General features: G+C 43.1%; 1 protein-coding gene across 1 annotated transcript; it reads right to left on the bottom strand.

Annotated features, from left to right (window-relative positions):
• Window positions 1-39,282: 39,282 nt before the first annotated feature.
• Window positions 39,283-66,401, bottom strand: LOC149277309 (hormonally up-regulated neu tumor-associated kinase homolog A). The gene is made up of 10 exons (XM_089503075.1): window positions 66,159-66,401; window positions 51,077-51,369; window positions 47,207-47,262; window positions 45,637-45,772; window positions 45,032-45,159; window positions 44,237-44,372; window positions 41,932-42,100; window positions 41,664-41,747; window positions 40,199-40,367; window positions 39,283-39,953 (listed from the first exon to the last, which is right to left on the bottom strand). Exons 1-10 carry the CDS (start codon window positions 66,399-66,401, stop codon window positions 39,283-39,285), a joined length of 2,085 nt encoding a protein of 694 aa, XP_089359201.1.
• Window positions 66,402-68,833: the final 2,432 nt, after the last annotated feature.

Here is a 68,833-nt window from a genome sequence, read left to right as displayed (position 1 = left end):
AAGAACCCGTCCAAATGTATTCAAATTCTTACTGTTTGTATTTACTGAATAAATAGCGTTGATATGAAAGAAAAGTTGTTTTATTCTGTTGCGCCGATCTTACTTTATATAATTATATAATCATTATATACAATATTTTATGGAAAGGTTCTGCATGATTATTCCTACCCATTGTTACCTCTTGCCTAATTAAGTTGGTGATTGCTCTATCAAGATGGTGGCACATATTCAAAATGCTGGTCAATGGAGCACACCTCACTAATCACTATGTGATCAGTGAAATAAAATTAAGAAAATATTTAAAAAAAAACCCTGAAAATGTAAAAATAGTTTAAAAAAAATAAGTAAAATGTAAAAATAAAAAGACCAGTTCATCCAGTTCAAAAAAGATATTTCCAAATATGTAAAAAAAAAAAAAGTCCTTTTGTATCTCCCCAAAAAATACCAGCAGTTCAAATACCATAGGATTGAATTTTCACAGATGTTACAAACAGGGCATAGGCACAAAATGAGAAGATGTAAAATTAATTAAAAAAAAATTGGTTGCTGCCGGAGGAGGCCCCTGCAGGCGACCAATAAGCTCACTCGCACGGCCTTTTTAACTCCTGACGGCGATAACCCCTGCGATGCTGCGTAGATAGCGGGAGCGGAAATCCGTAGGTTTGCCGTCAGGAGATAAACTTGGAGCAGGGAGACAGGCCAAGTTCCCCGTCAGGAGTTAAAGGGCCGTGCAAGTGACTCTATTGGTCGCCGGCCAACTCTTCGTGTTCGTCTTTGTGGAGGAAAAAAAATCTTCGTATAGTAGATCGATAGTACTAACAGCTGGCTACCCCTACCTTTACTGTTTATTTCAGAATATGTTTTGTCCTCGGTACACCTACGTGTGCACAGGAATCAACTTGTTACATTCCTACTGCCATTTAACATGCTTTATCGGTCGTATTCTCTCCTCTTTCCGGTCGCGTTGATGCCAGCGGTGCAGCGAGAGAATTCACAATGATTCCTGCTTGGCAGGAGTGCTCGACCAGCTAAAGGTAACTCAAAGTGACAGCTTCAAATACCACATGTATGTGTTGGTAAAGGGTAACGCTAGTGTGAAAGTGCCAGGTTCAACTGGAAGAGAAAAATGTATCGCTTAATGCAACGTGACATCCACCTTGAACCCATCAGAGTTCAGATATCCAGAAAGGGTTCTGTCTTTTGCCCCAGGCAGAGCAACCACAACCGTACACTGACAGCTACGGGGCACCGTATTTAAACAATTCTAACATGTGTTTTATCGTTTATATAATAAATATAATTGTACCTGCTTGTGAGTAAAATACTAGTCGTCCGTGGTGGCAGCCATATTGCTAGATTAGCGTTTCTACTGCATCCAAATCCCTGGGTCTCAAGGTCTATGCCATCCATCATACCTTCCGAGTGTCCTTCTTTAAGACAGACAGTCCTTCTTTGGGACTTTCTAATTCCTATGTCCCTATGTCTCTCCGGGAGATAAATGGCCCCAATAAGTTGATTTACCTTTATTGCTTATAGCACAGAATTGTTTTTTTTAGCTTTTTTCTGGTGAGAATCTGAACTTTACAGGTAATGATAGTAACATGTTTACTTCCTGTAAATACTAGGAACATGTAAAATATGCAGGACATGTTCTTATATATAGACATCACGTGTAACTCACACAGCAAAGTATGACATGTCTGCTGTGATCATGATCAAGTACGTGAAACACATGCATACCTTGTCAAGAATATGATTTAATAGTTACGGGTGTCTCCTGATGTTACAAACTTAATAAAGGGACTATATCTTCTTTATATCGATCCAGAAAAAGTTAAAGGCCAGTTCAGCTATAGATGGTGGGGAGCTGGCACGTGAAGTAAGAGGAGCTGGGAGCACATATGAAGCCTTTCTTGTGATATTTACTGACGGGCAAAAGAGTCATCCCGTCGATCGAATTGGGCAATGGAAAGACAAAAAAAATTATATCTAAAAGTCTTTGCTGCTAGGGGCAGAATAAATACATACGTCACATGAATTACTGTAAATAGGGGTCCTTTAATGCAATAACGTATATTTCCATACAGTGAGTCCTTTATTCTCATGCATGCATAACTGCCAACTGTCCTGACAATAGGGATTATTTCTTGGCCAAGTGTCCTGACGACCATGAATTGATGAGCAGAGATGAGCTACTGTGGCCTCAGATCAGTAGTTTTGCGGAGATTCCCTACATTAATCCCCCTCTTTTACAGAAAAGGAGTTAAATTATGGAGAAGGGGCCCCCTTATGACCTTCCTGCCTCCGTTTTACAGCTCCGCTAAGATCCGAGCTGACAGCTCCTACACTTTATTCAGCGTGAGTAGCCTCACCTTCTGTAGAATGGTTGGAGAGGTGGAAGTACACCTTTTATAGGCCTGAATGCCATTCTGATATGTTTAGAAAAACTTCATAAATCTACAAGGAAAACATATAAAGCCTGCAATTCAGGAGTGTAAGGTCCAGATGAGAAAAGTAAATAATGTTAATTTCTAACACTTTGTGGGACTGCTGTTTCAATGTAAAGAGTCAGTGTTCACATTCCATTAGTGAGCAAATTGGGATTTTCTAACCCGTGGAATTTGGCCGAGGAACGCATTCGCTGTCACTGAACTTTCCCCGTCACCTTTAGAATGTTTTAATTGATTTTCCCTATCTGCGTTCACGCGGCGCTCACGGAATCGTAGCTGTCTTTTCTCACATGCAGCGATTTCACGGAAATCTGTGAGTACGGCACTGCGCCAAGAACAGTGCCACGGTTATAAAGTATCACTGATAAATATGTAAGGATGGGTTTGCTTCTCCTAAATTGTCCTGTAAGGGTTTGTCGTGGACTGCATGCATATCACTATACGCAATCTTTTTTTATCATTTAAAAAATTAGACCCCTGTCTCATTTTCCTCCTTCCCCTGCCAGCTTCGACGGAAACAGGAAGTGTACTTGAGTATGCTTCCTCCACATGTGCTATAGAGCTTCCCAGCTCCACTTGCATTAATAAAAACTAACTTTAGCATAGGTAGACACTATGGTTTTATTAACCAGTTCACAGCAACCTTCAAATGATCCCAAATGTCATTGACTTCAGGGAGTGCTTGGGTCTGCGGCTGAACTCTCTGTGACTGAGTTTGCATTAAGTTCCTCCAGAGTCTTAAGCTTCTCTTACCAACTGTCGGCTGTTCCTTCTCATTTAAGCTGAGCTTAACCCAAATGTATCTTAGTACATCCCTGAAAGTATACATTTGGCGATGGACACCCATGGAGGTTAATATTTGGACAAATCACTGTTCTAAACTTCATGATCACACTAAGATCCAAACTGAAAGGTCCTCTATTTGTTGCAATGTAAGTAACCTCTGATACTATGAAAGAGTTTGGGAAATTGTAACACTTGACAGGCGCATCGTCGAGATAGGGCTTGGGAAGGACACCAAAATATTCTCCCCCCACCAAACCCAATAACGGAGACCACACCGATATGTTGGAAAATAATTGTCCACAGCTTTATTATAAACTCTAACAAAATAAATATATTAACATATATATGTATGATATAAACATATATATACAACATTCCAAACAATAAGTCATTGTCCACAACAAATAACACACAGTATAACCGTCACACATCCCCAACATGTCAACACCTAGACAATGACCCACAAATTATAACACATAAACCTCACCATACAAGTGAGGTGCACACTAACACCAAACCAACAGTAGGGGCATACCGAGATACCCCTACCACCCCAGGTTCTGAGCCACAGACCAGCTCGAAACCTACCAAACGAACCAACCATACCAACCAGACAACCATAACCAACCAAAACATCCCCATTCTACCCCCCACCTAACCAATCCAGCCCCGCCACAAGCCAGACCTTGAAACCTCAAGCCGTCTGAGCTCCGCCATCCCGAAAAAACTTGGCACGAACAATACCTTCGTGAAAACCAAGATTCAAAAAATCCAACCCCACATCAGACAGATGAACTCCATCTCCCCGAAAGTTCCCTGGGCAACCGAGACTCCAACTCACGGTGCCGAACAACCACACCACCAAGCCGACGAATGAACGTCGACATCAGCTTATTAACCTTACCCCTGCAACGAGCAAGGGCCGCCTGATCCCTAGCAAAACGCCAACACAAACGCGGAACCATTTCCGACCAAATCACAGTGACCCCCGGAACCAACTCACGAAGCCGGTTAACATCCTGCTTCATCTGCCGAACCAACTCCCGCTGCGGGACCAGACCTAAGTCATTACCCCCCGCATGCAGCAACACAAAATCAGGTGAACCACCAGCCCTCAACATGCGCCAAAGCTCACCACATACTTCCCTCCACACATATCCCCGATAACCAAACCACATCACTCTGATCCGGTCCTCAGGAAAGCCCAGCTGCTGACCGTTGACACGAACTGCAGCTCTCCTCTTGGCCCAGAACACGAACGAGTGTCCGATGATCCACACCACCAAACCTGAAGGGAAGAAAACGGAGAAAACAGGAACAAAAAACATTATACACCAATCACAACAAACGATCCGGGCGCAAATATGATCTGAACCGAACAGATTCCCAGTGCCCAATCTTCTTAACCAACTCATCACCCAACCCCAAACGAGCCGCTTCCGTAGCAGCACCGATGCGAAACGAATGGGTCCCGAACTGAGTCGGATCCATACCCAACCTCCGCAACCCATCCCGAAACACCCGAAAAACTGAAACCGAGAGAGAGCAGAACCATCCGCATGCATCAAAAACGAACCATCCACCACCGGGCGACAGCCCAAAAACCTCAAGGCACACCGAACCGGACACAAAACCGACCCACGCAAAGGGTACAGCACTACATCACACCCCTTACCAAAAACGTCCGTCTTAGAACGACGTAAACGAATGGAAACCTCACAGTCCGACACAACCACATCCGACCGCTGCAAACCACCTTGAGCACCACGGCTAGCACTGACCAACTCCCCGATCCGAAAGGCCCCAAAAAAGGCTAACACAAACCCCAACCGAAACAGCGTCACCTCATACTCCGAATAACAAATGCCCGAAAGCACATCCCACAACTTACCCAACAATTGAACAGATAAGGGCCTCCTAGAATCCAACGACCGACAGCCCTTCCGAAACCCCCGAAGCGCTTGCCTCACCAAAAACTGTTTCGTATAATCCGCCCACCCCTTAAATTTAAACAAAAAGGCCAAAGCCGCCATATTCCTGTCCAACACCGCAGCGGAAGAACCATCCGAAATCAAACGGAACAGAAACCACAATAAAGCATCGACCCGCTGAACCTCCGACGAGTCACCACCTACCCACGACACTGTCTCGTCCCAAGCATCCCAAACTTTACCATATGCTGCCCACGTGGTAGGAGCCAAAGATGATCTCACAAGACGTGCAAACATTCGGTCCCTATCCGCCACAGATCCTCCGGACAGTCCTGACCCAGTTCCCTCGCACCAGGGGCCACCTCTCGAAAACGCACCCACTGAAAACGAGACAAAGAATCAGCAACCACATCAAAAACCCCGGAACATGCTTAGCCCTAAAAACTACATTCAACGACATACATCGCAACACAAATTTGCGCAACAACCGAACTACCGGCACCGACGCCGCGGATAACCGATTCACAGCATGAACCACAGCCATATTATCAGAAAAGAATATCACCTTCCTATTCGTCAGCAAATCACCCCACAACGATAGCGCCACCACCAACGGAAACAACTCCAAGAACGCCAAATTCCGCATCAGCGGGCTACCCGACCAAGATTCCGGCCAACGCTCCGCACACCACCGACCGTTGAAATAAGCCCCAAAACCGACGCTACCGGACGCATCCGTAAATAACTCCAACTCCTCAGCGGAAACAGCCAACTCTCGAAAAAACACCGTCCCATTAAAATGCTGCAAGAACGTGTCCCACACCTCCAGATCGGCCTTCATGGCCGCCAAAACTCTCACAAAATGGTGTGCCGCCCGCACTCCAGCCGTAGCCCTAGACAAACTGCGACAGAAGACCCGTCCCATTGGAATAGCACGGCCCGCGAAATTCAACCGCCCAATCAATGACTGCAAATCCCGCAAAAAAAACCTTACGCGAAGCTCGCACCCCCCAAACCACCTGCCGCAAAGCCAGCAACTTGTCCTGCGGCAACCGACACTCACCCTTCACCGAATCAATTTCCAAACCCAGGAAACTCAAACAAGTCAAGGGACCCTCAGTCTTACCCGCCGCCAGCGGAACCCCGAACGACTCAGCCACCCATTCCAAAGTACGCAACACGAATTTACAATCACGCGAACCGGCCGGACCAACACAAAGAAAATCATCCAAGTAATGAACCAAAAAACGACTACCCGACTCCTCCCGTACCACCCATTCCAAAAAAGAACTAAACTTTTCAAAATAAGAGCACGATATCGAACAACCCATCGGCAAACACAAATCCACAAAATAACTACCCTCAAAGTAACAACCCAACAAATGGTGGCAGTCAGGATGAATCGGCAACAACCGAAAAGCAGATTCCACATCTGCCTTAGCCATAAGCGCCCCAGGCCCAGCCCTCTTGACCAACTCGACCGCCTGATCGAATGATGCATAAGAGACCGAACATAGCACCTTATCAATGTCATCGTTCACCGACAACCCTTTGGGATAAGATAGGTGATGGATAAGCCGAAACTTACCAACCTCCTTCTTGGGCACCACACCCAAGGGAGAAACCCTCAGATCCGCCAAAGGCACCCTGTCAAAAGGACCCGCCATCCTGCCCAAATGCACCTCCTTAAACAACTTCTCCCTAACCACGTCCGGAAACGACTTAACCGATTTCAAATTCCGTAAACACCGACGACAATCCCTAACACTAAATGGGATAAAGAAAGCAACACGAAAACCTTCCCTCAACAACACAGCATCCCGCACATTACCGTAGCGGCTTAGCCACGGTAGCATCACGTCTAACCTCACTGGGGTTCTGCCCAGGGGCAGCCGCTGTCCCCGAAGCCCCCCCAGACCCCCCCCGGCACTACCTGGCTTACCCCGCTTAAAGCACCTACTGAGACCGTGTCCCCTCCCACAACCGGAGCACTCATGCTTAAACTTACACGAAGTCCCCCACTTGCACTGGCCTTCGTTAAAGAGCCAGCAATAGCCTTTCTTGTTACTGGCCGACCCGGACGCCTGCCCACCCGAGCCGACCCCTGACTGAAAGGGAGATGCCTTCTGAGCCATCATGAGCTTCACCCAGAGGGGCAGGTCCATTTGGTCCCACCGCATCCCCGGATTAGCTGCCAACCGCTGCCGAAACTGCTCATCGTACTTCCACCAGGCCAAGCCCCCGTAAGTACGATAAGCCTCCCAAATACCGTCCACATAGCAAAACAGGGACGAACACAAAGAAGGCGACTTCTCGCCCAGAACGCTAGCGAGAATACAAAAAGCACGCAACCAGTTGCCGAACGACTTAGGAATCTTCCTATATCTCCTACGCTTCTCCTCCTCCTCTTTCTTACTATCCTTCTTATCCTCTTCCTTAAGGTCAAGGAATTCCTCTAACGGCAATAGAGAAAAAATCTCCACAAACTCCCCTTTCCACAGCTTCTCCTTAACCTCCTTCTTCAAAAGAGCCCCCAACGGACCCGCAAACGAGACGTAAGCATTCTGCTTTGCCGAATCCGGGATCTCACCTGACAACTCAGCCCTCTCACTCCCATCTGCGACCCCTACATCCACCGACACCTCACCACCTTCGCCACCGCTCGTCACAACCGCCGCCGCGGGCTCAACCACCCTAACACCCGAAATCGCCTCACCCGGCACCCACACCTGTTCTACCCGAGGAGCCTGCCCTGCTACCTGACCGAAAGACTCTAACAAACGCCTCAACCCAGCTAACAACTGCTGCGCTTGCGCCCCCGAAGGTGACTCACCACCAGGACCCAATGCCGTCGGTGGCCTCTGGGTCGCTTCCAAACCGCTGCCAGGCACCACATGCCCCGGCACGGCCGAGGAAAAACCGCTGCCAGCTGCAGATGTCACCGGCACGGCCGCCGCACTCTGGACCGGAGATATCCGCCGACTCCTGCGCTCCCTTGAAGAAGGACCAGCACTCCTGCGGGAAGAAGAAGACAACCTGGGCCAGACCTCACTCGCTGTCGTCATCTGAGAACTCCCGCCAACCCTACTCCTGGAACGACTGCGCCGATACCTAGCGGATTCCCGCCGAGGGCTCGTGCTGAAAGACCTGGACCTGCTGAAACCTTCACCCCCACTCCTGCGGGCGGACGCGGACTCCCTGTCCATCCTGCCGCGACGACTCCCTCTGGAATTATCCCGCGACCGGACACGGCCACCATCCCGGGACCTCGATCTGCCCCTGTCGCTGTCACCCGAGCGGCCCGACCGCCGTCTCCCAGACCCCTCGGGGGCCGTACGCCGACACCGAGACTCCCTTTCTTGAGCTGCGTGCTGCCTTCCCACCGACCTAACAGCGCCCCCATGCGTCCGAGAGCCTGCCGTCCCACTCCTATCACGCTCATCCAGCCTGCCAGACGACCCAACAGCACCCCTTCGACTAACAGGGCCTGCTACCACCACTGCACTCCGCAAAACTGCACCTTCCCCGCTAGAAAGGCCAGCCGCATGCTGCCCACCGCTTAGAGGACCAGGGCCTGCTCCCGCCATCGCGCCACGTGCGCCAACCGCCTCCCCCGTCGACCCAACAGCGCCCTCCCGGCCTGCCGCACGCTCACCGCTCCGCGTTGCTCCTTGTTCGTCACCGGACCGATCACCAGCAGCCGACTCCATTCCTCCCGGCCGCCGCACTGCTTCTTCCACCGCCGGACCACGTGGCTCCTGCCGCACGCTCTGCACCGCCGCCGACACCGCCGCAGCACTCCTCCGCCTCCCGCCGATCCTGTCACCGCTCCGGCTCAGCTCCCGCCGACTCCTCTGTCCAGACGCCTCCGGACTCAGCCGCTGGGGAGGTCTTGTCTGCCGCACCGGCAGAGAGGAATCCCTCGCCGCACCGCCAACTTCAGCCAGCAGAGGGCCAATCCGCTCCTGCAGCCAACTTGCTCCCTTCTCCATCGCAGCCACTCTGATCCCCCCCAACAAGGCACCAACCTCAGGATCCATGACCTGCAAAAGAAAAAAGAGAGAACCCCAAACCTGGAAATGCCCAAAAAGGAACAAAAACAGGTAAGTGGTTCAAATTAATTGTGGCAGGATCTAAAATGTCCGCCTATATATACCTAACCAGTGAACCCCACCTACAAAGACTACCACCAATCCCAACCCATTACCACCCTTAAAGCCCTCCTCCTAGCTCTGTCAAGGCCTGCTCCGCTAAGCTGCGCTGCTCCTCTGGCTACATTACAGGTTTAGTGCATTCTTAGCTCTAGGTAGCAAAGCCTAAATGTATGAATGTATGGATGTATGGATGTATGGATACTCTCACTGATAACCCCGGGAGCTGCTTCTTGACCTCCCTTTGTTGTGTTTGGCTTTGAGTCTTTGTAGGAAATGAAGAGATAATTTTTTTCCAGTGTATTTGTCTGACAGCCAAGTCATTTACATCTAGAGATTCCCAGACACCAATCTGAAATGAAGACTTTGACAAAATAATTATAGGGGAGCTGTCATTTCCACAGCTTTTACCATAATTAATTTAAATGTGCAGTTCCACCTTCTCTGCTGAATGTAATACTTCTGTATCTAAATGCAACATTAGAAACAATATTCTTAGTATGGTTAATGGGACACTCCGGCCATCATGCGCAGTTTAGTGCATATAATAGCTGTGTGGCCCCTTTTACATTTTCTGTTGCCCATTTTATAAATGCATGGGGGGGATTCCACAGAACCCCTCCATATATATTTGTCCCTTCCCCTGCCCACCAGCCAAATGCCATGCAGGAGATGTGTTCTTCAGTTCTGTGGAAAACCCTTTCCATTGAGTTCCACGGGAGTACTTTCCTTCCACTAGCTGCTGTAATCAGCTAATCACTGGCAAGAATAGTCCGACCATGGAGGAGGAGGGCATCTGCAGCAGCAGGGCTGCATCTTCTGTGTCAGGTGAGAACTTTTTTTATTCAATTTAGAAGAATGCATATTAAAGTACTCACAGATTAGTTAAACATGCATTCTTCTTTGGTAGGGGTGTCAGGGACATTAAACTCTTTTTTTTTAATCGTGCAAATTTTTCATCATTCCTAATTTTTTTACGGGGAGGTGACATAAAAAACATTCATGCCAAACCTGGATGATTGATCCACAAATGTATGATCATCATTGTGCTAGATACATCGCAATGCCCAGCTGCACGAAGAGATCCTAGCCGGCCGTATCAAAAGACAGTTTTCTTAGAAATAAATGCCATTTCTAAAAAAAAAAAAAAGTCACAATAATGTTGTTGTTTTAAAGGCATTTGAACTATGCTGCCAAAGTACACTTGGCTGTCTCCAGGACATGATTAATGTCCAACGGTGAGTAAGTGGATTCTCAGTGAAGGGAAGACCAAATGTCAACAAGAGAAGATGAGATAGACTGCTCAGGACGTGTAACTGCTGGAGACAGAGATGTACGAAGGTTAAAGGTGAGAGGTAAACCCAGTCCTTGTTGAATACCATTGTGCGCATGGACAATAGACAGCTGGATGGCGACTGCCCTCTGGTTAGCTTTTTCCTGCATTTATACTGGCATTTAAGTTTTTATCTTTTTTAAATAATTGAAATAAGATATTGTGAAATATTTACTTAGGAACGTGTAATGTGACGGCAGATCAGACCCATCCAGTCCATTGAGTCTGCCGGTTTCTTCTAATGTAAAGACCTTAATCAGTCCTTGGGCTTGTCTTAGATTCACGTAAACACATTGGGCTACTTCCCGTGCTAAATGACGATACTGGCACAAAATAGGATAACTACGGGGTCCTGTTCAATGTTCAATGAAAACGCATGGGGTAGATACTGCAGAATCCCCCCATATGCATGTGCCCCTTCCCCTGACCCCAAAATGTAAAGGGACCACATAGCTCATATATCATCATAGATCATATACATTAAAGTGCATAAGATGGCTAGAGTGTCCATTTAAATTAATTAAATGTATTTAAATATCTCTATTACAATTCCTCTATCTCTTCCCCTCCCAAGCTGCGTATATATATATATATATAGTCAACAATTAGGTTTCTATTATAAGATTTGAGTTGTTTTTCTTGTTCAACCATAAACTACATTTCTTGTTTCTAATCCATCGACTTTCAATGATTCATGGCTTCTAATATATTGGTTATCTTTTTTAAACATAAAAAACTATTTTGCTCTGCATTACGGGGAGGTATGAATTCAACAATGGTGTAATAATTGCGTTATTACACGGGGAGTAATGTGTGTGCCTTTCCGTGTGGTTGCCCAACGTGTTTGCCTGTTTTCCCCATGGCCACCCACATCCAAAGAGTTATATAACCAGAAAAGAGTATTATGTAAGAAAAGCTGAATATTATAAATTTAGCTCTGCTAACAAAGACGCAGATTTTTATATAAAACATATTTTACATAAAAGGTCTAGAAAACCGACAGTTTGGCATTGAAGCAAAAAGTAGCATGTACTACACAATCTGTTTTATGTCCATAATCCATACTCGATGTGTGGGACGCTTAACTCTGTGAGTCACGCTATAATTAGAAAAACCTGAACTCGAAATCCCATCGCACGTTTCCAGTAATGCCCTTTGAAGTGGCACAATATCTAAATTACATGTTTTGTTAAGAGAAAAACACGTTTGTCATGTGTGCAGTTTCATCTCTCCACTAAACCGAACTCCCATAAAAAAAAACTTCATGAAGGGATGTGGCTTAATGCGTATAAAAACACTGTGGGCACTCTAATACTCACTCTAATACCATACACTTACACACTTACAGTTACCTCACATCGTCTTTCTTTCCTAGGGGACGTCAACCCAAGGCTCACTCATGAAACCATATGTTGGCACATACTAACACCACATGCACACACACACGCTAAAGTTATATACCCATACACACAGGCTAACAAGATGGCCATAGACAACTACTACAGAACAACCAGCAGCACAAGGATGACCCATCATCCCAATGATGAACTCATTCGTCAGCATAGTGAGTGAGGGACCAGTTGGTGGCATGGTGTTACCATTCAATGTCTTATATTAATTTTGCAAGAGCTGTTTTTGTAGTGTTAGTTAATTTAGTAAAGTTTTGAGGGATTATTAGATTTGTATTCTTTATGTTACCAATGATTGGGTGGATATGACATCAGCAACAAGTTGAATAGCAGTGTCCCTAGGATACTTCTTTTCATGGGTTCCATATCGACTAAGAGTTCTGATTAGTAGTTAGCAAGCTTTTATCACCAGAACATAAATGATCATTTAAATAGTAACTTAGAAGTGATAACAATGCTTTCTTTAATTAAAATAAACTAGAGATAATCCATTTCACATCACCAAGGGTGAGGGTTACCAAGTGGGGCTTAGGCTGCCCCCCGAGATCATCTGATATGTGTAGAGAGCTTCTCTCAAGAAACCTTTGATGATTAAGGGCCTTTCCCCCTACGACAGAAACTCTTTGCTCCCCTAGGCTTAAATATGCATTCATTAAACCTAAGGAGACGCTGCAGAATCTGTCAATGCAATCCTGGGGGGGGGGGGGCCATGTAGATCTAAAGGGATCCCATTAAACTACATATGATGGCAGGAATATCTAACTATCCAATATAACGTCAACCAACAAAGTCAGTTTCTCCCGAAGGATCCCCCCCCTATTCTCTGTAAATGTGAAGCTAATGTTAAAAAAACAAAGGTTTAAAAAATAACCATTGGATAAAACTGTTCTCTGCCATACATTGTAAGAATGACAGGTAACATCTGTCATAATCTAAAACTAGATGGTCAGAGGTGATAGATAAAGGGAACAGCTTCCCATCAGAAATGGTAGAGGTTAATACAGTGAAGGAATTTCAACATGCATGGGATTGACATATAGTTATCCTGAATTTAAGATAAAAACCAAGGACTGATTATGGTCTTAAGCCTTTACTAGATGGGCCGAATGGTTCTTATCTGCTGTCAGAGTCTATGACGTGTCTATAGGACTATAGAATACCTTCACCCAGGTTAACCTAGGCTTTTCGCACTACTCCTGTGTGTGGGAATATTTATTGTGGCTGAATGACAGAACTCAATAATTAGAACAATTCTCTCAAACGACACACTGTGTACCTTTCTCTAACGCCAGCTCGCGGCACAGTTACACCCAGCGAGGCATGTTTTATTATTAGTAGTTATTATGAAAGGTATTTTCCCAGTTTAACATTTGAAACGTATAATAAAAGCGGTTCAAACAGCGCCGGCAATATCTCACCACCAATAGTTTTATTGTAAAAGCTCTGGGGATATCCTCTTGTTTGCACTCGTTTTGCCCCTTTAACTAGTGCTGCCAATAGCAGGTTTCTGATGTTGGGGGGCATTGGCCAATCAGTGGCCTCTTACTGGCCGTTGGACGATTGAATTGCCCCTCGTTCCAAATTAAAAACCCCTGTACCTGGGTTTGTTAAATTGTTTTTGGCAGTTTGACACCCCAGGCAGTGATTGAGTTGTCCCTATAGTGAGGCATGACCCTAACTTTTAGATGGTAATCCAAAACAACCAGAGTGTCACAAGTTACAAGTGAGGTCCATCACGGCGAGGAAGGCTCATATCCAAAGCATTTTGATTATTAAATGGACATGGACACTATAGCTGTAGAGACTCATCCTCTATCAGGTGGCACAGAGGATGAGTCTTTGAATTAGACCCCAGGAGACTATACCCGTAGTTACTAGGTCTCAAGCTGAGTCTTTGGGTGGAGCGCGACTTCCCCAAGACTATGGGTTAGTATCTTCACTCTCTTGTATGGGAATTGGTGTGGGGTCAACCTTAATGTCCAGGTTTGCTGACTTACTTTCAAAATCTAATTGCCCCACATACAGCTATGCCTGCACCTTGATCACAGCCCATCCCCTGTAGAGGGCCAACCCTGGGAAGATTATTCCCAGGAATAATCAGAATATAGATGACTACGGGGAAGCCACCACACATCCACTGCCTATACAAAATTAAAAGTCATCCTTAAATAACACAATACCTGACAGAAATAGATAATGTGGACAAATTCATTTAGCTGTATAAGTCACATGGACACCAAAGCTCTCTGAGCATCCTGAGAGTGGTAGTCCATGGCAAGATGGCATCACAGAGTAATATACCTTTTGTTCACAGTGTTGTTTTATCGAGCGCAAAATGTCCTTTGATGCAAAATGGATTTTTTTTTTGTCTGCTCGAATGCTAATAGTGAATGAATGATGGATGATTTGATTAAACTTCTCCTGAACTGAATGAAAGGAACGGCAAATAGACCTGCTGAACCCTTTAGCTGCTTTAGGGTTCTCAGATACAGGTCTACTAGAACGGGCCTGTACAACGCCAGCTCTCAATAGCCAAACATAAGCTAATTATAAGGGTCCCTAAGCAAAAAAGATTTAGGAGGGGCCATCTAAAGTAAAATTGATGAAAATTGGTACTTACACATAATTATTATTATTATTGTTTTATATACTGTAGCTCCATCATATTCTGTAGCGCTGTACAAGTTCGGATGAATCTGTGCCTTGCCCTTCCCACATCCTCCAAGGGGGCCCCTTAGACCAATAGTGGCCCCAGGCTTGACCCTGTGTTTACTAATAGGCATGGGATAATTTCTATCCAATCGGAGTTTAAAGGGGCTTTTATGTGGGCACCTAAAATTTCCATGATCATCTGTGCTGAGGAGTTTTTGTGAATACCCCAAAGCTATCGAAAAGTTTTCAGAATTATCCAACCACTCAACCATTTAAAAATATTGACAGGTTTTATGCTCTGTTGATTAATGTAAAGTTATTTTAGGTGACAGATACATGTTAACCTAACACGTGAGTGAAAGACTCTCCGGGTTTGACATCAAAGGCACGAAATCTGATAAGGAGAGAAGCCAGGGATAAATGTTTGTGTGTTTGATCGATCGGTGGAAACAGTTTAGTGGCTGGATTTGACATAAACAAATATGGAGAAAGATAACAAAACGTGAATCTATTGTAGCAAAATGAAATAAAAATGAAAAAACATAAAGAATTATCCTACAGCGGAAAAATGCAAAGCTCACAAATATTACACTTTACAACCACTGCAGCAAAGAAGTCCAGTTGTGTTTGAGAGTTTGTTTTAGGATTAAATATTTAACAGTAATGCAGATGTGACTGCTTTCCTTTGTTGATTCCAGGGATCTCGGTGAAGATTGTCAGAGGTGACCTGGCACTCCTGCCTTTTCTCTCCATAGGTCCAAAATCAAGTTTTAAAAATATGTAAATGGGCGCTGATTCCACGCGTTTCCCTTCCACGAGGCTCCTAAAATCGCACAAAAAAGGAAACAGCAGGTTTTAAAGCAGCAGCTGTCAGATGGCAATTGGTAGCTCCAAAGCATTTGTCGGTTGAAACAATACAGGTGGCCGGTGATCTGTTTTGCAGGCCACAGGGACAGCTGCAGCAGCGCAAGCTCTTTATACACTACAGTGCTGGCCATGGCTTTTTGCTTAAGTAAAGCTCAACGTGTTGGAGGTTTACAGGATGTAAAGGGCAACACAAAGTATATTATTTGTTATTTCAGCACCAAACATAGGCTTAACGAGACTAGACAGTCAGCCAGTACATGCCTTTAAATGCAAATGATCACATACATAGTTTACATATGTGAGAATCATGAGATAGTTTGCATTGGGTAAATGGATGGCTGTATGGATGGCGAGTAAAGATGGTAAGAATCATAGAAAGATAACATTGATGCACATATATGGTACCTAGATGTTGAAAGAAGAGGCTTAACTAGAAGCCCAAGTCCCCCTACCCTGAATTCACCAAGCAACATGTCCCACAGTGCCAGCTGCCTCTGCCATATTTGCCCCCAGATAACTTCTGTGTGCCATATTTGCCCCTACACAGCATATATATATATATATATATATATATGCCATCTTTGTCCCCAAATTGCTTGTCTGTGCCATCTTATCACCAAACAGCTTGCCAGTGCAGAAAATTCTTTGCCAGAACATGGCTTTTCCATGGACCTCCTAGTCCTTGTTCACTAGGCCTGGACTGGCCATTGGCTAGATGGTGCCTTCTTTATACTTTTATTGCCGCTCATGTGGCAAATCCCATTGTTTAGTGCGTGGCGGTCGGATACACAATTTACACAAAGAAAAAAAATAAGCACGTAGTACACATTGTAGGAGGTATGCCCTCATTCGTTAGTACCTTTGTGTTCTCCTTATGAACGATATGTCTAATTAGGGAGATTTTGACAGAGAGCCTGACACAATTATTTTTGTCAGATTTAGGGATTGCCTTTATGAAAAAAACACTAGGAAAATAACCTTTATCCTATGGAGGTTTGATTGTAAGTTGTACACAAATAAAAGTGGTAAATGACCTTACTGACCGCACTGAAGAACATGTTCTTGGGCCCCGGACAACTGCCCTCTTTCGTTTGCTTCAATTATGGCTCTTAGTTAAAATGACTCTGAATGGTTTTTTTTACCATTCCCAATTTCATTTGTACGATTTATACAGTGTTACGTGTAGCATCGTAAAATGATGTTGCCTAAAGTACAATTAAAAGTATAGTTTTAATAAACATCAATAAAATCCTTGCCCATCATAGCTCCAATGCAACACATAGGAAGGACAAAATGATTGCGCAATCTCCAATGGTATGTCCTTCACCAACACTTAACGGGCAGAGAGGCTATTTGTGCGTAAAGTAGAATAAATATATTTGGACGGTAGAAAAAAGTTATTACATTTGGAGCCTCTGGTATAACAGCTGGTGACCCCTCCTCAGTTGTGGCATTAACCCTCTTGCACTTGAAATGGGAAGAAAAATTTTTCCATTTCCACTAATAATAAAATAGAATTTACACACCTGGCTTTGACGCAGATAATGCCATTGCAAAAACACTTAAACACCATTTAATCAACACTCCAGCTTGACAGGTCATAAATCGAGTGGGATACTTCCGTAGTTATGGCATAAAACAAAAATTTAGACTATGACAGCAAAAAAGGGGCAATTAACTTGTAGTCAGAATGTGACATTTTAATAACTTAAAACAGCCTTTGCATTCCTAGGAGTCACTGTCAATTTAGATGAATGTTACATTTAGATATATTTTACCTGAATTAGTATCAATCTCCAGCACATGACACACACAAGACAAAAAGCTCTTATAATACACTTTTCTACAAATTAAATTATTATTATTAATTAGTTGAATTGTTATGTTGACAACATATTTCTCACATAGTCGGCATGTCAAAGGTTAAACATTAAATAAATGGCCAGGTTCTATAGTGAGGAAAACTTCACCTCTCACTCACTGTATTGTTTTCCACCACTTCTGCGGGGAGACTGTTCCATTTATCCACCTCCCTCTGAGTAAAGTAGAACTTCCTTACATTACATTTAAGCCTCTGGTTTTAGACCATGACCTCTTGTTCTAACACTGCTCATCCTTTCAAATATGCTTGCCTCCTGTAGTTTGCTAAATCACTTTAAGTATTTCCATGTTTCTATTGCACCCCCCCTCTCTCTTCTTTCCTCCATGCCATACATATTAAGATCCTTTAACCTTTCCTGATAATTATGAATTAATGATCAATTATGCTATCACAGACTCCATCTTATACCACTTACACATACATGCTCACACACAAGCACTGACACATTCATGCTCATGCTTACAAAAGCTTTCACATGCTGATTCATGTTAATTCACTTATACATACACATTCATGCTCACATACACTTATACATACACATTCATGCTCACATACACTTATACATACACATTCATGTTCATATACGCTTATACATAAACCTTCATGCTCACATACACTTATACATACACATTCATGCTCACATACACTTATACATACACATTCATGTTCATATACGCTTATACATAAACCTTCATGCTCACATACATTTATACATACACATTCATGCTGACATACACTTATACATACACATTCATGTTCATATACGCTTATACATAAACCTTCATGCTCACATACACTTATACATACACATTCATGCTCACATACACATTCAAGCTCACACACATACATACCCCACCTCTCTCCCATCCACACCTCCTTATCTCTCCACTCATTACATAACATAACATGACCCCGCCGCATTCCTGCCTCCACATGCTGATTCAAATTGTATAGAAAGGGTCCTTCTGACCCGGACCAGGCCAATTCTGAACTGGCACCAAGAGACGGGAACAAGTAGTCGGAGGGGTTTCCCGGGGCCCCTACACATTTGTGACCTCTGCGACCAATCAGTAGCCAATCAGTGTAGTGTTTGCCAAAGCTAAAGGAATCAGCTAGTGCATGTAATTAATTATATCCAACTATTGCTGCCCACACATTTCCAGCAAGTGGTGCAAGTTGGCTTCTGGAACTTAGTATATCAACAGTTATGTAACCTTTTTTCAGATCCCAACGCAATTAAAAATAGTCAGAAAGTGATACATACTTTGTTTTGTTTGTAAAACACCCGTAATGTCGGCAAACTCAGTATTAAACAACGCAATGATTTTTGGAAGTCTTCCATCAACAAAGGATAAGGGACAAGGATGGATCATGTAAGTTGACACAAGGTTAACAAAAGTCTTTCAATCAAATGTCTGGGTTTTATCCTATCACCTCTCATTAAAATTATATTGAGCATAAAAGCATTGATTAAACTCCCTCTCAGCAAGGATAAAATTTCTATTCCCGACCGATTCCCCAACGTTAAATTCATAAAACAGAAACCATGCCTTTGAACCACAAACGTGTCCAAGCAGTTTAAAAACCATGAGACCACCCGGTAGCTAAGGGACTACAAATTCCATAGGATCTCATACACAGTTAGAGAACAAAATACTCCGCAGCTACACAGTTCAGCCAAATGTTGATTCGAGAAGCTTTATCTGATCCCAATGATAATCTCTATAAGTATGTTTTAATCTTCATTTAAAGGAGCAGTGATGTATACTGTATATACTGTGATATACGTCTAACATATGTGCAAACTCAGAATATGAAACTTCATCCAACTCCTAGCCAGATACAAAGAAGTTTCTTAGCATTATTAAACTCATTCGTAAAAAAAAGACATTTATAGAAAGTACATATTTTTTTGGTGATGATTTTGTTTCAGGAAATCTGAAATATATGGCACAAAATAAAATAACCAGAAAAACAGATTTTTATTGTTAAATGTTCTCCCTTTCCCTTATCTCACCCTTCTGCATACAGCGAGAACTAGATTCCACTAAAGGTGATCAATAACCTAACAAGTTGGGCAATGATCTAATAGAATAAAATAATAACTTGCATCCTAATAAAGGGTTGTTAACATGGCAGCCTCCATGGTATACACATTTGTGACAAGCTGGGCACCAAAATGTTTTGCAGCCTCCTTGTATTGGGATCCTTGAATAGCCAAATAGCCTTCTATAGTTTAATGGAAGTGGATACATTAGTGTTCTGTGCCGAGGACGTAGCTGGGAATGTGACGACCTTGCAATCAAGTATCAGGTCTAGTCCTAGTAAGAACTGGGCAGGGAGAAGGTGAAACCCCACTCGCCTTCACAGAGATTGAACAATTTTGCTGGGGGTTTCGGGGGTTCATTCAAAGTCAGTTATGAAAATAGGGCAAGTTCCTGTTAATTTGAGCACCCATACAGTTTGAAGCCTAGTTGAACAGTATGAAAAACACAAATAAGAACTAAACTAAATAGTTCTGATCTGCTGTCAGATGGCTGCTCCGCATATATTATTATTATTTTTTTTTGTTTTATATAGCACCATCAAATTCCGTAGTGCTGTACAATGGGTAGACAGGACATAACAAGTAGTATGTGACATAACAAATTGACTTACAGAAACAACAGATGAGGAGGGCCCTGAGCTTACTTACAAACAGGGGAAGGCTGGCAGCCTAAGGCCTGGGGGGCAAGTCTAGTCAAGTGGCCCATTGCCCCACCAAAGCGGTTGCGAGCGACATTGAAAGCGGCCAGCGAGCATGCACCGCGCCACCCAATGGCTGTGCCTCAGCTCTTTATCCCACCCCTTTTAAGACGTGGGATGAAGAATGGCCATTGGGCCTGACTGCCGCACGACGCAGGGGCGTACCTAGAGTATTTGGCACCTGTGGCAGATCCTGTATGTGGCACCCCCCCACACACACTTTAAAACTGCATAGTTTCTATGGTTAGGCAAACACTGACAGGGGTACAGCAAAATTGTTTTCATTATATACTGAGGCACACATTGACGGTGGTACAGCATAACTGCTATCATTATATACTTAGGGATTACGCAGTACCACCGTCAATGTGTGCCTAAACTTTGAGCCAGACAATACTGCAGTACAACCCCTATCACTATATACTAAGCCAAACATTGATGTGGTGTAGGCCTAACACTTCAGTGACTGGCTTAGTACATAGTAGGGATGCACCGAAATGAAAATTTGGGACCGGAACTGAAAATTCAGCATTCATTTGGCCAAAACCGAAAAAAACAACTTTTAAAATACTTTATTAAAAGTAACACACCAAAATTAGACAAAAAAAAAATCAATAACAATATTAATATATATATATATACATATATACATATATATAATTAACAGCAATCACAATTCTATCAAGCCCAGGTTCTAGCATGTACTGGCTGACTTAGCATGATAGGCGTGTGATTGCTGTTTGCAATCATATTTATCTATTAATACTGTTATTGAGTTTTTCTGTCCAATTTTGGTATGTAATTTACTTTTAATAAGTGTCGTTAACACACCACAGTTGGAAAAAAAAAATTGATAACAGCACTCCTATCATGCCTAGACAGCCTCCCTATGCCATGCTATCCCCCAACACTTCCATGCAATCTGAAACCCTCATTCACAAACATTTATCATAAACTACAGCATAACACCCATCACTCTCACACACTTACTAATATTTTCCTACCTTTCCTCCGGCACTGTCACTTTTCTTCCTCCTCCTCTTCATTCTTCCTCTTCTTCTTCCTCTTCTGTGTCCCGTCCTTCTGGTGCAGAGAGCGCGGAAGATGGTGGGCGTGGCTTCAGTGTTGTGCGCCGGGATTTGACATCAAGTCCCGACGCACAGCCACAGTTGCCGCGCGCATCGTTTTTGGAGGCACGGCGGCCAGTCCCGGTGGCAGCCGCTTAGTTTCTTACTTTGCGGCTGCCATGAATGTTCGTCTACCGGTCGCCCGGCCAGCCCGCCGGCCCGGATTCAGGGCGGCTTGGGGGCAATTGCCCCCCTGCCCAGCCCGCCCCTGGGGGCATGGCCCCTCTGCCCGACGCCACTGCTTTATGGCAATGCTAATAAAGTCTGTTCCTTTATCCACTTTTATTATTCAGAGCGTCCGTCTGAAAAATAAAACACAAACATTTTTTTTTTGTTTCAATCAGTGAATTTAGTTCAGTACAACATACAGATAAAGCTACCCGTTAATGTCAGCGACCTCCATTGCTATTAAGAATGTGTACACATAGACGTTCTAATGTCTCTGAAATTGAGTTTCTTACCACTGAATTGTATGAATTTGGCAGCGACTTTTTCACAGGGACAAGAAACATTGACTTAACAAACTCAGCTGGGTGACGAGTTTACAGATTAGAACCAAGTAACGGATTTCAGCAACTCCAGTCTCAGTCCCTATATGACAATGTATAGCCCCTCGACTGTAAAAATATGAAGGGGAAAGTCCTTACGTGTGGGGATGCGTCACAGCCTTGAGGATGAACCCCTCAGAAGGCTCTGTAGAGGAGGCTTGAACTGGGCTTTAGCCGCTTGGGTGATTGTGCTCTGAAATTGTACTTTCTTAAATATATTGTGCATTTTAGAATATTACAAAGATTTACTTTATATTTAATTGACAAGGATCTAGAAATATACACCCCAAATGCCTTTCAATGGGACCAGGAGGAACTCAACCTTTCAAATGGCCGAAGGGGGTCCTTTGTGTTGTAGGGGCTAAAGGTATGACCTAGTGCACGGCTTAACTGATGCTTTTTAACCCCTTTACAACAAAATACCTAATAGAAAATTATTAAAAATCATCCTTGGAGATCCGAGTTACATAGGTAACTGTTTGGCCCGACAAAAAATTGTTTAAAAAAAAATAAAAAATAAACAAATATTGTATGTTAAAGTGGAAAAAATGTAAAAAGTATTTGAAAATTCCAAATACCAAGTACTGCTTCCAGAAGAACCAAAATTGCCCAACCCACAAGTATTAAAATAATATTGGATACCACTGAACATTTCGGGTTTCATAACATATTTCTTTTTGGGGTTATCACCCACCCCCGGAGAAACTTCTGTAGGCACTGCAAGAACGTAAGGGAGATTTTGATCTAGCCGTTCCATTCATATACTTTTATCGTTCTGTCTTCTAAAAATAAAGCTTTTTTCTTAGGACTCCCATGTGCCGGAAAATCTTTATATGTGGCAACTTTAAATGTCCGTTCGCGTTAAATCTACTGTAACAAGGAGCGTGCGCCGACAGTCCATGCGATCAGTGCTGTTGAACAATGATGCGTGCATTAGGTAGTAAATCGTCGACATCGAATGAGCCTATTGGTCTCCTGGAGGGGCCTCCTCTGGCATCAACCAATTTTTTTAATTATTTTTACATCTGTCATTTTGTGCCTATGCCCTGTTTGTAACATCTATGAAAATTCAATCCCATGGTATTTTAACTGCTGGTATTTTTGGGGGAGATACAAAAGGACTTTTTAAAATATTTTTGGAAATATCTTCTTTGAACTGGATGATTCCACTTATGATGTCATGGTGACATCACTGGGGTCTTTTTATTTTTACATTTTATTTTTTAACTATTTTTAAATTTTCAGATTTTTAAAAAATATTTTCTTAATTTTATTTCACTGATCACATTAGTGAGGTGTCCTCCATTGACCAGCATGGTTGGCTGTGGTATCTGTAGTCAAAGGGAGCTCATTGTTCTCAGGAGGGTCTGGAAATTCTTTTATTTTGAATAGGCGCCACCATCTTGATAGAGGCATCATGTCTCTGTCATGTGACAGCTTGAAATGCTCCTAGGAGCAATCAAATGGGGCCCAGGACTTTTCAACAGCAATCACCAACTTAATTAGGCAAGAGGTAACAATGTGTAGGAATAATCATGCAGAACCTTTCCCATGAAATATTGTATATAATGATTATATAATTATATAAAGTAAGATCGGCGCAACAGAATAAAACAACTTTTGTTTCCTATGAACGCTATTTATTCTGTAAATACAAACAGTAAGAATTTGAATACATTTGGACGGGTTCTTCCATGGGTTTGATGAAGGCAGCCATCGTTATAGAGATTACAGGTTACATATTTGTAGATGATGAATCCAACAAAGCAGCCGCTCTGGCAAAATCTCACAATCATCACTGATGTGATAACAGGAATCCATGTTATATCCAAGTTGTTCTGATAATTGTTCGGAGGCTTGCTTGGTATCATCTTCATCTTGATTAACTTGTCGTCGTCCTCATCATGCCAACGTACATGCAAGGGAGCAGGGAAGACTTCCATCACAAACTATAAAGCTATTTATTATGTAAAGAATGCAGACCGTATGAATGTGAATATAATTGGAACGGGTTCTTCCACGGGTTTGATGAAGGCTGCTATTATTATCACAATTAAAAGTTACATATTTGTAGATGATGAATCCAGGCAGCATCTCTGGCAAAATGTCACAATCGTCACTGATGGAATAACAGCAAGCCATGTTGTATCCATGTTGTATCCATGTTGTTCTGATAGTTGTTTGGAGGCTTGCTTGGTACTTTCTTAATCTTGATTAACTTGTTGTCGTCTTCATTGTGCCAATTTATGGGCAGGGGAGCCGGGTAGACTCCCATCACAAATGATAAAGGTGTTTTTTTATGCAAAGAATACAGACCGTATGAATGCGAAGACATTCGGACGTATTATTGCAAGGGTTTGATGACGGCTGGCATTATTATCGCCATTAAAAGCTACATATTTGTAGATGATGAATCCAACCAGGCAGCAGCTCAGGAAAATGGACACAATCGCCAATGTTGCAATAAAAGCAATAGATTTTGTATCCATGTTGATCTGATAATTGTTCTGAGGCTTGCTTGGTGCTGTCTTCATCTTCATTAACTTGTCATCATCATCATCGTGCCAATTTGCAGGCAGTGGAGCCGGGCAGACTTCTATCACCAGTAGAAATAACAAGATAACTACCAGCTTCATCTTCCTTGTTCAGTCAGTCCAGCAAAGTGGTGGCCTGAGCCTGTGTCCCGCACACAAACATTCCGCTCTGCCTTTACTGCATCACAGAGCTATGATGTCACAATAACTACTCTTACAGCTGCAATATTTGCACCTGGACTGAAGCGCACCAAAACCTTGTGTTATTTAAAAAAAAACAGTGTTTGCTTTGTAACTGATTATAGGATATTTAATGTACTCATCAGTATACTGTTACTGCAAATAAAAAAGATAGTCGGTAATTAACTGTGATATGAAAAAAGTCACATAAACTGCAACTGCAGCATGATAGAAACGTAGTGAAGGCTCCTGTTGACGTGAAACGTAGTTCTATCACTATGACAACCAATAAGTTGTTCCTGCTGACTGGACCGTTGCATCGGTAGATGTGGTGATGAGTTAATGGTTCAAATTTGCACAACTATTGGGAAATAGACATCATGTCTGGACGAATCCAAAGCCTGACCTCAAGGGGGGTTCTCACACTAACACTTACCCTGTCACTTACACTAACTCATGCACACAAAAAAATTACGGCATTTCAATTGGGGGGCACACTGTGGGGCACAGCATGATGTAGGGGGGGGCCATGGCCCCCTCTGCCCATCCCCCACCTGCCGACGCCACTGCTTTATGGCAATGCTAATAAAGTCTGTTCCGTTATCCACTTTTATTATTCAGAGTGTCTGTCTGAAAAATAAAACTTTCTTAAATATATTGTGCATTTTAGAATATTACAGAGATTTACTTTATATTCAATTGACAAGGATCTAGAAATATACAGCCCAAATACCTTTCAATGGGACTAGGAGGAACTCAACCTTTCAAATGGCCGAAGGGGGGCATTTGTGTTGTAGGGGCTTAACTGATACTTTTTAACCCCTATACAACAAAAGACCTAATAGAAAGTTATTAAAAATCATCCTTGGAGATCCGAGTTACATAGTCAACTGTTTTGGCTCGACAAAAAGTTTTTTAAAAAATAAATAAATAAACAAATATATTATGTTAAAGTGGAAAAAATGTAAAAATTATTTGAAAATACCAAGTACTGCTTCCAGAAGAACCAAAATTGTCCAACCCGCAAGTATTAAATAAAAATATCTGATACCACTGAACATCTCGAGTTTCCAAATTGGGACACTTGTGATGGGGAGTTGCTAAAATAGACTCAAGTGATCTAAAAGTTTCCAAGTATTTTCATCATCCTCCCACAGGTCGTAGTCAGAACTGGGGTTATGAGCAAAAGAATGGGCTAAAAATTAGGGAAGGAAAACGTATTTATTTTTGGGGTTATCACCCACCCCTGGATAAACTTCTGTAGGCACTGCAAGAATGTAAGGGAGATTTTGGTCTAGCCGTTCCATTCATATACTTTTATCGTTCTGTCTTCTAAAAGTAAAGCTTTCTTCTTAGGACTCCCATGTGCCGGAAAATCTTTATATGTGGCAACTTTAAATGTCCGTTCGCGTTAAATCTACTGTAACAAGGAGCTTGCATTAGGTAGTAAATCGTCGACGTTGAGTTTGTGGTGTGTAGAGTTGTGTCATTGTACAAATAACCCTTAATAGTTGTGGGCGAGTTTCCACTAAGCCAAGGAATGTAACAATTGAGCAATATTTATCCGGGCAAATACAGCATCCGCCTTAGAAGCCATTACTATTGATTGCTTCAAATTTAGCACATCATTAACACCATGACTGAGAGAGTGGACTCCCCATTCCATGTCTGAATGCCAAAAACTCCATGTAATTCTTTAATTGTTACAAGTAGGGTATAAGGATGATACTCTAGCGCAATTAATATTGTTACATTTGGAAAGAACCTGACACTTAGTGTCGTAAATTAGGTTTGTGCTACGAAACACTAAAACACATTCCACAAAGTGCGTTGAAACTACAATAAGCACAAGGGTTGCGCACGATAAAAAGAAGTGAATATGATACAAAGGAATTACGTTCCTTATTTTGAAGGACGTGGATAAATGTATTCCACGTGAGTGCGTTGGTATAAATCTCAGGGGCACGCCCTTACGAAAAAATTACTGCAGTTTTTCTGAAGTAATACTGCAGTTTTTTGGACATGAAAAAACTGCAATACTGCACTTTTACTGCAGTATTACTGCACATTTACTGCAGTTTTACTGCATGTGTACTTCTCTGTACTGCACATTTACTGCGCTTTTTTTTTTATACTGCAAACCTACAGTTGTACTTCAATGTACTGCAGCTTTATTGAATTTGTACTTCCGTACAAAAACAACTGCAGTAAAAGTGCAGTACAGTGAAGTACAAATGCAGTACAACTGCAGTAAAAGTGCAGTATTGCAGTTTTTTCATGTCCAAAAAACTGCAGTATTACTTCAGAAAAACTGCAGTAATTTTTTCGTAAGGGACATGTAACAAAAAACAGAACAAAAAAACTAAATCTAGCGTAGACGGCTTTTAATAAATGGATGTGGAAAAAAAATATTTTTTAACCCCTTCACAACAAAGTCCATACATGCATGCGCTCACAATGCATTGCCATTAATGGGTTTAAGGACAATCCATTGTCCTTAAGCGGTGAATTATGTTACATTTTTGCATCATTCCTATTTTCTCTGAGACACATTAATGTTAGCCTGAAATCATGTGACGATAGGGTGACAATCATTCTTTTTTACTTCAGCCACAAAAACTTTTTTACATTTTGGTTGAGGAATGGCTGCATTGACAGATCGACTTAATGTATTTGTTTAGTGCGATCTAGTTAATTTATGTCTACGTGGAAAAGCACCTCTTTAATTACCGCCCGTTGAGTGGTTTATTATTTATTTTTTCAAAGAATGAACATACGGTTTGGGTAAAGTGACGAGTTTACTATGACACTTCGAAACAATTAAAAGTAAAATGCTTTTCCTTTAAGACTCTGTTGAAATGGGTGTATGCTGACGCGGCGTTTTTATCATTGATTCCCTTGAAGCGATAATAGCTTGTAACCTTCTGTGGGAGAAATGATGACAGCGCTGGATTCACAAACTACAATTTGAAAGAATTAAAAATTAATGAACTAATAAAAAATATAAGTAAATGATAAAAATGTTAGTTTCATCTCTGGAGAATGTGTTTAGAATCAGCCTTGGAAGCATTTTATGCTTAATTATATTTAGCGGAGGTGTGCCATGAATCTTAACAAGCGGTATGTTTTTCCTGGATTTGTGCGTTTCTTCTGTTTTTGCCGCTTGGCACGTTCGTAAATGTATTCTGCTGAATGTGACACTCTTTGAACTTCATCCCTATTTCTTTTGCACAAACACTGCCCAGAAATAAGCATTTGGTAATATCAGATGTTTCTTTTTCATTCACGTTTTCTCAGCCGGTTTTAAAGGGGGTAAAAATGCTCTACTTTTTTAAGGGACAAAAATGCAAAGTTTGTTGACTTCAATGAACCAAAAATCAGCATTTCACCTAAATATAGTACTAAGTATAGTTTCATTTTCTTAGTGGGTTACCTATTTACTGCGCACACACAGGCATTGGGGGCAGGGCTATAACTTCCAGGGGCAAGTAGGGCAGCTGCCCCTGGTGCTAGAAGGTGAGGCGCCTGGGAGAAATGTCCTTCCAACCCCTTCTGGATGTGACGTCAGCGCGTGCCGAGACTCTGACATTGCCCCAGGTGCCGAGAGCCCTAGATACCGCTCTGCATTGGGAACACGTGCTGAATCGCTCCCATTGTGCCAGGGCCCATTGTGCTCTCTCACGCTCCCTTTAACATAGTGGTGGATTCTACCCTAGGACAGCTAGGCCAAGGACAACAAGTCCAATAGAGCAACAACCCCTGGGCCACATAACTAGAGGCTGAGATCTAATATGGGGTGTTAATGTGGTGTGATATTCTGGCACTCTGACCGAAGATAACCAGTACGGTAACTCTTGGGGTGGCTGGGGGCCATAAATGCATCGCTGTGTTACGGACCAATTTGAGGAAGACTGGCCCTCCAATGTCATCTAGTGCCATAACATCAGCGCATACTGCGCGGCCAGAGAGCTCTGCTCCCTCAGTCCCAGCTGAGTGTAAGCGCCGGGATATGATGTCATCAGACCTGGGCAGCGTGTGAGGAACAAGAGAGAGGATGAGGGGTTGTGTGTCTGAATACGTATGTTAGTGTGTGTAAATATGTTACTGTGTGTGTCTGTGTAAGTATGTTACTATGTGATTAAGTATGTTAGTGTGTGTTTAAGTATGTTGGCATGGGTGTACGTATGTTACTGTATGTCTAAGTATGTTAGTATGTTACTGTGCGTGTCTGTGTAAGTATGTTACTGTGTAAGCATGTTGGTATGTATGTTTGTGTTTGTATGTATGTTACTGTGTGTGTAAGAGGAGCTTGGGGGCCCCTACCAAAAAGAAGGCCCTACGTTTTTTGTTACACCACTGTCCCTAGATCAAAATATCACCCTTCGGTGCCCTGTTGGCGCACTTGCTTCCTAACATAGGTGAAATCTTTGTGGCAGCACCCGCACCAGCTGAGTGCCCTAGGAAGCTACCTGGGCCACCCTGGGCGCTGTATATCATAACTTGCCTAGGGCCTGCCGGCAGATTAATGCAGCCCTCTCTGCTATGTAAAGGGTTAATTTTTTCTGTGTAAGAGGTATAATAAAATCATAACAATAACTGTGCCAGAATTAGCTATGCGCTGTTTCTAACCCGAATTACAGCGCCCAGAGCTGTTGAATTTGCTGCAATTGTAGACAGATGTGAAAATGCCCCATATTTGCTGCTTCTCTGTGCCAATCGAAACAAAGGGAAGAGATCTCTCTGACAGTAAAGCTGCCACCAATTATACGCCCCTTCCTTACACTTAGAATGCGTTTCTTCTATTGATAAGTAATGACATTTAACTAACCAGCTCCCAGCATGCCAACGAATTACATCTCCTCTGCCGTCTCAATGCATGCGACGCATTTTCTGGCCGTGCTCTGGGAGCTGGTTTTAAAAGAAAAATATATTTTTTCCCCTCTTTTGCTTTTAGTATGAAAACGTCATGCACATCGGCGATACTAAATAATAATTAAAATGAATACTAATGTCTGAAAAGAAAATGATTTCATAATATCATTATAATCCTAAACCTTAAATGACACACGTGATGAAACTGCGTGACATCATGTATAGGCATTAAGTATGTCTGACTGCTAGATGGGTGACCAGTATATGTTTGTTCAATACATTTCTCGCCCGCCTGGTTCTCGGGTAGTCAATGGATACATTGTACACTGTATATTTATATTTATATTACAAAGGTACTTCAAGAGACATTCAAATGTTTAAAGGGATGGTCCAGGGTCCCATGCAGTCCCACTAATGCATATTAAAACACTTTAACTCTTTGTGTGGCAGCTACGTACGGGGTGGCTCTGAGGTCCCCTCTCCGAACCCTCATCTGTCATATCGATTAATTAAGTGCATATGGAGTCTCCCTTTAGGAAAATCCTACTTTGTAGAAAGATGCCTTTCTTGCAATATATAGAAAAAAAATGCATTTATTGCAAAATTGCTAATAGCGAAACCAGATGCAAAGCAGCGGTCGGTGTTGCTCTAGGGAGAAATCACTGCGTGAAAGTAAGCTATGAAAAGAAATTGTATGCCCCGCCGTTTTATAGGCATGCAGTATCTGAAAGAGCGATGTGTTGGAAAATATTAGGAGGACAAATGAAGCCGTATTAGAATTTTAACAGGTACCGTATGTCAAATCCGCTCTAGCGCACACGTACTAAATCCATTTTGACAGTAACAACAAAATTGGCTGATGGCCTCTGGGTCAGGAAGGAAGATGTGGAGGTTTAATGCAAATCTAAAACTTCTTAAAGGGGAGTTTATTAGAGCCGCATATAGCTAATGCTTTTTCTTTGGTAATTCCACTTTATGGATGCTGAGATTGGCAGCAGCCCGGGGCAGGATCAGTATTATCTATTGGAAAATCTTAAAGTTCCCTCCTACCATTACAAAGACTGCTTGAAACAACAATCAGCAACAACTTTGGTAAACTATAAGGGATGAATAATTATATATATATAATGAGAAAGGGAAGGTAATATAAGTTTCCCCACTGGCGTAACTATAGGGGGGCCTCTAGGGTGCCCGGTGCGACCCTGCGACCCCTTGTTTCTGTCTCTCTGTGCCAGCTCCTCCGCACTGATCCAGGTCGGAAGGACCCTTTCTAAACTATTTTGAACGGCACAGGGAGACATCAGTAGCGTATCAGTATGCTTGGATGTATAATTATGTGTGTGAACATGGATTTGTAATTGCGTGTGTGAGCATGGATGTGTAATTGTGTGTGTGAGCATGGATGTGTAATTGTGTGTGTTTGAGCATGGATGTGTAATTGTGTGTGTGACCATGGATGTGTAATTGTGTGTGTGTGAGCATGGATGTGTAATTGTGTGTGTGAGCATGGATGTGTAATTGTGTGTGTGTGAGCATGGATGTGTAATTGTGTGTGTGACCATGGATGTGTAATTGTGTGTGTGACCATGGATGTGTAAGGGTGAAATGGAGTATGTGTTAGAATGAATGTGTATGTGTCTTAGTGAGTATTAGTAAGTGTGTGTAATTTGTGTAAGTGTGTTTACATATGTGTGCCAGAATATGTTGGAGGGGGGGGGCAAGGGGCAAAAAAGGCACAGACAAGTTTTGAAGTTGGGGGGCCCTGGACAATTCTCGCAACAGGGGCCTGTGGTTTCTAGTTACGCCCCTGTGTTTCCCTCTGGTATACATACAACGTGGGCTGTTAATCCAATGATAAAATGTAGGGTTCGGAACAGTGACAGATATGCTTTAAATGGGTGGAATTTAGATAAAAATGAAACGTTCAGATATTGTGAGCTGTAAAGAATTTGAATAGGGTTTTTTTCAGCGTAGTCATAACAACTTGTAGATTTACGTATTATTTGGCTCACTGGTGATAAATTTAGGAGGCTTGAATAGTCATTAGAATCTGAATATAGGTTCTAAGGAATAACACTTACATAAATGTACTTTAAACATTGCCGAATCTAAAAATAATTCCATGGGTAGAAAATCAAAGAATTTGTGAAAGTAACATGCTGAAACAAAGTGGGGATGCTTTGTCGTTATGGGATTTGTAAAAAAAAAGATTCTTAATATTCCATTAATCAATAGAACTCCATTACACGAGCTGGTGGGGATAAGAGATTCTCTGAGGGTAGTTATGGGTCTGTAGGCAGTGGCGTCTCCAGCTTTCATATTTAGGGGGGGCACATGGGGGGCCAGGAACCAAAGTATGGGGGCCAATTATAAAACGGTACATATACACTATATATATATATATATATATATATATATATATATATATATATATACACACATATACACACACACGTTAGGCAGTTATTTCTCATTCTTTAATATTAGCCCCTGCTGATGACAATATATAGAAATATTACACCCTGCTTCTGATCTATATTAATATTAACCCCTGCTGCGGATATATATTGATATTAGCCCCTGCTGCGGATATATACTTATATTATACCCTGCTGCCGATATACATAAAAATTATACCCTGCTGCCGATATATATTAATATTTGACCCTGCTACCAGTATATATTAATATTAGCCCCTACTGCCAATATATATTATTAGTCCCTGCAGCCAATATATATATAAACTTAGCCCCTGCAGCCAATATATATTAATATTAGCCCCTGCTGCCGATATATATATAAATACTAGACCCTGCTGCCAATATGAATATAAATACTAGACCCTGCTGCCAATTAATATTAATATTAGCCCCTGCTGCCAATATATGTTAATATCTCCCTCTCCCTCCCAAACTATCCTAACTACCCCCTCTCCCTCCCAATCTATCCTAACTACCCCCTCTCCCTCCCAATCTATCCTAACTACCCCCTCTCCCTCCCAATCTATCCTAACTACCCCCTCTCCCTCCCAATCTATCCTATCTACCCCCTCTCTCCCTCCCAATGTATCCCTATCTACCTCTTCTCACTTCCTATCTACCTCTTTTCACTCTCTAACCCCCTCCTAACTTTCTACCCTCCTCCCCCCCTTTGAAGTTCACTTACCTTGGGCTTGTAGAAGTCCAGCAGCGGGATCGCGAGGTCTCTGTCTTCCTGGTTCTGCCGCAGTGTGCGTGGCTTCATTGCTGAGCGCCGGATATGACATCATATACCGGCGCTCGGCTTGAAATGCCGGCACTGCGACCAAGGCAGAGGCCTCGCGGTCGCGGAAAAGAGTGAGAGGCGCCGAACGGTCGCTGAGAACTTATTCCTCAGCGACCGCTCGGCGCCTCTCTCTCTCTCCTCCGGATCTATTAAAAAAAAAAAAAAAAGACGGCGTTTCAATTGGGGGGGCACACCGGGGGGCACAGCATGATTTAGGGGGGGCCATGGCCCCCTCTGTCCCCCCCCCTGCCGACGCCACTGTCTGTAGGACATCTTCTTGTGGGACATTGGTCCTATTTAAAGACACGACCAGGTGTTAAAAGCATGGTTTAATGTCCCCACAGTCTCAAGAAGGAAGGATACATATTAATGCATTGCGTGAGTATTTTATATGCATTCTTTAAAAGGGTAACAACTCTGCCTTAGCCGGTTGTCCAACAGTTATCGCCCCTGGTTGGCTACTCGAAGTTCAGTTGGACATATAAAACTACAAAGTGCTTGAAACAGCCAGTCAGCATTATGAAAGCACTCTAATGCACTTTCCACACATTTGCACTGTGGGTTCTCATTAGACCCCCTGAGACTTTTGTGGAGCCAGCGCTGGAGCTCCCTGGGAGTAAATATGTCACAAATTGTGATTTACTTGTACACATTGATAACTATTAAAGTCTATGTGGCTGTGTGTTGTTTAGCTTTACTGCCCTCACTTTAAAGAATCCCTTCCAGTTTTTAGATGGAACGGCCAGGGCCACATTGGGGATGGCACTTTAGGAGCAGAGGCCACCGAATGATGTACGTTTGGCCGCCATCCATGTCCACCTGTTTCTATATACACTCTGTGTGGCGATATGTGCGACCCAATCTGGTGCAGCAGCCATAAGTTTGTGGCCATATTGTCTAATGGCCCACCTTCTGCCAGATGACCGGTCTGGGCCTGGCAATCTTCATGGTCTGTATCCAGCTCCAAGTATAATTTCCGGTGGAACATGGCCATTATACATTAAGTTCTGGTGTTCAGCGTTGGCAAATATTGCATAGAGATATAAAATGCATAATATAACTGAGCATCATGGGAGCAGGAGTCCAAAAAGAGCACCAGAAATATCCAAACCCTGCTTCTAGGTATGATAATTTGTTGCCGTCTGTGGAAATCAGAGGTACTTGTTTCTCGTGATCCCAAAGATATGATCAGCTGTACTCACAAAAGACCATCTGTTTTCTTATAAAAGGCAAAATATTCACTTGTTTTATTCATAACAGGGATTTTTCTGCTTCTTACGTTTTACAACAGGCAGTAAGATCATTTCTCATTACATATTTATTGGTGAATAAGAGTGATTTTCTTATTTTCACTGTACCCCTATCTTGAAACAGCGGTGAGTAAAGGGTCTGTGGCAAGGCTTGTGGAAGTCACTGGTGTCTGTGGAATCTTTAGTGAAGTATGTATCGTAAAATTAGATGGCGTCTAGCCATGTCCTGAAGGAATCTGATGATGTATCTGTTATTACACCTTGTGATGAGGTCTCGCACTAGAAGTCACTGTATCACATACCTCCCAGGTGTACCGTTTTCTGTAGGATTGTCACGATTTTGATAACATGCTAGTGGAACAGCACCTTTAATGTGTGGATTGATAGATGCGGGATTGTCTGTTTTATTCATATGTGGTTTTGTATTTCTGTTTCTTTATTGATCCGAGGGGTGGTGGGAGTTGATGTTCGAGCTGGACCGATGCACTTTTCCCTGTATAGTTTGCATCCATATGTTGAATACATCATGTTCAGAGGTTGATACCAATACAAGTGACTCTTAGCTTTTAGGATGGTCCTGCAGAATCATAGAACATGAGACTCATGGAGGGGGCATCATAAGGCGATACTCCTAGGATTAGAGTAACTACTCCAGAGACAGTCTGGTGATATCTTAGGAGCGTTCCTGGCTTTAGAACCAACTATCATGGAATACAGTTGAGTGTTTCAACAGATTTAATCATTTGCCCCATGGATGGTTCCATGTATGGACTAATAAACATGGCCAACAGTGTCAGACTGGGCCAAATTAGGCCGGGACCCAACACCTGGCCTGATCCGTCTTATCAAGAGTGTAGGAATTCAAACCAGAGCAGGAGACTCTCAAACATTCTGTCTTCTGCTGTATTTTGGTCTTCACAAGCACCCATAGCATTCCTACATTTGTTTGTTGTGACCTACCTTTAGTGTCAGACATAACTCCTGCTATTAATCTTCAGACTGAGTAAAGTTTATATAATAGGGATAAAAAAAAATACAGCGCATTAAACATGAATTTCAACAACTGGCCATCTGGCTTTCGATACAAATGGTGTTCCTTCCACTTGGAAATATACATTTCACCGGGTCAAAGAAATAGAGAAACAAAAGGTTTGGATCAAAATTAGCTGTATACAGTCTGAGTGAGTTATATCCCACATTCTTTTGAGAAACACCAGATAACCATCTGTCTATCTGCTCAAACCTCACAAAGTCCCGCGTGTGAATTTTCCACCCAATACCTTAAATTTATCAATTACAACATTACGTGACAATGAAAGAAATCTGAGCGCTTGGGAAAGTTCTGGAAAAACAATATTTCAAATCATTAAAAAAATGGATGTAAGAGTATTTCCAGATTACACAAATAAAGGATGATGGCAGCCAGGCAGAAGATGATGTCTCAATTAAAATGGAATATCAAAACCAAGTAAGGCTCGAAAAGTTATTATCCCAACCTCTTCATAGCCAAGAAGACAGTAGGGTTATTTAATCCCAGGCTGAAGGTCAATTTGTTTCTCTTAAGGGACCAAAGATCTAACATTCTCAACGTGTACAAAGAGTATTATAGTCTATAGCAAGATGTCAAAACCATCTACCTAGAATTATGATTAATACTTAAATCCTGGACTGTTAGGCGTGCTTTCAGAAGAGGGTTAAGGAGCCTTGCCCTTGAAGACGAGGAGTTCCTGATAACCCAGCCGGGGAAATTGTTCCAAGGCCATTCAGATTGGGGTAAAAACATGAGACTCAGGTTGCCTATACGGTCACTCCTATTAGTAAATAGACTCTGCAAAGCCTGAAACCTGAATATTTCAGTGCATTCCTAATGGGTACTCCAAGCAAAATCACTCACCAGCCAGCCCTACTATTTGGATGTCCTATTCCTTATTCAAAAGGGCTGGATTTTTGCTTGTTGGGTTTTGGAGCAAACGCTAAACGCTATAGATCCTCAAAAAGAATCCAGAGTGAGCTGCAGCTTCTGCCTTAGCTCAATTGCGTCTCTCTATGGGCGTTAAACAGAAATATGGATGAAGGAATACTGTACTCGGGGACTGAGCACGTGCACCAGATGCGTGTTCACTTCTAATGTCTCATTAAACCATTGACACGCAGCTGATGTCCAGCTAGAACTGGGGAAGGAGTGTGTCAGCCCCAATTAAACAAATAATGATGGTTATTAGTAAGGCGATAATTGGGGGGGAAATCCAATGACTTACAGGATATAGGCAGTTTTTTGTGATCCCTGTGGTTGTTCATAGTAAATGAGCCCAGTGACAAAGTTGACTTAATGGGCTGTGACAGAGAGGTCACGTAAAAACCCCCGCTCCTCTGAACGTTTTAATAGCTCCAAGTGGCTTTTAAAATCTAGATCTGTAAAATATTTGAAATCATATATTTCACACAATGTTGTGGTATCCATTACAAATGAAGTGGCAATTTGTTCCAACAATAAAAATCACTTGCGTGACTATAGCAGCAGACTATGTTTTGCAATTATAAAATGTTCATTCTTGCCGTACTCAATTGAAGGTAGTTGTGTTTACTTATTGGGTACACATATGGCAGGGTTCCGAGGTGTGCTACAGGAGGATACATTGGGGTGACCTCTGGGAGTTACTATAGCTCTCTTGGTGAACCCGTTATATTTAGATCCCAAACTTGCAGGATTTCTCCACGAAAAACAGAGCGAAAAATTATTTACAAGCAAAAATGCGCCCAGATGGTTGAATGTTTGAAGTGTGACCACTAATTTCTCAACACAATCAACACAACACACGCTTTTTTTTTTTTAGGAAAATGTGATTTTTATGAAAACCAGATCAATTACAGTCCCAGAAAAAAAGTTTGACTTAAATGTACAATAAAATAGCTCAAACATTATACAAACACACATTACAGACGTATAAAAGGGGCCATACCCGACGTCTTACACATAGAAAGGGTCATTTGTGCTACATTTCCAAACACTTCTAATGATACCATCTAAATATATATCATCTGGTCACATACTTGTCCTGAAATTACAGACGGCTACCGCATTCTTTGGCTCAGACTGGGAATTAAGAGTCCACGGGTAACAAAGACGCCGCTGACGGCTGTGACGTAGTACACAGGGTAGAAAATACTCTACTTTCTGGAGACGCGCACAATCGAGACTCTTCACAAAAGGGTGAGATTAGCAAGAGAAATCCAGAGGGGAGAAAAACAAGGATCCAGCTGGATTTCTTGAACCACCTTCAAAGGAAAACGTATTCTTTTTTTAAAGCGTTGTAAACAAATTCACGAGTCGCAAGAAACATATACTTATTTTAAAACGTTCCTGAATACGACGTTTAAATGCCTCCGCAGTGAACTTGAAAGGGGTCTTGTGGATAATTTCTTTTAGACCTTTAAACTAGTTATTACATGGGAGCACCCGCTTATCTGCTAAATGTATCTGTACCGCGCAAGAGACTGCTTATTAAGTAAACATGTTGCATAGTTTTGGCAACAAAGCCGTTTTGAAGCTTGTATTACCATCTGGCAAGATGAGGCTACCGCACCTATCATTCTCAGCCAACCTCTTATCTGGTTATAGGTCATGGGAGTTGTGGTTTTTGTATATTTGTGGGAAGGGTGCACATGTATCCCTCTCCTGAAATAATGCCAGTGTACCATATAATAAACTTAAAATAGAATGTCTGGGTCCAAATCACCATAGAAAGCTTGATTGAGCAAGGAATGCTGTACAAGCCCCATCACCAAGCAGGACGGTGAGAATGGTGAGCTGGGGTTTGGCATCTATCACAAGATAACCAATAATTGAGGCGTCTTAATAGTGATTTCATTATGCATTATAAAGGGCCATCTCTGGCATGTTCGCCTACAAGAAGGGCTGAGCTGGCCATGCATAATGTATAGTTCAGTTAGCGACTTATTAGCGAGGTCAGTGAGCTTAAACTCTCTTAAAAAACGCCTGCTTTGGTGATTTAACCCTAAAAAAAAAAAAAAAAACAGATAAAATTCAAAATGTATCGGCTACCTGAAATCAAAAGCCTGCAGTCAAGCATTAGACACGTTCTGTTATCGCTGTGCCGATAAGTTCAATGTCGGGACAGAGAACAAGAAATGGTTGCCTGGGCTTCTGGGTCTTATCACAAATTTAACTGCAGACAGGAAGAGAAAAGCTCCTTCTATGTCCATGAAAACAGCCTGGAATGAACCGAAGTCTCCAGCAGCTTGGAGTGGAGGTGGAGTGCCACAGACAGGGTCCTAATTAATGCTCCAGTGTGGGGCCACCAGCCGGATACGCCTGGCCGCACGTTACATTGTTATGCTCGTGTAGCTTGTGACCGGGTATATGCAGCTGGTGGCCCCACACTGCAGCACTCCATATTGGAGGTGCTGTTGGACAACGGCCCACTGGGCATCTGCCCAGTGTGCCAGATGGCCAGTCCGGAGTGGCTATTCAGGTAAGGCGGGCAGGTGGCCCTATCAACTTCCAAGGCTAGGTAGCCCATCTAGTGCAAGCCCTGCCTTCTGACACACTTGCCAGAAGAACATGGTGGGGGTATGCCAAAGATTAAAACATATGTTCAATGTTTGGAGGCAGCCAGAGGCCATCATAATAAGATTGCGTCATATGGTAGATAAGATTTGGCTACATTAGGGTCCTAATGTCAGGTTCCCATCCACCTTGTTACTCTACCAACGACTACCAACGTGGTGAGATATGAATCACCCCAATGGGTTGGATCTGTAAATAGACATAATGACAATAGTAAGCGTTGTTTGGCTGTGGTGTACAACAACACAATGAGAACGACACATGCTTGTCGAGCGACTCTTGTGTTCACAACACACTCAATGACCCACAGTCAGTGCAACAAATCAAGAATCGGTTTTATTAAAAGAAAAATATGCTCCAAAAAGCTCTCTAGGTAGTTTGAGGAGTCCAGTATTTTCATTGTAACCTTTCAGGGAAAAAAATTGTTCTCCGAGTGTCCAGGAAAAAAAGAGGACATGTAACGTCACCATAAATGTACAACCTAGCATGTTCTTTATAGGTCCGTTGGTGCACATCTTAAATGGATTCCCTTAATTCGAGAGTACAAGATGATGTCTTTTGGCAAGAATGCAAACACCTTCCAACAACAACCTTCCAAACTGTGTCCGCGGTCATAAAAAAGTCATATACACAGAAATAGCAACCTTTCTTAAAAGGAGCCGGCCCTCTGTATGCCCAACACGTAGAAAGCATAGTCTCTCAGATATATCTCATTAGCAAAATCCATTGGTATCATTGGAGTTAAAACTGGCATATCCTGGGCTCATCTGGTGCAACGGGGGCATTCTAGATTCCAGAGGTTTCTCCATTTTGGGTGATATGACTTGGCTTCTTTTACGCAACATCTGTCCAATCCCCATCATTGGAAATCTACCCTTGCTGCGTACACAGTTGGGGCTACCCAAATTCCCTGAAACGTTATTGTTGCCCGATGGAGAATAAGGGGACGTTGGAGACATGGATTCTGAGCTAGATGGGCTGCTTTTATCATCATACGTGAAGGAAGCTTGGTTAGAATGAGCTTTCACGGGGGTTGTGTTGTCAAACTGGAAGATCGGAGACAGTGTCCTTTCACTTGAGTGCCTCGGAGAGAAAGATACCGGGGATCCTATCACTCTGTACTGGTGGGAGGGTGATGAAGACTCAATCTGGTCCTCCCTGTTGACGGATTCAAAGGATCTCACAACATTCATGTGGGTATCTCTCAAACGGCTTCCCATGTTCATGTTTACTGCCTCCTGGGAGTGGGAGTCTTGTCTTCTCATAATCTTGGGGGTTCTCGGATCTGGACTCTGAAGTTCTAAATATTCCAGAGAACAAGAAGTTATGCATCCCTTCTTACTCAGCCTGACCTCATGGAACGGGCTCAATCCTCCAATAGATTCTGAAATATAAAATATCAAATATAAAAATACATATTAAACAAATTTCCAGAGGTTTTAAATTAAGCTTGAGCGTCTCATTGGGTTAGATAGATAGATAGATAGAGAGCCCCATTGTGGAATGAATACAGGAACATAATGTAATGAGAGAAAGCTGGAGTGTCATTTTAATTAAACACGTCACATGCTTAGTCTCAATGAGCAGAGTGCCATATTGTCCTGGGTGGCAAAGTGTGAAGACACGTACCCCTCTCTGATTTGGAGGATCTCCTCTCCTTAAGGGGACCTTTGGCGTTGTAGATCTGCGTGCCGAGACAGGAGCTCTGTCTGTGGGAAGGAGAGCTTTTTTCCACCTTTTTCTGAGCTCCCCTCTGCTGAAGGTCTGGTCTCTTTTCTGAATCTTTAGATTTTCTTTCCTAAAAAAAAAATTCACACCAAACAAATACATCATACATCGGCATCAGCTCGGAAACCAGCATCGGCTCATGCCCTGCCTATACGGATATGGACAACACACAGCCGGCAACCAGCCACTGCATGGACAGCCATTGCCTCAGGACCCAGTAAATGCCCCCTCCTTAAAACATGTCCCTGATTAACCTACTAACATACTCATTCAGGCTGAAAAAGACTCAAGTCCATCAAGCTGAATCCCGCTGTTCATCCAGAAACACCCTGCTTATAAGCGATTTCTGGGAATTCCTTAACATAAAGTGCCGTGCATGCACGCTAACCCATGGGACGGGAAAGACTCGAGTTTTGGAATAACTTTTACCGTTTCCAACAGGTAGAAAGCACTGCTTACTTATACCAAAAGTATTTTACATGCATACGGCCGGTGAATCGCCCAACGATACAGTCTTTAGGAAGAGGGTGTGTGTTATCCCGTTAAGGACGAGCGCTTTAACAATGGGTTTCAAACAGACGCCAAACCCCTTTACAACTTAGTTTATAGATCAGTCAAAAGCATGGGGTTATAAAGCCTTTTGCATCACGCCAGACACGTCCTCCACTTTCGCTCCTTGAGAAAGTGCCCTTCCGTTTGCTTCCAGTCCGCTCAGCCCTTTTAATGTGCAGGAAGTCACTTCCTTAACCTCTACAAACAAAAGACTCTTCTGACCGCTCCAGCCTTCTTTCATCACTAAACGATTGTCTTTCAGAGCGGACTATTGTCTTACATCACAGCCAATACCAGCTAATCAGTCCTCCCCGACCTTTCCTGTAACATATAACTCATCCCGCACCAGGCTCGTCACCAAAACACCCAAGTCTGCTTTTCATCTCTCACACGCAAAAAAAAAAAAAGCTATTCTCTTTCTGTTTATATGCAATAATAAATTAAATATTTGAGTTTAAAACAGAAAGCATATCAAATATGCCTTTATTACCCTATAGACTGACACTTGGGTGCTGAACAAGATAGCAGTTTAGGTTTATGGACACTGATGAGCGTTCTTCTTATGTTGTAGATGAGTCCGAGCTAGGAACCTACACAACTCAACAAGCCGAGGTAAGCGGAACAGCTTCCCAGCAGAAGTGGTAGAGTCTAATAGTGTAAGGGAATTTAAACATGCATGGGATAGGCATACGGCTCCTCAAGACCAAGGACCAATTAAGGTTTGAGTCTTTACATCGGTTGACCATTTCTATGAATCCCCAGAACTCCCATTCGGAGATGCGGAACGTGGCCGATGGGAGATCGGGCTGCTCACCTCGTATGAGTTCTTGTTCATCCTGTACTTTTCACTTTGATGTAACTGACTTTTGTGGCAAACGTTGTCATTAATGTCGGTTTTCTGGCAGGGAGAGAACCAGATGTTAATTACAGGCCGCATCATACCGGCAGATAACAGAGTTTCCCTGGGTGACGAAGATACTCAAGGCTTTCAAGCTGATCTTTTGTTTAAAGGCCCCTTTCCCACCCTCCCTCGTTCTCACCCCCGGAATAACACCACCCGGCTCCACAAAGAAGGGACTCACTCTCATGGTTGTTAAATAACGCTCCAGCTTCCGGTTTAATAAGAAGTACACAGAGAGCGCGTGGCATGCGCGGTTGGAGAGTATGACATTGATGACATCACTGTGTTTATAGCCAAGCTTCTCGGACATGTGGAGCACCACATTCTGACTGAGATCCTCCAGGTGGATCCTACAACAAGAACGGAACGGGATTATCGTCGCGTTATTATTATTATTATTATTGTTAATATGCACCGATTTACGGTTCAAGGTGAAGATCTGTAACACAGGCTTAGAAATATTGCGCAACTCACTACCCATTAACGATAACATTCTGAATATTCGACACAAATTAATAAAAGTAAATGTAATCCGATCGTGGTCTGACGGAATGCTATACACATTTCTAAGCACGGGGTATCAGGTGGCATTGGAATATGTAGGTAAAAAAAAAAATTTAAGAAAACATGCGCAGCATTATGAAGCTACAGTCTGTCTCGGGTTTCGGGTGGAGTTCCTGAGAGCTACCCAACCAGTCTGATGATTTACAAAAAACTAATCCCAGCATTTACACACAAGGCCTGGGTAATCCAACCACAGCAGTCATCATTGTCTCATCATTACTGCTCGTTTTACATGTATATATATATATATATATATATATATATATATATATATATTATTATAAATGATTAACGCTATAAAATGACTCTCTTTAGATGAAAGCAATCGTTTTGTGTTTCCACCCTCTGAGTAACACACTTTCCCCAGATGTGATTAAAGGGAAAGTCCCCAAAAAATAAATACTTTCTCCATGAGTATAATTTCCAGAGCTGTATACAGTATTAACCCCCCTGCATTGTATACAGTAATTGCCCCCCAGCGCTGTATACAGTAATATAGGACAGCATTGACCAAAAAAAACCCAAAAAACTGGTTTTATCTAATTTTATTACAATAAACTCTTTATCTGCAGACCTGGAGGTGGCCATTGTTATCAATCGTGATATTTTGGGTGACTTTCCCCTGCTCAAACACCACACTGAGCTGATGCTTGATGGCAATGCTAATGAAGTCCGTTCTCCATAGACTTTCATTATTCAAAGAGTCCGACTGGGTGATTAACACTGAGCAATTCTGGCAGTATGATAAGGAGTGTCTGCTAGGAGTGTTTATCTAGTAGATTTGGGCTCAGAGTGAGATCAGGCAGCTGCGTATCAGCCATTTCTATGAGTTCTATCTGATAATAGTAATTATATCAATTACTATTATTTTTATAAACAAAAATGGTGGAAGCTCCCCTTTCAGAAAAGGTGCAATGTACCCGCAACGCATAAAGCAGCATTCTATGTGCCCCTTTAGAAGGTAGATGGAGTCTCTATCGGCGTGATTTACCCCTCCCCCATTATTATACAAACAGGGCCTGTGCTGCAAGCTTCAAAACGTGTGAAATTTCCCCATGGATTATGGAAGCCGTAAAGTTTAGCACCGGCGCTTAGCGTTCTCTCACAAAGCCTTCCACCAACCCGCCAATTACTGTACCTTCGGTGCGGATCCTATAAAACACATCTGTCTCGTATACAGATGTGCAATCTTAACCCCTAGTGGTACAAAGATGTGCCTCCAAGCACATTAACGGTTTAAAAAAAAGAAAAAGAATGCAACATGGACCACGACTTTAGATTGTTGCGGAGAGGGATCCACGGTTAGTCTGTTACATTTAGGGATTCCGAAAGAGAATAACAGGTTGCTTCCCAGCCATAGTCCGTTTAGAATAATATATAATTCTCGCAGCGCTTTGTTTCCACGCATTGCCTACAGGGAAATATTGTGTTCTGCACACAGTCATTCATTCCGAATATCGTAAAAGCTGCTGATAAATTGTAACAACATGAACGCGGTCTGTGCGTGTTACCAATTAAAAGTCGAGATCAGTAGCGTTCGATGGATCCAAGTTGGCCAGGACAGTCGTAACATTAGTGGCCCAGGCACATGCAACGCCTTGGTGTGTTGGGTATCCTGGCAGCCAAAGCTTGGCAAATATAATGTTCCCCATCCATAAAACACGTACTCTTTATCCAATACAGATAGTTATGTTATTATTTGGCTAGTAGACATTCTAATTAACCAGAAGATCTAGGATACCCTCCTAATATATGGAATGAGGTTCTGTAACTGACCAAAATGTCATCAAAGAAGACAAATGGCTCAAGGACACTTTAATCAAAAAGGTCAAATGCTACGTTTGGCCTACAAGTTCCAAGAAACATAATAAAAAAAATGAAATGATTTGTGAAGGCATCGGCTGAGTTACTCATTGCTTTACCTGTTAGGGTACGTGACCGTGTGCTGCCCCTTCCCGTGGTAATTATCGGTAAGCCAGCGACTGGCCAACGCCTGCTGAATGTTTGGCCTTTTAATGGGATCTGGTTCCAGCAAAGACCGGAGGAAACTTACAGCAGCTGTGGGGGTGGGGGAGGGGAAAACAAAAAAAAAAACAAGAGTGGAAACGTGAGAATGTTTTCTATAGAGCGCAGCAGATTATCAGCTCCGTGGGATCATTAACGTTCCGTAAACACAGGGACACCACTGTGCCACCTAACGCGGAGAAAACCACGCGGACCTTCAGCTGTTGCCGGATTAAGCCTCTTCCTGGCTGAGGATGCTGAGGGCTGAAGTCTAGCGACAGCTGAATTTGTACAGGTGGCCCTATTTTGTTCTAATTCACATGGTTTTCCCGTCCAAGCCATGCCTACATCCACACTTCCCATCTATAGCCCACCCCGAAATGCATTAACATATTATTATTTTTGGTTTTATATAGCGCCATCATATTCCACAGCGCTGTACAATTTTATATTTCGAGGGTAATGATACCCCGGGGGGCATCTATGTCAAAACAACTTGGTTCCATTGGCTCTTTCAAATAGAACACATCCAAAAAATTACATTAAAAAAATTCAGAGGATGCGGGTGGTTTAATTTCCATAGAAATGTGTTCTTTATGTAAATATAGAGATTTGGAGGCACAGAACCTGCGCAGCTACTAAGGAGCGTGGAGTTAAACGTGATTCCCCCAGCTGGTCGCCGTGAATGGATGAAGTAATGTGGTGGGATTTACCTGGAGAGAGGTGGGTGGGTAGAGGATTCATGTCTTTGTCAACCATCTTCTGGTACAAAGCCCTCAGGCTGAACGGCTCCACGGTGAATGGCAGCGTGCCCGTTAGCATGGCATACATGTTCACGCCACTTGAAGAAAAAAAACAAAAAAGGGCGCATGCACAGTTAGGGAAGGCACGCCATTCACAGTAAACAAAGAGAGAGATTGGCTTTACTTCCCCCCCCCTCCTCCCCTTCGAATCTCCTTTGTTACAAGTATCGCAAGGCGTTGTCATGGAAACACATGGAACGCCGTGTGCCGAATAACCCAACGCCCCTCGTCGGGAATAGGTAATATCTGCGGCCATGAAAAACTTAAAAAGAGACTTTATGTTCTTCCTTCCAACGTAACCAAAAATTACAGAGGAGTCGCTCTAAACGTATTTACTATTAAATAAATGATTTTTAATAGGTTAAAAAAAATCAAAAAAAAAAAAAATCATTGAGCTGCTACAGTCACAGTCATTCTATGAAACATGAAAGGGTCTTCGGGCCTATGTCCGTCAGAGAAGCCAAAGCTTAGCGAATCGATCACCTCCGTCAGCGTAAGTGTTGCGTGGTACTTACATGGACCAGACGTCCACCTTCGGCCCGTATTTCTTCCTTGCCAGTAGCTCCGGGGCCGCGTAGGCCGGACTCCCACACTGAGTACTGAAGGGGTCGGTGTAGCCCAGAAGACCAGCGCAATTGCTCAATCCAAAATCTGGAAACAGACAGACGCTCCGTTTATTTCTCTTTACGGTCTTTAAATAAACACAGATATGGATGAAAGCGCTCTACAGATATAATAAAGGCGTCTTGGCTCCGTCGTAACAAGCGGCACACAGAAAAAGAGGTCAGAGACGGATAAGAGGTCACCTTCCTTTTTCCTTTTCCTTTGATGCTCATGAAATATTTATAACAAGCCCATGAAGGCAAGAAAGTCAAAGGATATGACTACATATAGAGAGCTTTACATGGGACAGGCGTAAAGATATCCCAACCAAGGACCGATTAAGGTCCAAGTCTTTACATCAAGAAAAACCTGCAGACTAGACGGGCCGATCTGCCGCCAAATTCTCTGTTTCTAATCTATAGAGCATCACGTCCGTGCTGACGAAACCAGGAAAAACAGAATTAAATCGCATTTTAACCAAAATGAAAGCAATTAAAGCCATTCCATACGATAAGAAGATTATGGCCGGATTAAAAGGGGTCTGCCCTACAATAAAATATTTTTGACAGATGCCGTATGTGGTATTTAGCTGCTAATAACCTCTTGTGGAATAGTCAACCCTACTATTTTGAACAAAAACATTTTAGCTTTACTAGGTTTTCTGTGTTTTTTTTAAGTAATAAAAAAAAAATAAAAAAAGTTTGTCCGATGTTATAACGTACGGCGCTGCATCCCATTGAGAGAAGCTTTCTGGGGTGGGATACTACGACATTAATGATGGGAAAACTAGATGTGGGGGAGCAAGCTAGAGGCGCCACGCAAGCAAAGCCAGACCCTGAGCTCAGCTTGTCGAGATGTATGTCCACTAAACTGGGGGCTTATCTACTTCATAAGGAACGTCCACAATCCCAACCAAGAGGAAGGGTCTCAGATGGCTTGGCTCTGTATCACGCGCTTCACATTCTAAGCCAGGATCAAGCCAAACTGCTTGCTCAGCTATTTCTAAGGCAAAACATCGAGGAGGCCACACAGGTCATCAACCCATGGCTTGTGTACACCAGGGGTAGGGAAGATTAAGCAGGCATTGAAGAACCTTTTGACAGTTCATAGGTTAATGGTGTTTGTCCTTGCAGAGTATTAGCTTTAAGATGTAAAAGTTGACTTTAGGGATTCCTAGCTGGAAAAATCTGTAACCAATGGAATTTGTTTGGAAAAAGCTAAGACACCAAGCTCTAAAAAGGTAGAGCTCTTTATCTTCGGTCAATAAACGCCAGGGTAGGGAATTCCGTGTACAAACAAAGACTTGCACGGTCAGCAGGAACGCCTGGCGATGGGAAATCGGAAAGGAAACCCAAAACAAAAGGAAAGACTTGGGTTCTATTGAAGCCATACGGGCCCCCGGAGTGTAATCTCCGCTTAGACAGACCAAGTGTGAGCAGACGAACACGGCGCTAATGAGAGGCCATTAAATAATTTGCATACCAATCAGCTTGATGTCGTTGTTCTCATCCAGCAACAGATTTTCAATCTTCAAATCTCTGCGGGAAAAGACAAAAATGAATGATTTCGCGGGCACACAGGAAGCGGGGCGGCTGGATTAGTTAACACGGGGGGGCGCGGCTGGATTAGTTAATGCAACATTATATCAATTTTTTTTTATGTTTCAAAACACACAGCAAGTTTTAGATAAACGTCAAGCTGGTTTCACGAAAGCATATAAGAAAATATGTTCAAATTCTTTTTAATTTAAGATTAGGGATGGAACACTGGTGGCCTTCCGGCTATGGAAGAACATATCCACAGCAACTAAGTTACCTAAAGTAGTATTATTCAAACCCCCTCCACAAAGGACCACCAACACGTGGACCGTTAGCAGCCCTCAAGAAACGCTGCCCTGGAAGCCAGGGGGTTGCGGATTCTCGTCTCAGCGTTGGCGCCACCAAAGTTGCATGGTTTGTGTTTGTTTCGAGACACACGTAGAAGATATTTTCGCAAAAAAACAATAAAGGAAAAGAATTGCACGCATCCGTGTTCTATGTTTCCAGAGCACGACTCGGCTCCCTGACAGCCTGACAGTAATTGCGCTGAAAGGGATGCATTTGTCAACTCCTATCAAACCCAGCGTTTCCTGTGGGCTGAAGCGGATCGCATGCTTTTCAATATTACGTGGGTTTTAAAATTAATATATTTTTACTGCGTGCCTTTGTCGTATTACAGCTTAGGATACGCTGCAATTGTATTCTTACAGTCAACAAGTAACTGTGCTAGAGACCAGATTTTACCCTTACAGTCCCGCGTGCGCAACCCATCTCTCAGCCTTCTGACCGTGGAATGGATTAACCCTGGAGATAAAATGTCTGAATCTCTTTGTATATCGCTCGTTGAGGGCGCACTTCCGATGCAGCCCATGTGATGATGGCACTTGGCGTTTGCCACTTTGTGCCACCTTTTCTGGAAAAAAATATTCCAGCCATGGAATTTCTTTGACTGGATAATAGTGACCAAAACAGGCTATTTTACTGACTGCCTGTAAAATATCAGCTAAGCAACAACCCTATTGTTTCATTGTTTTCCCAAAATACTATTTTCTAGTCTATTCAAATGAAGTGGACCAGAACACCTTTAAATGGGTGTTCTGCACGAACGGAAAAGTGATTGTGGATTTAAAAGAAAAAGAGAAAAAAAGAGTAACGGATGTTTTATGAACGAGCAGCAGACGGGAACTTGAAGAACAGAATAAGCTTTTAAGCCAAAGAAGGGGGGTAAATGTTTACATACTGTGTATATATAGAACAGATTTGGGGGTCACTTGAAATGTTCCTTGTTTTTGAAAGAAAGTAAATTTTTTCCAATGGCCCTTTATCACTCCCATCCCTCCTGTGGTCCAATGGCCCTTTATCACTCCCATCCCTCCTGTGGTCCAATGGCCCTTTATCACTCCCATCCCTCCTGTGGTCCAATGGCCCTTTATCACTCCCATCCCTCCTGTGGTCCAATGGCCCTTTATCACTCCCATCCCTCCTGTGGTCCAATGGCCCTTTATCACTCCCATCCCTCCTGTGTTCCAATGGCCCTTTATCACTCCCATCACTCCTGTGTTCCAATGGCACGCTGTGTACGCTAATAAAAACCAAGTTTAAGTTTAGAAGGCTAATGGATCTTTAGGAAATCCTTCTGCAAATTATGTTACAGCCAGAAATGTCCTTGTTTTCCATGAAAAGTGACTCCAAACTTTTGAACGGTAGAGTATATTCAGGGAGTTTGACAACTAACAGTCTAAGACAAACCGATCCATTAGAAGAGAGAACTGAGATCATGAAACAAGGAGGCTGTTATTAAAGTCACCATTTGCAATAAGTACTCTTGCTAGCTGTATTTAGTAAAGGGGGGGGGGAGTGAAAAGCAAATATTATTTGTTCTCGGCCAGCTTTTTATCAAGGACCAGTTTGCCAACGGATTGGGGGAAAAAAGATAATTAAAACCAACACCACTCAGTTACTATTGTAGTGGTTGCCTAAAAAAGTATTTTCCTGGGGGAAATTTTCCTTTTAATAAAGTCAGACCACTGGGCTATGTATTAAAACCTGAAATAAGAACATTTAAACAATCTATAATAAGGAACCGCTACGAACCAACGCAAACAACAAGCGGAAACCTCTAGCAAATATAAAGCAGAAATCGTGACAGCCATTAAGACTGACGGCACAGAGTTATTTATAACGTATCGCTTTCATGCGGCTCCACCGACAGTAATTATGTATCTCCAGGAGGGCAAATTGGGGTCCCGGCACCTCCATTCACTCTAATTCCACGGAGAGTATATTGAATATCCTTTCACAAAACCCTCCACGAATATTTCTATTTATAACTCATAAAAGGACCCGGGTGAATTCGCGTCTGCCCTGACTTATCTTCTGCTCCGTTCCCCCGCTGCTCCTTTCTCTCCGCAGAATGCCATTCTCTCTAAATGAAAGCCGCTAATAGCGAAAACTTCACAGCAGTTGTGAACTTTACTCTCGCGAAAGAATGTGACTCATTCATTCAGAAAACTCTCTATTTTTTATTTATTTTTTTGCTAGAAATAGCAGGGAGGTAATGGAAATAAACACCATCAATCTTTGTTGCTTTAAACACTATTTTTCCTACCTAAAATGATTACGAGAAATGTTATATGGCATGCGAAGAGGACGAGGTTATGAATGGTACAGAGATATAGTGAAAAAAAAGACAAAATGAAATGAAAATGCTTTTTCTTTGCTGCAATCTGAAAAATAAATGGCTATATGTAATTTTTTTTTTTTTAATAATTCCCGAATAAATTAACCAGTCGTAAATAGGCCAAGAGATTGGGGCGAAGGGGAGCAGAGGAAATACTTGGCCTCCATTCATTCACTTCAATTTTAAAGGTTAAGTTTAATGATGCAAAAAGAGATAAATGGTCTAGGATTTTTTTTCTGGAAGACTCCCTATTTTAATAAATTGGTACCACTGCTTCAATGACCAATGCATACTATGGATGAGGGTAAAGCGAGTCAGTAGAGAGATCGGGTGAGTAATTATGGGTGCGTGCCCATATCATAGCACACATTATACATTTAATTATTTTCCAGGAAGGGTCAAGACAGAGGTAGTTGGGTCTGTTAATAAGAATAAGAAGTATTCTCATGAAAATGCTTTAAATGCCAGGACTGTATATAGAATATAGTTGCATGAGTGCCCTGACTGCACACTATAATTAATAATATAGCAACTTTCGTGTTTGAATGAGATTCTGCCCTTAGAAAACCGATCACGGGGAGTCACTCACACCAGACAAGTTAAAGGGACACAAAGAGCGTGAGTTGTTGGGATCTTCTCATTAAACCCGAGTAGTATCCACTTCAATGTACACTCCATTTTGCATCTCAATTTGGCGGGAGTTTTATGGAGCCGAGAAGTACCTTCCCAAAGAAGGTATAGTCATCGGCGGCTCATGATGACCATCCAGCAGGCCACCAAGCGGTGGTTTTCAGCAGGGTCACGCCAGGCTGATAACCCATAGAAGGGGATGCACTTGCAGTACGTCTTTTGCGAAACCCAGCTTTGATATCCCTGCAAGATTCTTAGCACACATCACAACTAAGAACTTGGCAACGCAGAACAAAGATCAAAATCGTGGTACCCTTTGTTTCGGAGGAAAACAAAATCAGAACGTATTCTAGAAAATGTATAGTGTGAGCTTTGTAGACATGTAAGGAAAGAGAAGCCTCTGAAGTCTTGAAAGCGTGTGATGCTATACCTGACGCATGAAAAGGGGTCATTAAGCAACCAGGGCCCTGCCTAAAAGCTACAGTGATAAAGAAGGGTAATTACCGGTGTACAACCCCTGCCCGGTGCAGGTGCTCCACAGCCAAAATCAGCTGCCTGATGTATTTACGGGCTTCATTCTCCTCCAGTCGCTTCTTCTCGTAGATCTTGTGCATGAGGTTCCCCCCAGAGCACAACTCCATCACCAAGTAATAGCTATTTTCGGTTTCTAGAATGTCGAGAAGCTGGGTGATGTTGGGATGCCGGATCATCTGTTGGATCTGTCCCTCCCTGCGTAGGTTCTTGGTCACATACGTGTCCTTCTTGGCTTTCTTCTTATCGATAACTTTGACAGCCACCTGGAAGAAGAAAGGAATGTTATTTAGAGCAGATTATGGGATTATAAAGAAACTTTAGAAAGACCGCTTAAAATAATCAGAGGTGGCTTCTGCAACATTTCAAGGCATGAGTTACATTCCAACAAAGCCTACCAGAGTTCTACGATGGCGCTTTATCTCACATTTTGTTTTCAATCTACAGAAGCGCCATTAAGCAGGTATTATGTAACATTCTTCTCCGAGAGCAATTATCAAGCATCTTACTTCTGCTCGGCGCACTTAAAAAGACTAAGAAGCTCTGCAGAAAAAAAGCATGAGTCCCTCCAAGTGAAATATGTTATAAAGCCCGACGATCGACAATCGGGTAAAAAGGGGCAACCTACAGGAGAACAGATAATAGAAAAGATATCTTAGCTACTTAGAGGCCTTTCCATCTCGGAGATTTCCCAGAGGCTATGAAAGAACATAAATAGCAAGTCAAAGCCGATGTAGGAGAGGATGGCAGGAATGAAACCAGATCCCCGCGTAATTATTTGAGTGCCAGAGATACCTGCGAGGCATTGTGATGCAGACGTTCAGATTTTATGGGTTGTTCAGCAGGTAAAGCAAATGGTTTTATTGTCAAGAGAGGACCATTCAACCCCAGAAGAGGGTTCCAGCCATTGAGCCTGGTAATAAAGCCACCAAAAAAACATGCTAAGAAAAACTACTCCTCTCCAGAAGCAGAGATAGCCTAACAAAAAGGCACAGAAAGGATCTAATCCAGGGGTGGGCAATTAATTTTCCCATGGGGCCACATGAGAAATTGGAATGGTTTTAGAGGGCCAGACCTCTACAAACTACAAACTCCGAAGCCTTGTCCATTTTGTTAACTTATGTGCTGTTTAATAAAGTTATTCAAGCCTACGTCATTGGTAGAGGTGCTTGAATAAGTAAGGCCTGAATAACTATTAGCACAGCACAGAAGTGAACAAAATGAACAAGGCTTCGGAGTGCATACCGTATTTTTCGCTCTATAAGACGCACCTGCTGATAAGACGCACCTAGATTTTAGAGGAGAAAAAAAAGGAAAAAATATTTTGAGCTAAAAAATGGGCTAAAATATTTATTACAATAACTGAATAAGCTATGAACACAGTAAGACACAAGCAGTAAGACACACACAGACACAGTAAGACACACACAGACAGTGAGACACACACAGACACAGTAAGACACACACAGACACAGTAAGACACACACAGACACAGTGAGACACACACAGACACAGTGAGACACACACAGACACAGTGAGACACACACAGACACAGTAAGATACACACACAGACACAGTAAGACACACACAGACACAGTAAGACACACACAGACACAGTAAGACACACACAGACACAGTGAGACACACACAGACACAGTGAGACACACACAGACACAGTAAGACACACACAGACACAGTGAGACACACACAGACACAGTAAGACACACACAGACACAGTAAGACACACACAGACACAGTGAGACACACAGACACAGTAAGATACACACACACACAGTAAGACACACACACACAAACACAGTAAGACACACACACACAGTAAGACCTCCCTCCCTAACCCCCCTTCTCAGTATCTCCCCTCTAACTCCCTAACCCCCCCTTCTCAGTATCTCCCCTCTAACTCCCTAACCCCCCCTTCTCAGGATCTCCCCCCCCCCCGCCCCGGTCACTTACCTTAAACTCCTGTGTTGGAAGCGTGAGGCGTTTGTCTCGGGTGCCGGCGCTTCACTGCTGATCGCCGGCGTCTGACGTCATATGCCGGCGCCCAGCGTAAAGCGCCGGCACCCGAGACAAACGCTTCCAACACAGGAGTTTAAGGTAAGTGACCGGGGCGGGGGGGGACACCGGACTCATTGGTGAGTCACCAGGACACTCTTTGCGGGCCGGTCCGAGCTATTCAGCGGGCCGGATGTGGCCCGCGGGCCGTGCTTTGCCCAGGTCTGATCTAATCATTGCGTAAATGCTGCCGAAAGCACTTGTTACTCTGGACACAGAAAATGTGGCCAAAAAAATTGTCTACGCGAGGAAGCCCCGGGAACAACGACCCCCGAGCCAAACCTTCACCGGTTTGTAGCTTCCACCGCACACTTATTTAACCCAAGATATTTAAAATATGAAGATCAGCAGCTTTAGGTGGGGTGAATTTTAGTAAAACAATACAAAAAAAACATATAGGCAATAAAGATAGATCTAAAGACGTTTTTATGTTCTGCATATTAAGACTCATTGTTTTAGGTGACCTGAAGTCAAACGTTGTCATAAAGAAACGTTTTATTTAACCAAGAGCAGTGCTGCCTGGTATCGTTACATCATATTAATCAGGCATGTTACAGATCATTATTATAAATACTCCCCAGAACATATTTTATCTTCCGAATCTTAACCAGATTTGCGTGCCTTTTCATCAATAATTCAGCGTTAAATGAACCGAGCGCTCCAGAGATATGAATCCATGAGACGTTATTACTCAAACACAAAGTTATTCTGAATAATTTAACGGGATCTGCTCTTAACCTCCCAGCGACCCCTTTTCCAGCGTCGGAGGACCATGTGAGCGCATTAAACATACTTAGAAGGGGAAAACAGCTTATCGTGTGCACCATGAGAATAACCACAACTAATAGATCTATAACACGCATGGGACTGGAAACACTCCATACATGCGCCATATGAGATTTTGGCTAAATAGGTGGAAGAGCCTCCCAGCAGAAGGGGTAGAGGGTAACACAGGGAGGGAATTGAAACATGCACGGGATCGGCATATGGCTCCTGAATCTAAGACGAGACCAACGTCTGATTAAGGTCTTTCTATCAGGAATAACAGGCAGACTAGATGGACCGACTTGGCCTGATCTGCCGTCAGATTGTATTTTTCTATGTCAAAGCAGAATATAATAAATGTATACAGAGGGTACCCTGCCTCCTCCAAAACCAGCCGGGCTTCTAAATTCCCCAAACATTTGGCAGCCCCCGGAGGGTAGATCCAGCCTCATAGATCCTAGAATAGATGAGCTTAAACAAGTGCAAACAAGTCAGCCCCCCCTCACCTCAATGCCCTTAAAGAGATCAGCTATCTGATAAAGCGCGTATACTGACAGCATGGACAGTCCACCGCTTATTGCTGGAAAACTGGTTTCGGAACTGGTTTCTTGATTGAATATGTCATTTTCAAGAAAGATGTGTGTCCTGGGTTCCAGCGGATGCCCTGACTCATTCTTAATGGACTGCATTGCGAAACGCGCAATAACCCAGAGAGCGCTTCTCTCTTTAACTCTTTGGTGACCCTTCTGTCTAAACTCTCCCTGTTAGAAGAATGGCTTGTGAAGGTAATAAACCACTAGCCCAGGTAGCGGATACGTAGGTAAGCTGTCTCGAGCTATCATTAAGCTTAGCTTATAAGAGAGATCCCATTTAGAGGCGTTGACGTACATATACACGTGAAAGTTACAGGGTTTGGGTATTTTTAGATGAACTCCATTTAGAAAAAAGTCAGAAGAACGTTAAGATTCCATTAGTTTTCTCATCTATGCATTTTATTCACAATGAACTGGATTTCTCGTTGGCTGAAAACCCCAAGATCTCCATCATTAAGCTTTCTTTAAAACGAAGTACGTCTTTCAGCGACAAAATGCAGAGCAACCAAACGCCGTAACTTTTACATGACTACTTGACTTTAATTTCCCTCAATATGCTGTGAATTGAAACATGCGCGGGATAGGCATATGGCTATAACGAACCTGAGACGAGACAACAACCGCGTAACAACCGGCCATCCGGCACACCACCCACATGCTGGCGATGTGAGCATAAAAATATAGCATGCGGCTTATCCAGACGATGGGCGCCCTTATGTCATCAGGGGGCCACTGGCCTTAAAGTGCCAGGGCCACCTCTTCATGGCCCGTCTGGCCCTGGCCGAATAGTTATTTTCTCTGCATGCTGTGTATTTGTATATAAGATCCATTTGTATTAAAGAATTACTGGACCTTTTACTCTTTGCTTTCTAGGCAATGGTTTACATGGAATGAAAGACACTTTGATTATTTGGACATAAATTAAGAGGAAGAGGAGGAGATCCAAACAATGTGTTCAGTGCCGGGCAGCTGCTGCAAAGACAGGCTGTCACAATCCAACGATTATGTCACATCGGGAAGGTACAATTAGTCAACGCGGAAAGCATCGAAGTAAACAGCCACTTTACATAAATTAACAGAAACACAACCCAGTAAAAACCGTCGTCATTAAAGAGATTAACGATCAGGCACACTGGGTTTTCATTTGTATGCAGTGACTTATTCTAGCCTAGGGCCACTAGGTCTAGGATGGCAAGTCCAAGGGGGCAAAATCACGGATCTCCCCAAATGGCCCATTTACACTATGGAGGGATGTGCTAAGTAGGCACGGTCCTTTATTGTTTCCTATTGTTGTGGAGTGCAGTGGATATGACATCATTTTCCAACACCCGGTACTAAGGAGGAGGCAGCAGGAGGAGGGTTAGGTTGAGGGCAACACTGAAGCTAAGTATGTCTTCATACGTATGACGAGAAGAGTCATTTTCTTTTTTTCTGGCATGCCTGAAGACCCAAGTTGTCTCCTCAGCCAATATACATATCTCCTTGACCCGATTTGTTTTCATGTTCTTCTGGAATCTCTAAAACCCTTTGGGATCCCACCACCGTTGGCGAGGCTCAATGTCATCACTCTAAATAATGTAGCGAATACATTTAAATGTCATCTAATTAGGTAAATGCCAATGGCTGAAAGGTATAGTGCCTCGAATTTGATTTAGCCTCATTTCACTATTACTGTAACCACACGAGCCCTTACGTTCCCAATTCATCTTGGACTTGGTTACCAATAATCTAGGATGCATTAAAGCAAAACAACAGAAAAAATGGTTCACAATTACAATGAAGCCTTAACTTAGTATTTTTTTCTCTTAAGAACTAGGCAGTGTTAATCATGCAAGGGGCTTCCTATGACATCACAACATCCACAGGAAGTCTCTATCATACAATGCATTGGCTGGACCTTTGTATACACCAGGACTTGAAGTTGCGTTTCTTGTATAAAATGAAAATATACTCATTTTGATGGACATCTATTTCTGGAACCTCAAGTGAGGAAGAATTTGTTAAATCTAGAGTCGTGCAACCTGATCCGCGCGCATGGTATTTATAAAGCCCCACTTCAAAAGGTTAAGTTGTGGTATAATATGATACAGAAATGTGTTTCGCTCATTCCACAGTCACTAAACTTTTGTGGGAAAAAAAATTAAATTCCTATTTAATTAGTTTAAAGCTCTCGGGTACTGGAAAAGTAGAGAAATAAAAAAAAAAATCCATTTATGATTTAATTGACCGTCCTTTGTTCATAAAACGCGGTTCTAATTTTGTTACAAGGAAAGGAAAACGCCGGACGGTCATATGGTTTGCATGTTCTGTACAGACACAGAGAAGCTGAAAGCAGATTAGGTTCAAGTGTCTGCCACATGTACATCTTACAGACCTCAACGTGCAAGAGAAGCCAAGTCACAAGGTGCCGGCACACGGTGCGTAACACCGGAGACATGAATGGTAGTTTCTGTGATTATATCAAATATAGGTGGTTTAAATCTATAGCCAAGGATCTGCCAATGACGAATACCCATAGAAAAACGCGACGGCAGGAAAGAAGAAATCGGCCGGTCTAGTCCATGCCTCCCAACCATAACATGCTGGCAGCAGAACCACCAGTCGGGAGTCTTAGATAAAACTCCAGACTGAGTTTCGGCCCCTTCACCCCGAGATTTGGACAAAGACCCTGAGACTCAGGGGCAAACCTTGAGACTTCCCAAGTACGGATGTAGGACTTTAGCTTAAAGTATGTTACGTTCTGCCCCTACATAGGGTATCGCGGTTTTTATGCATAGTTTCCCCATTTCTAGCCGCGGTATATGGGTATTGTATGACACACGCGGGGTACAGTCGCCTGGTTCCATGGGATAAGATCCAGCAGTTCCATGTTCCACAGAAACTTAACATATTACCCCTGAAGTAAATCAAAAGCAGTTCCCAAAGAGCGAAAACAGACGTTATGTATAATTTTACCATTTTTTTTTATTATTTTAAACAGACATTTTTCGGTCTAATACTTTAAGGCAGTTTTTGGGGTCTGTACCGAGTTTCATTTGAGGAACATTACAATGTGGAGGCTTCGTGAAAGTCAATGAAGGCAACCCGATAGCTCCTAATAATAAGAGGTTTTATGCTACGGGAGAAACCCAATCCTATAGAAAAACAAACGCCCTGCCTTTACCGAGTTACTGCCTTCTGCTTACAATTTGGAGAGCTCACACGTTGAAATCGATTTTGTTACATTAAAATAGCTTGGGCCGTGTGTAATTGAGAAAATATGGAAATTACATTTAAAGAACTCCCAACAAAATCTTTTATACATTAGAAATGAGTTTAATAGTGTATTGTTTCCTCTAAAGATATTTCTAGTTATTAGATAATACAATATTGTCAGGCAGCGGCACATTAGCCATGTGTCGTCGTTCTGTTATCTCAGCTCAATCTACCAAACACCCAGACTCCTTATCATACTGCCTGTGGGACTCAATAGAATGGCTCAGTCCCAATCAACCAGTCAGACACAGTCTATAACTTAACAATTTGACTTAAAGAAACAAGAGGTAAGGAGGGCCCTGCTCACAGGAGTTTACAATCTAGGAGTTGGGGTATATTACATAAAAAGCACCACTCTTAGGGATGGAGCAGCCATCTCCGAAGGCAGGAGAGGGACTAGGAAAGGTGAACTAAAGGAAGATGGGAGGAAGGGCATTAATGCAACTAATTAAAGACTATGGAGGGACGGACTTCATTAGCATTGCCATAAAGCATCAGCTCAGTGTGGTGTCTGAGCAGGTTAAGTCACTCAAAATATCACATGGCCGTTCAGTCCTTTATCCTCACAGCAGTATTATTTATATAATATAATGGTTAATAATGTTTGCTTCATTAAAGTAGTTTTGGTATTACGAGGAATATTTCTCCCTTTAAGAAACACGTTATATCCAAACACGGATGGTAAGAGCGTCTGTGACCGGTTAGTCTGGCCGTATCCTTCCTGTCCTTAGCGTACCCCGAGCGACTCTGGGATTTTGTCACTTTCGAGACCCTCTCTAATCTCACGAGTGTCTGGTACACGGCTATATCAGGCTTTAAAGATTCCCCGTCTAAAACCGGCAGCAATTAGTGCCCTTCCAATTAAGTCACAAGACGCGATCCGACGGGATCCTCCAGTGGAAATGCCGCTAATAAGAACATAGCTATTAGGCATGCCAGGGGAAAGAAACGCCAAATAATAAATAATTAGATTAGCCTCATTAGAAATCCGATTTCATTTGTTTCCAGCTAATGGAAATGTATTAGTCACTCTGTTAATCTCTCCTGTATACGCGGTTTATTTTCAGAAGCTATTATAAACGGCCTGAATGGGAATCGGTTAAATTAGAAGCAAAGAGTAGATGTTCTCTCCTTCTGGTGTCCCAGATGAACCTAATAATGAGATAAGTTAAACATTTCCTATAAATAAACATTTTATATGCTTATTCAGACGTTCTGTACATTTCCTTTTTTTGAGCTTTGATCTCTTTCAGTAACACATTTCAAGTTTTCTTTTTTAATTATGATGAAGAACGGGATACTGATTCAGTCGCGGGAAAAAAAAAATAATCGGTCATTCTTTTAAAATGATTTTATTGATTATTTTCTAATTATTTTTTTCCCGTTCACTTTACACTTTCTATTGTTTGCAATATTAGATTCGATTGGCAAAAAAAAAAATGACAGAGCCGTAAACAAGCAATGCATAAAAAAAGTTAGAATTTATTTTTATCAAATGTTCTAAAGACTATTTTATTATAGTTATAGCCGTTTATTTAATAATAATAATAAAGAAATCATGATGGTTTCCCTTAATAAATAAAAAAAAAACAATTCTGGCAGTTGAATATTGGACATCTGTATGGGTTCTAGTTCTAGGCAAACACCCTGGCTCCTCATCATAGTGCCTGTTATAAGCAATAGAATGGCTCAGTCTTAATCAACCAGCCAGACACTCTAAATAATGAAAGTCTATGGAAGATTGGACTTCATTAGCATTTCCATAAAGAATCAGCTCTTTGTGGTGTTTGAGCCGGGACACAAAAAAGAGGTAATAATTAATATGTCATAGAACGGGCTTATTTTATGTACATATCAAAAGCCAAGTCCGCAATCAAAACTTCCATTCTTTTTCCCAATAGGCGAAAGAAACTGCCAAATGTCTGGTATTCATATTTACATGGATTTGTTGCCCAACAGCTCTGGATGATGTCATTAATCATGAAGAACATGATGAGGAAGCGATTCATCAAGCTCCTTATGAATAAATCTGCTTATACATGACTAGGTCCTACAAGTTACATAATGAGCTTGTTCTGCTTCCAGGTATGTGATGTGTCAGCTTCAACGGGCTCCCACCAAGCCAAAACAACAGCGTCATATCGTTACATAATAAAGATAAATGTCTTTACTTATAGACGCTGGAGTATGGGAACAGCCAGGTCGAGCAGTTTAACAGAGGGAGCTTTTCACTAGTCAGCCTTAATAACAAGATCATCGCTCATTGTCAAGCAGGGAGGTAGTCAACTGCCCCATACAGCTCCCTTAATCTTCACCCCAAACCAACAACACTGGGTAATTCTATGCCGCAGGGCTTATCCACCATACGAGAAGATGAAACTTTTTGGGTGTTTATTCACTTAAGGGAGAATTTGCGTTTTAGCCTTCACTCCTCGACTTCTCTTTATGTCAACCTTAGTGAGCTTCTGCTGTAGAAACAGCCTGGCTGGCCCTGTTAATAGTTAAAACAAGTGAGATTCCTTATATGTCTAGTTATAGGGTGACTTATACATCATACAGGGCCAGCTCAACCCCTATGGCTGGATAAACATGCTTGGCCCTTTATAATGGAGTAGTGTAATGGCCAACTCTCTTTATCTATCTAACTAAATTAACTCTACATTGTTTAGACCAGAAAGTGGGGCGTCAGCCCTGTTTAAGGGATAACTGACATGAAACTCCCTGATTCATTTTTACACTATGCAGGGTTAGCCCTTAGTCATGCAGAATGCAAACAAATGAATCAATAAAATAAAAAAAATCAATAATCAGTAAAATAAAATGTTTCCTTTCAACTGACCTTCCTGTCTGTGAATAAACCCCTGTGTATAAGAGGCCCCCCAAAAAGGTCACCAGTAACATGACAGGTGAATAAAAGATATTATTATTATTATCATCATCAATAATAAAAGTAATGTATTTTTCTATATGTGCTAATAAAAGAGAGCCCCCCCCCCCATACAGTCACTGTGGACGCAGACACCGGATGAGAATAACACTGTGGGGGCTCATTTGAAATGTTTTATATTCAATGACGTACGAGGAAAGGTCTTCTTTTGTGCAGATCCGTGTGAGCGTCTTTATATATCGACCACGGTTTATCAAATGAGCATCTTTTTATAAAATAAAAATTAAAAAAAAACGTTCTGTGCGCTGATCTCTTCCCAAGGCCGGAGCTATTATTAATCTTTTCATTAACATGAAGTTTCATGGAAATATTTTTAGAAGCCATTAGGAAAGGTGGTCATATGAGAGTGCCGAGAAAATAGGATCTTGTTGCCTTGGAGGCAAGGAACGAGCTCAACGAGCTGTTTGAAATCAGGTATCACTTAAAATAAACACTCAGAAAAGCCGTAGTGAATGAACGCGATCGCATATAGGGTTATATCACAAAAGTGGTGGAGCGAGGGGATTTAAACACGCATGGGGCAGGCGCATGGCTTCTGAATCCAAGACGAGACCAACGACTGATTAGTTGGCCGTATGGATCTGATCTGCCGTCAAATCCTATGCCAGCAGAGGAAACGGATGGTTTGGGGTTATCTATCATAAATATACTATATACACTCTGATATTTTTTATTTGCAATAAGAGCGAATGCATGTATTTTCATAAAATGGCAATTTAACCAAAATTCATTCCAGATGCAAAGTACTGGATAGAAAGATACTGCGGAGTTTTTCACGGCGTATGTTATTGCCTTAAGGAAATACATCCTTTTTAAATGTATTTTACGAGCCGAGCCTTGCCCCCTGGGTCATTTTATGGAGGTTTCTGCTCACGTTGCGGTCTCGGCACACATCTGGGTAATCTAGTTGCAATTCGGAATTCGAAGGGGTTTATTCATTAACTATGAGAGGGCAGGTGGGTGCCAGTGAGTTTCAAACCACTGGCTTCACTTATGAAGGGTCAGGTTTATCCTTCATGAAGGGCAGAGCTGGCCCTGTACCATGTGTAACTGAATTAGTGAGATAGCATTGAGGAAGTCCATCTGGTTTCTCTTTCGAGAAGGGCAAAGTTGGCCCTTCACCATGTATAACTGAATTGGTGAGATAGCATTGAGAAAGTCCTTCAGCATTAATAAGTCAGCTAACGTTGCAGGAGAAGCCAACATTGGTTCCATTCCAAAGTCTAAAAGGCTCCATCTACTCTACCAACTCTGGTTACTGAATAAACCTCTGGAGATGTAAGAAGAACACTTTCCTCATCCTCTCCCTGATATCATGGATAAAACAGATTTCATAAATGATTTGTCCATCACATGAAGTCTCCACTGTATTCCATTCTATCATAAAGAATGGATTTTAGCAGATACTCTGTAACGGGAGTACGACGGTCAGTGTGTATTTGCTACAACAAGGACATTCAGCAGCAGAATAATAAATGCCATAAAATATTTCAATTAGTGGTCTGTTATAAATGTTTCCTCACTGTGTCGGAGGACCCCAAGGACCAGATCTCGGAGCCTCACATGGACAGAAACCGGATATCCCCACCCGGACACGCTGCCATGACACCTCAAAACGTTACCGGCGTTCTAAAGCGATAGGCAAACTCCTTTCCTGGTGTCTTCCAAATGACTTCCTGGCTTCTACACAGATGTGTTACCCCCCTGGATAATTATATATCATTATATAAATTAGGCTTATAATACATTCTAAGGTGACTTCATCCAGCCCTAAAATTGCTCACAACAATTTACAATAATCTAAACCACAGAGTCAACAAATATATTCCCACAAAGAGAGGCCTTAACGTCTAGCGACAACTCCCAGTGCCCTCAGCTATTCCATCTTTTTTCCAGAGTTAAGGCAGCACGTTTGCTGGTGTCCACGATCCCTGTGGGCCTACGGTGCTGTGAATGATTTAACGTGGCCCCTCGCGTGTTTCCATGAACTTCTGGCCCGTATTAAAGTATTAGGCTTCGTTTTATATTACGCAGTAATGGCCGGCTCGGCGTGAGGAACGTTGTTAAATCCTCCCAGGTGCGGGATTACCAGTAAGGTGAACCGAATCACCAGCAAATCTGTAACACTTCAACCAGTAACCCCCGGCTGGGCGTTCTGACCAACGTTTCCTGTGAGTTCCACCAACCCCATAAAAATAAAATAAAAATGTACACGCCTGGAAAAATTCCATATAAACGCAGCACTCCTTTAACAAAAGTAATAAGCCGCCATTGTTCGGCGGGAGAAAATGGATTTACAATACGCTCAATCTCACTGGGGAACCGGAGCCTTCAACATTCTGTTTCACCGATCCATAGAACACCCGTTCCTTCATGTGGAATAACGGCGTGCGACTAGGAGGAGCGGGGCAGCGATGGCGGACTCGTGCCGGCAGGCGGCTCATACTCTCTCTCTTACTGCTTGCTTTTGTTTTACATGGGATAAACTTATCAGGGATCCCATTTCATTTCTTTGTTATTTAGTAAACTTGGAACACCGTAGCAGATAATCGCTTCCCGCCATTGCTTGTTTTAATCGGAGGCAGCGGAGATCTCTGCACGGCCGGAGATGACTTCTACATCGCCTGAAGGAGTTCCAACATGAACGCATTTATTGCTTCCCACCCTGGGTTAATGATAGTTCAGTATAGAGCGGGGTCATTTGGTTGGGTGGGGTAAACACTGGTGCAGAATTGTTTTATATAGCACCGTCATATTCTGTAGCGCTGTACAAGGGTTTTGTCTGGAAGTTTAGAAATCAGCATATGGATCATATCGAGAAAAATAGAACTTGTACATCAGACATTTAGGACGTATAGAATCCAAAATCACGTCCAACGCAGCTGACCTACAATCCAGTGGGCCATCACAGCAGGTTCCTCGCTGGTTCCTCACACAAAGCATAAAAACAAGCAAACGACACCGAGGTAATTACAAAAACACAAAAAATATCCATATCCCGCAGTCACAGAGAATTCTGGGAAACCCCAAACTTACTGTTGAAATCCCTCGTCCATTCCCACCTCATCAAACAATCTAATCACGCTTTTGTCACCGACGGGTGAGAATAAAGACCGGTGGCGGGTTTTAAGTAGAAGATTTTAGGGGGGGTTATAAACTGGCCCCTTTTATAAAGAGCTAAATGGAGAATAGTCCTGTTTGGTCAGTGGCTTTGGTTGCTATGGCGATTGCACCGATCTATGCATCCCTCTCGATATGGGACGTGCCTGTTAGAATAATTCTGGAGCGGTGATCCGTACACCGGCCCTGGGGCAACTAAAATAACCTTTTCATCGCAGTTTTTGTCGTAGCGCGACACAATGGCCGCTTTCTAACGCACTCACAAAGCCCCGGGTGGTTCTCGTGACTTTTCTTGCCGTTGTGAGGATTTTTATGCATTTTCTGTACAGTAAACGGCTTCCCATAAACAATCCTACGGGGGACGTACAGCCCCATCCGCTGCGCTTCATTTAACCCTCATTTTGCCGGGAATAGTTAGTAGTCATGTGACACCAAACAATAACTGGTTGGTTTCCATAAAACCTGAATAGGTTTATTATACGTTTCTGTGATGTTTTGTGGGATTAACCCTTAAGAGGAAAGAGATAAAAACTTCTAAGGTTTACTTCCTTAGTGTTCTAGATTATTTGACGATGTAGGACAGCAGGCCCTGGGAAAGTGAGGTGGTTCTGTTGTTAAACTTTTTACAATGTTGTTGGTTTATCAGATTTATCAGAATGAATACACCCTTTCCTGACTGCCGACCCAAACCAAAAGGTGCCTGCGCAATACCGGGAACGAGCTTGGACTTCGCTGGAACAGGGAAACCGTTTGCTTCGCTGATCTCTGAAAAGAACATTTTAGGCACTGCTGGTCCACTGACACAGAAGCTGCCTTCAGAGACCGAATCCCGGGGGGGGGGGGGGGAAGCCCTCCAAAAAAACACCTCTGGGGTATTTTTTTATTCCAGCCTTCCCATTGCTACCGTATGCGATAGACTCCTCGTACAGTGCCAGGTACAACATGGGACCGAGAACTGGGTGGGTTTGCACTCATTTCCCAGCGAAGCTCCTCATCCACAAAGCCTTTCCAGGAGGGTGATTTCCCACCCCCAGCGTACACATATGAACCAGAGAACACGTATGATGCGTGTACAGACCACAATGCCAAGCGTCCACTATGTATGATGGGAATTACAGTCAACGATGGCACTTGTAGACCACAAAGAACATCCATGCACATTAAGCTCTGCCATGCGGACTTGCCCGATGGGATGGGAGTTGTGCTTCACAGTAGCAGGAGAGTCAGAGGCACTCTAGCAGCCCGTGTTAAATGCCCGCCGTCCCAGAAATGTCTCTTTCTCTCTAACTTTCTCAAATCGGCAACTGGAAAGCACCTAATGCAGCCCCAACCTGACCCCAGTCATTTCCCCCGGGGGCCAGAAACGTGAACTTGAAACATACAGATCATTGAATTATTGTCTATTGTAAGCGGAGCGTGACTCGCCTTATTATATATTCTTTTATGGCAAAATAAAGCCAACTATATCGCTGTCTAAAGTGAGCACATTTATCAAAAAATCCATTTCCTGACTTTTCTTATTTATTTTATGGACAAGGACGTTTCCCGAGAACTCTCTGGGAATTGGAGCGGCGGCCGAGAGGTGCGTGCTGACGGGGGAAGGGAAGTGTCTGGTTCTAGATGGGTTAATCAAATCAGTATTGTCTAACCTACAGAATATGAACGAATGCCTGGTTTTAACTAATTACGTGCCGTAGAGACTCCCGCCGTTCGTATTGTTGTTCGGTTGAGCCAGGTGAGTACACCTGACCCCAAAAGCTCCAGGCGCCTTCTTCCATACAAAGGGCCGACAGCCCACCTGGATCCGATTACACGTCCGCGCGGGGTATCTCCTTTGAAACCAGCAACAAGATTTATTTTAACAAAGGGGCCACAGGTACGGGGCGGCTCAAAGCCCGGAGGGGGGGGGCTAAAGCCACTTCAATCATTTGGGTCATGTGCGGGAATGCTCAGTATGTCTGAGCTGCTGTGGAACCTCTTTGTGAAGAAGCTATTTTCATTGGGGGGGGGTGATTGAGACATTTATTGCAGGAATTCTGGCTCAAAAAATTCCACCCCAGCTGGGGGTAAGGAAGCCTTATCTCCCTGTATGTATATTAGAAGGGGGTGGCAAACACTGGACACGGGGCCACATGCCAGGGAACATGGACAAACATAACTGTACTCCGCAACCTCTGGGGTCCCAGGTGCCGCGCACTGAAACTCCCATCATGCTCATCCAGCCAAAAACAGGACAGTACAGACCCGGCACTACAATGCATGACAGACGTAAACTTCTCAGCGGGTAACGAGGTGGGCTTACCTTCTCGCCGGTCACCACATGCAGCCCCTCTCTGACTTTGGCGAACGACCCCTCGCCCAGCTTCCTGCCGATCAGGTAGTTGCCCACCCGCTTGGTGTGCTGGAAGGTGCGCAGGGTGTCCCGGGACACGTTGCTCACGCAGGAGGGCAGGAAGGTCTCCTCCAGCAGCAGCGGCGGCGGCTTCTCCCCGACCAGGAACCGGGAGGGAGACTCACCGAGTCCGTCTCCGGCTGCAGCCGGCATCCTGAGGAAACAGAGATCCAGAGACTGGTCAGCACACGGCTCCGGGTCACTTAAACCCAGGCACTCCCGGACCGAAAAAAGGGCTCGCGGGCAGGCAGGCGCTGCGCCCACCTCAGTGATCAACGAGGGGCTTGCGATGCACGGAAGGGGGTCCCACGGAGATGAGGGGGGTGGGGAGTGCGCCGCTCTCACTGGGACCGAGCGCTCCGAGTAAAAGCCCCATTCACTGGGACCGAGCCGTAACTTAATCCCATCACAGATGCGATGTGAGGCTCAGCAACAACAAAAAGAACCTCCTCCTCCTGCCACTGTATCCACTCACTGCAGCCGGCGGGGAGTGGCCCTTTAAAAGGGAGGCAACTACTGCCACGCTCAGCCAGGATGGCCGGAGACTGGCTGCGCATGATGAGAGTGGAAGCTCACCACAAGCTCATCCAATACTTATATAGTAACCTGACTCAGAATACTTTGGGGGGTTCATTTATGACACACATCACTCCCAGCCAGTAAAGTCGCAGGCAAAAAGTTTTTTGTATTGTTTGCCAAGAAAGAAAAAAAACTTTACAAAAGTATAAAGGGAACTCTTTACTGCCATCCGCTGGCTGAGCCTGGTGGGAGTTACAGTACATAGCTAAAGTCAGGCTCAGTTATGAATGAAGTCACTTCTGTTTTCTATGGACGGCTACCAGGAAAGGCATCCCGGTGGTCACAATGGCTAACCCCAAATTTAGTTTATGATACTATGTCGGTAAGGAAAGTCATTTTTTTTTCCAGCCGCATAAATGAACGTCTCATAAAATAATCTCTAAATATAACTAAATACGGGTTTCTGAATGGAAAATGCCTCGCTATATACAGCATTTCCAACATATAGATAGTTCCGCAGGTAAACATCCGCTCCGATTTCCTCGCAGTCCCTTCACCTATCTGAACTAGCAGGTTGGAATGCAAGAAAATTCTTCTATACAGAAGGGGTAGTAGAGACATGGGCGGATTACAGGCAAACATGGCAAAAGAATAAAAACAAAGCTTGGAATATGCGTAAAGCTATTGTAAAGAATTCTTAAAGGGACACTCCAGCCGCAATTTCTCCCTAAAAAAAGTGAATTTTGGGACTTTTAAAGTACTTTGGTGACGCTGTCTGAGATATTTAACGGTCCATTAAGTGAGAACAGCCGACTTCGATGGGCTATTTGGTCAAGTTTAAACCAAATATAACTCCCATCATCCATACCCAGGCCACTATCATTCTACTAAGAGCGCATCTCCTGGAAGATGGACACAGGACGTGCGCTCACCCTTGGGGCTGTCACGGTTTTCCGGCAGCCATCAGGGGTCTTCGAATGCCTGCGTTATTTGTCCTCCTGTAAGTGTCAGTGCTGGTATTGAGAAAGCCCGGGGAGGGCTGGCGGGGTGGGCACGGGGCAATTACCCACTAGGCTGCCCTATTGGACATTGTTGCTCTTGCCATCGTTAGCCAAGTGTTTTGGGGCAGTATATCATTGGGCTTCTGGCTTGGACTTGCCCTCTGGGCTGATTGCTGCCAGTCTTCCCCTGGTACGCCGGGTCTTCCTTATACATTGGGCAGGGCTCTGTAAGAGTTGACACCCCCTATATGCACGGTGAAGGCACGCCTGTCCACACTGACTCCTACATTTTCTGGGGTGACCTTTTTTGGGGGCAGATAAGCCATGTGCTTTGTAATGTTGTCACCTCCGGCACCCTCTGGGTTAAACCCTGAGTTAACTCTTCGTGATCTTACGTCCCTGTTACTGTATTCTTTTCATGGGGGGGGCGTCAGCTTTGAAGGCTGTGACTGAAGGAACACAAATGGAGCCGTTTGAAATTCATGACACCGCGCCTCTATAATTAGTGCACAAAACACAAGTGACAGACCCGCCGCCGCTCACCCCCCCCACCCCCGGCGCTTACCCCGGCTCAAGCTTCCTCCAGAACCTTCTTTTCATCTCAAGATTGCGTATTAACCCTTGAAATGACAGTCGTGCTGGCCCCCCGAGAACCTTCAACCTTCAATCCCGACCTTCAATTCCTCTATGGAAACGTTTCTTTGTCTGGATGCAAAGTTAAGCTTAAAGAGGCAGAAAACCCAGACGACCTTTACACGGCACGCCGCATCTTTTTAAGAATCACGTTGGACGCCGTTCGCTTCGCTGATGACCAAAAAATGGTCATTAAGAAAGTCTTAAAAATAACCATAATTGTGACAAACGGCATTTGTTTTACCTTTTGTCCTAAATATATACATATTTGTCTAGCCACATCGTAGGTATTTCTTACACCTTACTGCGTTTAGTAGATCTTTCCCTAACCCCTTTATTGTCCGTGATGGGACTTTGGTCGTTGATGATGGCTCCTGCACTGGGCTCCAGCTGGACAGACCCGGGAAAGATACACTTAATTGTGTCACCCGC

Source organism: Sceloporus occidentalis, unplaced genomic scaffold (assembly GCF_023333645.1).
Source record: "Sceloporus occidentalis isolate IW3139 unplaced genomic scaffold, rSceOcc1.0.p SCAF_219, whole genome shotgun sequence".
Taxonomy (NCBI): Eukaryota; Metazoa; Chordata; class Lepidosauria; order Squamata; family Phrynosomatidae; genus Sceloporus; species Sceloporus occidentalis.
This window is presented reverse-complemented; position numbering and strand designations above follow the sequence as displayed.

Bases quoted from the DNA above. Each gene is read 5' to 3' on its own strand.
- LOC149277309 (XM_089503075.1), bottom strand. From the start codon at position 66,401: ATGCCGGCTGCAGCCGGAGACGGACTCGGTGAGTCTCCCTCCCGGTTC. The intron at 44,373-45,031 runs GTAAATCCCACC...CCACCCCCACAG, and splicing joins ACCCACCCACCTCTCTCCAG to CTGCTGTAAGTTTCCTCCGG. The intron at 39,954-40,198 runs GTACGTGTCTTC...TTTATATTTCAG, and splicing joins ATCCTCCAAATCAGAGAGGG to AATCTATTGGAGGATTGAGC.